Genomic DNA, 72089 nt, shown 5'->3' on the forward strand with positions numbered 1-72089 from the left:
GAAATGATGACTATTGACAAGAAAGTGATAACAAGGAGTACAGGTACAAGTATTTTGTGGAGGTTACATTTATGTCCTTTCTTTTTGTGTTTATTTTTTTGATTTTAGTATACACCATAAGGTTTAGGCCAAATTCCCCATAATAATAGCACCACAGCAAACCGTTTTTTTACGTAAAATGAGTCCTTTTTTGTTACATAACAACTATATTCAACATTATAACATATAAATTTTAAGTAACAATCATAATAAATTAGATGGGGAATCTTGGAGCAACAGTAAAATTATCTCTGTGTGACTTATAGGTCAGGGGTTCAAGCCTACACCATATATATCCCTTGGAGTCAGGGGCGGATGCAACATACGTTTACCATGTCCAACCGAACCCTGTACTTTCGGTGCAGAGCATAATGTATATGTAAAAATCAATAAATTTACAATAAATAGTAGATATGAACCCATAACTTTAAAATATAGTGAGTTCAATGTTAAAAACTTTAAATATTGAACTCATAGAATAAAAATCCTAGATCCGCCTCTGCTTGGAAGGCAACTCTTCTCTGAACTCTACGTTAATACGGAATATTTTGTGCACCGAACTACCTTTTTTTTTAATCATAACATACATTGTCTTAGTAATAACAATTATCTAATTTCAAGACTAACTTGCTTTACTTAATTATTTTCCCTACAGATTACACTTGCTGGGCTACTAAATTTCATAGATGGACTATGGTCAAGTTGTGGGGATGAAAGAATAATAATATTCACTACCAACAACAAAGAAAAACTTGATCCAGCTCTATTAAGGCCAGGACGTATGGACATGCACATTCATATGTCTTATCTAACAACTCAAGGATTTAAAGTCTTAGCAGAGAATTATTTGCAAGTACAATATGATCATAATCATTGGTGGTTTAGAGAAGTACAAGATTTGATTGAAGAAGTACAAGTTACTCCTGCAGAAGTTGCTGAAGAACTCATGAAAAGTGATGATGTTGAAGTTTCCCTTGGAAGACTTGCTAGGTTTCTAAAAAGAAAGATGATTAAGAATGAGGAAAAAGGGATAGAAATACAGAAGAGAAAGAAGATGAAAAGTTGTGATCACAATACAATGAATTCAAATGGAAAGCTTACAGAAAGGGAGCTTTGGAGTAATGGTAAAATTGTCCATGTGTAAGCTATAGGTCACGAGTTCAAGACGTGGAAGCAATCACTAATTCTTGTATTAGGATATGCTGTCTACATCACATCCTTTAAGTGTGATCCTTTTTCGGACTTTGCGTGAACATGAGATACTTTATGTATTGCACTGTCCTTTTTAACCGGAAAGATTACTTTTATTAGTAGTCAAGTCGATGGCTAGATGGAAAAAGTTCCATTTTGTTTTTAAATTTAGGCAGAGAATTGAGGTTTTCTCATTTCAAGATTGATTTATGGGGGTTTTGGCTGTATGATTTTATAATTTTGTTCAGCTGCTTTAATAAATTCAACCACCAAGAGTCGGTTTTGGTTAGAAAAAAAACTCAAGTATTTCAACTCCACTGAACCTCTTTTGCTTCTCTTTTTATGACTGAGTGAAACATAATTTGAGCATGAATCCACCTGAAGCATACTATAATCCTAATACTAATGACCTGTGGATCAAAGATAAATTTTAATTTCCTAGTGCTGCAACTGTTATGTCGAGGAAAAGGCAAACCCGAAAATATTTTAACATGGTAAAAAACTACGGGATCATAAGGATCTAAAAAGGAATGACCAATTATTTGATAATCCAGAAAACAAAGAAGATGAAAAGTTGTGATCACAATAAAATGAATCCAACCGGAAAGTTTATCGAAATAGAGCTTTGTAGCAACGGTAAAATTACTTTTGTGTGGCTTATAGGTTACGAGTTCAAGTCGTGGAAGCCGCCACTGATGCTTGCATTAGGGTAGGTTATCACACATTTCAGATGTGGCCCTTCCTCGAACTTTACGTGAACATAGAATACTTTGTGCATCAGACTGCCTTTTAAATCGGAAAGATTACTGTTATGGCTAGACGGAAAATGTTCCATATTTTTATTTTTAAATTTAGGCAGAGAATTGAGGTTTTCTCATTTCTTCCGAGATTGATTTATAGGGGTTTTGGCCTAATCCCTCCCTATGATTTTGTAATTTTATTCAGTTGCTTTAACAAATTCAACCACCAAGAGTTGGTTTTGGTTAGAAAAAGGAAAAAAAGAAACTCTAAGTATTTCAATTTCCACTGAATCTCTTTTGCTTCTCTTGTTGTGACCGAAGTAAAAAACATAATTTGAGCATTAATCCACTTGAAACATACTATAATCCTAAAACTGATGACTTTTGGATTAGAGATAAGTTTTAATTTTGTAATACCCCCAATATTTTAAATGAGGTCATATGGGATATTTAGTAAATAATTTAAACGTTTTTTTAAAAAAAAAAAGAAAAGAAAAAATGAACTAACTAAATAAACAAAAAAGGAAAAAGAAAAGGAAAAGTTAAGAATTTAAACCAAAGGGCCGAAGCCCAATAACATATCTGCCAATAAAGGATGAAAAGGGTTTAGAAGCAAATTGCTTCTGAGGAAACGAAGCAGAACGGAAAAAATATGCACTCACAAAAAAACGAACAGTGAAAGAAAGAAGGAAAAGAGAAAATAAGGAGGAAGAAGTTGATACAGTGCGTTGGAGCCATAGCTATAATTGTTGAGGAATTTCAAGCACTAATTATGTTTTATGGGTATTACTTGAACTTCTTCTTCCGGTAGATTTTAATTTCGATTCTCATAATTGGAAGATTCTACAGAGTAATAGAAATTACACTAGTTCATTCACACAATTGAGAATTTTCTTTCTAAAGAATCAATAGAATTTCATGAAATTTGAGTAATAAATTATATGAATAGGTTGGAGTTGATACAATTAGTAATTACTCATACGTGGGTAAATATAATTCAACGAATTAAGAATCAAATATAAAACTCGGAGGATTGGGTATTCTAAACTAGTGATGGATTTAGCCTAAATGAGGCAATTAACATGAGATCGGTATTGATGTGGTTATAGATTGATTGAAGGAAGTCGTACGGATCGTTCGAGGTGACGAGTTTGGTATTTCGCACGAGTACTGTGAGTAGTAATCTTACCGCAAAAGAAAAATATTTACTGTTATCGAAATGAAATTACATGATTTGATAAGAACCGAAATGCTCTATATTATTTTAAAATATTTTTCTATGAGTATATACGGATACAGAGACAAGTATAAATGAGAGTAGACTTTGAAGGATCCCGTAGATAACGGCGGGTTCGTTAGACCTGGTGCACCTTGTAATTACCGATTACCACTATAGCCCTCGCTAGTGGGAAGGTAGAACTAGCATACTGTCACCGATTTTCCTCGAGTAGGGACTACTGTTATATTTAACTTCTTGCGAAGAAGTCCACAATTATACCTATTACATGATCCGTTCATTTAAACCATCAAAATATGAATATGATATTATACAGTGGTTACTGAGCTTATTACTAAATTATTAATTGTATTATACTACAAGAAGAACATGATGAGACTGAAAATTATTTATTGTTTCTGAAATGGCATTTTTATGTTATTTTCTGTTTGAGATACTAGCATGTTTTCTGACTTGTCCCAAAATAAAAAATGGTTGTGGTTAAGTGTTATTGCTTACTGAGCTAGCGACTCATTCCCTGCTAATTTTTTTTACAGAGACATCAGTTGACGCGGATTCGTTAATTAGAGCGCACAGGTTGATAGTTCTTGGTGAGCCTCGCACTTGTTAGCGTGGGCGGAGATTTTATTTATTTTATAATCTTTTCTTTGAACTCTTAGAGTCGCTCCATAGTCATTATTTTAGTGTCATGAGTATTATTTTGCTATTATAATCTTATGTTGAGTATCGTTCTTTATTATCGAAGTTGGAGATCAATTAGTGTTTCTGGTTGTTAGTAGGTTGATTAGTAATGGTGGAGACTTGTTTTAGTTAATTAGCAAGTTGTCAATTGTTTGGTATGATATTAGGATGTTTAGTTATTGATTTTAGATAGGGAAATTTTTGGGATAGTCTAAAAATAGGGGAAACTCTGTCCGATTTTCTATAAAGTACTGATGAGGCTTACTTGGGGGCACTTGCTCCTAAGTGCCGGTCATTATCCTAAATTGGGTCGTGACAAAGTTAGTATCAGAGCTTAGACTTTAAGTCCCGAGTCATGGAACAATATTTAGTAGAGTCTTGTTCATAGGTATGTAGACGCCCATACTTATGATCTTGAGGCTACTGAATATCTAGGAATATTTTCCCTTCTTTCACTCTTTTATCGTGCGTTGAGATAACTTGAGATTGACTTTAGAATATTTCTTTCGTAGATGGCTAGGACACGCATGTCGCCCCCCTTTTCCTCGCGGAGTCCGGATTTTGACATCTCTTTGGGACAACTCATTTCCTTTTGGGAATTGGGTATAGAATTTGAAGAGTCGCCACCTAACGGATTTAAGGTGCATTAGGGCACCTAAAGAAAATAACTCATAAAATCGGTTTGCATTACCAGAGATTGGGTAAGGGCTCGAAATAACCTCGAGAGGAAGGTGTTAGTCACCCCTCGAGGTCCACACGGTGGGTCCCGACCAAACTCGAATTAGGTGAATTAGTCTTATAAGCAACCAAAACAATTTAGATAAATAGATATTTTGTTTAAAACAAGGAATAAAGGGGGTCCTAGGTTTTTTAGCCTATAGGATCACTTCAGTGCAATACTTGGTAATCGTCCCCAAGTTGGGGTGCTACACATAGCATTAGCGCACATGTCATCATATCCTTTACTACCAAATTACTCTCCCCTTAGTGGTTATATAAGCGATTCTAACTAAACGTACTCTATGTGTACATTACACGTCCCCTACTTATGGTCCTGGAGGTGTTTAGGACTTCTAGTTAAGGTAGATCTAGACTCTTCTATAGTGTTTAAAAGGAGAAAATCTAAGCGACAAGCAAAATAAATAGGATTGTCAGATAAAGGAACAATTAAAGGCTCAAATTTTACCTCCACAGATAAACAGGCAATTGCACATCTCAAACAACACTATTTCAGACACTTTAGAAGCCATATAGCAGGATATCTAGGTGAGCACAAAGTAGAACATATGCAGTGTTTTATTAAAGTGAGGCAGAAGGTACTTAATCAGTTGCCTACTGATTTTAGGACTAGCTGGATCTGGGGCAATTCACGAACAGTTAAACAAAGCATAGTTTTATAATTTCAAGATTTTAATCTCCCTACAGGCTTGCCTAGGCGCGAATCAGAGACGTCCCATGAACATGATATCTAATCGTTAATCAGAACCGCAATAAACCAGTAAACAATTTTAAGTAGGCAGTTTGGTTCATTAGGTCCTATAGGCATGCTGTCTAGGTGCTGAAAATAATCACAAATGTTATAGAATTAATTTTATATATAAGTCTGATATCTGAGTGTTGGGATTGTTTTTATACTTATTTCCTATAGGCGTGATTGCTAATGAAAAAACTGATTTTATACGATTTGACTGCAGGTATGACATCAAAGTCCTAGAACATGGTTTCTAATGCACATAGGAGAATTTATGAACATGATTGTTATGGCTGAGTTAACAACAACCTAGAGACAGGATTTCTAGCACAGATGTGAACATGCATAAATAAAATTTAGAGCAAGTAACATGATGAACCTATAAGTCTGTTTTCTAATGCACACAACAACCTACAAGCATGATTTCTAATGCATGTAGATAATCATAACAGTTCTAAGAGCAGGATTTCTACCCGATTTCCCCACAAAACATATATAAAAGTCCCTCCCATTTTACTAATATTCCCAATATTTGTTTTACAAGAGTTATTATTACAGACCCAAAATAAATGAATGAATTACAGAAATGAGACTGCTAAACTATAGGAAGCCTGAATAGGCCCAGACAGTAAACCTGAAAAGCCATGCCTTCAACCAAGTATGGACATGTCAATATTCTCATAGTGCACCCAATAATATCCTGGTGTGTCAAAGTTTCCAAGGGCCTCAGGGACCCCGGGCAATGCTCACACCAGAATTTTTTTAAAGAAACCTTTTATGAGCATGTTTTGGAGAGCCAACCCCAGTGTGTCAAAGTTCAGAGGAGTTTCATGGACTCTTAAGCAATGCTCACACTGGATGGGCAGGACCCTAGATGTTCTAAGAGTAGGAGTTGAAAACAGGAGATAGTTTTGAGAAAATAGTTTTGGATTTTCAGGAAGTAAGGAGCAAACAGAGTCATTCAACACTTAGAAAATTCTAGCAATCCAACAGTAGACAGAAATAGGATCACTTCAAGCAAAGTTTCAACTTAGTTTACTAGCTGTTACTAGGTGAGTATATGGACAGATACTGAACAAAGACATGGCATGCTGGGATCAATCAGACAGTCATATACAAAGGGGTAGCAAGGATTGGGAGCAATGTTAGTCAGAAGTCTGTGAGAGGTGAACACTTGAAACATGATAGAAAGAACATGCTAGTGGAGAAGTAAACAAACATAAGTCTAATTTAGATATGAGAAAATGTATAGACATGCGTAAAGAAGAAGCACATAGGTCTAGTTAAAACATAAGTAAACAGGCTGAAAGCAGGACACACATAGGTTTAATTAAACAGAAGTAGACAAGCTGATTGCAGGAAACACATAGGTTTAATTGAATAGTAAACATGCTGATTAGGAACAATAAACATAAAGCACAAGGATCTAATGAGATAAGAGTAGACATGCTGATAACAGAACACATAGTTTAATTGAATAACAGTAAACATGCTGATTAGAGAAACACACAGGTTTAGTTAAATAGAAGAAAAACGTGCTGATTATAAGGAAACACGTAGGTTTAATTGAATAGCAGTAGTGGAGGCATACCAGTTAAGAGATAGTAATAGAAGAGTGAAGCAAATAGAGTCCAAAGGTCTAGCCTTTCCAGCCGGCTAGACAGTGCAACAAACAAAGAGTAGAAGTTTATGATGGAGGGTGAGAGCAAGAAATTTGTGTGTCTTTCTATGTTTTTGTGTGTGTGTTAAAGAAAAAGAGTGAGGCTTATATAACATTCAGTAGAGTAGAGTAAATAAGGTGAAACGATTTAAAGGTTTGCAAATAAGGCAAAGAAAACAATCAGTCAATCAATTAGGCATGACATGGACAATAAATAGGCAAAAATCATGGGATTGTATCCAAAATAACTCAGAATTGAGGTCTAAATAAGGTAAGTGGTAAGTCTGATAGCCAATTGGAGTCAGAACACTAAACATCCGGCAAGTAACAAGCAATAGTCACATAAATAAGGTAACACAAGTAAATTAGCGACCAATCTCGAGTTGGTAAATCAATCAGCCCACAAATTAAGCTGAACATGAACAATTAAGACAAGTAATACCAATTAAGAGTCCCAAAAATAAGGAAAGTAAATAAAATTACATAAAATAATCGCCTTAGTAAACAAAGCAAATTTCAAACCCTAGGTAGTTTAGGTACTTAGTCAATCACTCAAAATAACGGGCAAATATTGGAGCGAACAATGAAATAATCAAACAAACTAAAAACTAGAACATACGAAGTGAAACCCTAGTTCTTAGAGAACACTAGGATCGATTAACAATAGGGAAAACAGAAAATCTTTAAGGAAAAATGTTGTAGGAACTCGAAATCTTTTCTGATTCAAAGAAATTTGACAGCAAATAACAGGGAAGCAAAACCCTAAAATAGAGGGATGCTGAAATCGATTAACAATAAAGAGAATAAAAGTGTTTTAGAAGAAGACCACTGGATAAACTCAAAATCACTCCAGATCTACAAGGATCTGAAAAGATTCATGCTGAAAAGATGAGGGTTTTGAGAAAAGGGGTAGGGTAAAGGAAAAATCTAACCATAGCCACAGAACCAACGATACGCAACGTTTGATGAACACAAGGCGGTGTTCATAAAGAAACAAAAAGCCTAAGTTGACTATGAGTCGAACCTCTTCGAAGTTCCTTCAGAAAACAACGAGAATCGAGCAACCAGCAGAAGTAATAGGTTACATAGGGTAGCAAAACACCAAATAACTCCATATCTAGTCGGGGATCGAAAGGGTTTGGGAGATTTAAGGGGTGACAGCGCATCTAGGGTTTGGGTGGTCTTAGAGAGAAGAGAGAAGATGGGAATTCAGGGGCGGTGGTTTGTGGAGAATGACTAGGGTTAGATGGTTGTTTGGGTTAAAAAAGGAAAGGGTGATTGTGGACCGTTGATCTTAAAGATCAACAACCACGATTAGAAGGGATTTGGGTCAGGTAGAGGTCATTTGGTTTTGGAATGGGGTGGTTTGGGCTTAGGTTAATTTAAATTGGGCTGGGGGAGTCCGAATTTAGTCCTAATTAAAGGGCTATTTGTTAAATACCCAATTAATTAATAAAATAATTTGTAAAAATAGCTAATTAAATGATAAAAATGATTTTTATACATGAAGATGATTTAAAATAATTACTTAACATTATAAAAATATAAGAAGTCATTTTTTGTATTTTTAATGTAGTTATGCATATGTAGGGGCTATTTTTGCAAAATATGCAATTATAGTCTTAAAATGCAAACGTAATTGTAATAAAAATGTAATTAAAATATTTGAACACTTATATGAGCAAAAATGATGAATTTAGATGCCTAAATCATTGTAAAGTAATATGGGAGATAATTATTGAAGATATATATAATTAAAAATTCAGAAATAAGTTGATTTAAGGCTTTTAAAAACTATAAAAAAATTGTGAAAACACTTGTGCATGTACAATATTTGAAAATATGTATGCACATTTTAAAAAATATGAGGGAAAAATTAGGTATCAACAACGCACACCCTCATTTGCTGGACGTGGTACTACCCGGGGTGGAGGTCAAGTTGGGGTTCATCAAACTAGAAGACAGATTGTTCCTCAACCTGAAGTTGAGAACATGGGTCAACCCCAACTGCTATGCCAGATCAAGTGCAAGGACATGGAGTTCAGAACGCTCCACCACCAGTGCCAACTATTGTACCTACTGCTGCCTTACCTGCAGATGCAATGGCAAGGTTATTGAATGTGTTAGAGGCATTGGTGCCTACTCAGGGTGAAAGTTCAGCTCCTCAGGCTACGTTACAGACACAAGCACCTGCCCGGACTCAGACTTTCGGAAATAAGGAAGTATCCCTGCAAGAGTTTTTGAAATTAAAATCACCAAAATTCATAGGTTCCGATAATTCAGCAGATCCTCAAAGTTTCTTGGATGGGACACTTAAGGCATTACGTGCTCTTGGATGTTCTAGTGAGAGAGCCGTGGAGCTCGCAACATACAAACTAGAGGATATGGCCAACACATGGTATGAAACTGTATTGCTAGGAAGGCCAGCAGGAGCAGAACCACTAACATGGGACGAGTTCACTAAGTTGTTCAAGAATCATTTTCTTCTAGACAGCCTGATAAAAAAAATATGCTAGAGACTTTGAGAGATTGGTTCAGACTCTAGATATGGATGTGTCAACATATAACACTAAGTTTTGTAAGCTGGCTATATATGCTCCTTACTTAGTGCCTACCAAAAAAGCTCGAGTTCAGAGGTTTGTTGATGGATTGGTTGGTCGTCTATACACTGCAGTAGCCCCACAGATGAAGACTTTATCATACTCTGATGTAGTCTACCTTGCTAGAAAGATTGAAAAATAGGGATGTGATGAGCGTGCAACTAGTGATTTACATAAGAAGGCCAAGACATGAGGGGCTTTCAGTGGCGGTTTTAGTGAAAACCCATGAGTAGGAAATCAGGGACAATAACAATAATAGTGTTCTCAGACAGGGACACACATGTCTTCACAATCTACATACAGACCACAAGACAAGGTAATAGGGGACCATTATCTTCTGGACATCATAATTCTGGGCAGATATATGCCAGACCTATGGTAGATAACATTTGGGACAATGTCATATTCTAACTGGAGAGTGCTTTCGGTGTGGCCAGTTGGGACATCACTTGAGGGATTGCCCTCAGCCTCCGAGAAATTTCAACCAGGCTTCTATTTAGTCAGCTGCACCGACTCAGACTAATCGTAATACTTCAGGTGCTACAGGTACAGGAAATAGAGGTCAAGGTGCTGGAGACCATACTACTGTGAATCAAGGACAAGGGAATGCTGGTAGAGGTCAGGTGAGAGTTTTTGCATTTACTAGACAGGATGCTCAGGCCTCGAATGCTGTGGTTACAAGTATTTTTTCTGTCTGTTCATTTGATGCACTTGCGTTGATTGATCCGAGATCTACTCACTCCTATGTGTCCTCGTACTTTGCTTTGAGGTTTAGTAGATAGCCTGATCTATTGAATGATCCTTTTCTAGTTGCTACTCTTGTTGGACAGTCTCTATTAGCTGAATACACGTATCGTGCTTGTCACATTCAGGTTGAGGGTAAAGATACTCTAGCTGATCTTATTGTACTTGATATGATTGACTTTGGCATGCTGATGGGAATGGATTAGTTATATTCTTGCTATGCTATAGTCGATTGTCATGCAAAGACAGTTAAGTTTGAGATACCAAATGAACCCAATTTTATTCTAAGAGGGAGTCAAGTTCTAGAGATTTGCAAAGTTGTATCTTTTATGAAAGCTCGACGACTTCTGAAGAAAGGTTGATTGGGTCTAATAACTATTGTAAATGACACAAGAAAGGAAATAATTAGTATAGAAAATGTATCAGTAGTGAGAGAATTTTCTGATGTATTTCCTAAGGATTTACCAAGATTGCCTCCACTATGAGAAATAGATTTTGATATTGATTTGCCACCTGATACACAACCCATATCAATACCTCCATATCGGATGGCACCAACAGAGTTGAAAGAGCTAAAACAACAACTACAGGATTTGTTAGATAAGGGTTTTATCAGACCAAGTATATCTCCAGGTGCACTAGTACTATTCGTAAAGAAGAAGGATGGATCCCTGAGAATGTGCATTGAGTACAGGCAATTGAAATTGCTATTTTTTTCTTTACTACTTATTTTATTTCATGTCTAAGGAGTACGGTAAAGAATTAAGTTCTTTAGTAATTCATAAGGCCATTTAAACTGATAATTGGTATCAGAGCAGGCTCTCTTACACATACGGCTAAAACCTAGAGAGATCTTGGAAGCAAAATAAGTGCTCCACCCAGAATTAATGAAGGACAATCAACTACCAGACTACCCCTGCTCAATGAAAAATATTACAGTTGGTGGAAAGCAAGAATGGAAAATTACCTAAAACTTGAAGACTATGAACTATGAACCATTGTAAACCAAGGTCCATTACCTCCTACTAAACAAAATGCACAAAATGAAATAGTTCATAAGGACCCCTCTGAATTTGTGGCAGCAGATTTCAGAATGATGGACAAGAATGTAGAGGGTAAGAAAATCCTTATATGTGGACTTGGTCCTGATGAGTACAACAGAATATCTGCTTGCTCTAATGTAAGGGAGATCTGGGATGCACTTCAAATTGCTCATGAAGGAACAAAACAAGTGAAGAGATAAAGAATAGATCTACTTATGAGAAACTATGAGCTCTTCTCAATGAAGGAGTCTGAGCCCATCCAGGAGATGATGACTAGGTTTACCATAATAACTAATGAAATGAAGTCACTTGGAAAAGTGTTTACCTCAGAAGAGTTGGTTAGAAAATTTCTAAGGATCCTTCCAGCTTCATGGGAGTCAAAAGTCGTAGCTATTCAGGAAGCTAGAGAGCTGGACAAGATCCCACTTGATGAGTTAGTTGGAAACTTAAAGACTCATGAAATAAGAAAAATAGAATTGCATAAGGAAGAACCAAAGAGGGATAAGGCCATGGTCCTTAAAGCGTCTAAGCAAGATGAATCTGATAGTGATGATCCTGGCCTAACAATGTTTGCTAGTTCAAGAAGTTCATGAAGAACTCCAAAAATGCATCTAAGACTGTCACGACCCGATTTCCCACCGCCGGGATCGTGATGGCGACTAACATCGCACTCGCTAGGCAAGCCAACATTAGAGTTCTATTCACCTTTTTTCCTTTACCTTTTTGTAATTAAAAATTAACAAAACTAAATCAATAGAAATAAAAATGGAAGTACATAATTAACTTATTATCCTTATACTATTAACAAAAATGAAACAGTTACCACCTAGAAACTGATGTCACAATCCACGAACATACTAAGAATATCTACAAGTATGTCTGAAAGAAAAGCACATCTTTCTCAAAAGAAAATAAAACAGGAATGTAGAACATAGGAGGGGACGCCATGTCCTGTGGACGCCTGCAGGACTACCTTGGGTCTCCTAGATGATTGCCTCCAACCGACCACTCGATCAACCACAACCAACTCTAAAATCTGTACAGAAAGTGCAGAGTGCAGTATTAGTACAACCGACCCCATGTACTTGTAAGTGTCGAGCCTAACCTCGACGAGGTAGTGACGAGCCTAAGGCGGGGCATTTGTAATATAACCTGCATACAGTTGATAATAAAGCAAAAGGAAGTACGGAACGAAATGGAACAATAATTTGCAGTAAAATAAATACGGAGCTCAATTATCTTGCCAGTACTCAGTTATAACCAATCCTTAAGAAAGTTACAATGCTACAAAACAGAATCACAATAGAGGAGAAATACATAAACAACAAAAATGATGCGGCGCACATCCCGATCCCACCATATAAACAGTAACAATATGAACATTCACCCTTATTACTCCTTGTTGCGGCGTGCAACCTGATACCACTAGTCCACCCTTATTACTCCTCAATATATCATCCTTTTTCCTCCTGTTGCGGCGTGCAACCCGATCCCACCTGTCCACCCTTATTACTCCTTGTTGCGGCGTGCAACCCGATCCCACCTGACAATCACATTTCAACCTTATTCCTCCTGTTGCAGCGTGCAACCTGATCCCACCATATCAGTACCAATCACAAAATAAGAATAGAAATTTCACAGTTTAGCTCAAAACCCTCCATAATATTTACACCTCAAACCAAGTCAAACAGAAGACTATACAATAATGAAACCTTACTCTGTTATTACTACACAGCGAGACCAACCAAAATATACTATGAAACACCGATAAACTAGCTTAAACCAATAACGTAACACAATGAAACTACGAAATAAATAATACCTTCAATAAAGAAAACAACATCTAACAGGAAGCAATTAGACATGGAAGCATCAATAAGCATAGAACAGTTAAGATGGGAAGATAATATATTAGGAACGGAGAAGGGAACATACTAGACAAATAATTTGGTGGTGCATAGGTACTTGTCACTATGTTTATACTCCACGCACATGGAATTTCACATAGCAATCAAGTCGGGAATCCCTAATCCCTCGAGTCAAAGTTAGACTAAATACTTACCCCAATCTGACGGGCAATTCAAAGCTCAATTAACACTTTAACTCTCGATCCCATCTCCAATACACTCGTATCTAGTCATAATTAACTTAATAACATCAATTATTGCTAAAGAAATCAATTCTAATACATAATTATAGGCTTCCCAACATTTTCCCCAAAAAGTCAAAAACCGAATCTGGGTCCGCTTGATCAAAACTTGAGGTTCGTACCAAAACCCATTCACCCATTCGCCTACGAGCCCAAATATACAATTGGTTTTGGAATCCGGCCTCAATTTGTGGTCAAAATCCCCAAATTTCGAAATTCTTAACTACTACCCAAAAATCTCCAATTCCACCATGAAAACCCCTAGATTCTAGGATGAAATCTTGTGAAAAGAAGTAAAAGATTGAAAGAAATGAGTTAAGAATCATTTACCTATGATTTGGGGAAGAACTAGCCTTTGGAAAATTACCTCTTGAAGTTTAGGTTTTGAAAAATGGGAGAATGAATGAAAAATCCCGTTTACGTCCAAACATATCAGCTGCAGATGTCGTATTTGCAACCTGAGCATCGCAAAGGTGAAAAACCATCGAAAATGCGAGGTTCTCCACACCTCTGCTGCCTTCGCAATTATGAAAGAAATGATCGCAATTGCGAATAGGGACCTCCGCAAATGCAATAAAATGATCGCATTTGTGATCACTGCCCCTCCCCACTTCACTTTGCAAATGCAAAGAAATCTTCACAAATGTGAAAACTGCATGGCCCAGATTTTAATCGCAATTGCGATGAAAGCCTCGCAAATGTGGAACCTGCAGGGTTCGCAATTGCGATGCTTGACCTTGCAAATGCGAGATTAGAGGCCTGCAACAAGCTCAACAATTGTTAGAAACTAAGCATCCACCAGAATGTACAGAGAACCAGATTCTCTATCAATTCCCACTATAAGCAACAGACTGTAAAACCAACCAGTATAGGGAATTAGGTTCTCTAATTGTTCCCACAGTAGCTCGACAGTAAATAAAGAGCACAAAGGATTTTTACGTGGAAACATCCCAACTCAAGGGGGTAAAAACCACGACCTACACTTGTAGGCTTTCAACTTCACTAACTTGTAAACACTTATTATAAGCCACTTTGTAATGACTCCACTACAAAGAATTCAACTCAACTAACTTGCACCACAAGCCACTTTGTCACTCTCTAGTTACAAAGACTTTAACTAATTTGTGATACTCTTATTTCAAGCTACTTTGTCACTCTCTAGTTACAAAGACTTTAACTAACTTGTAACAACACTATTACAAGCCACTTTATAATAACTCTATTACGAAGACTTCACAACTCGACTAACTCTAGCCAAGACGCAAACACAAGGGTTTATGATTTATAAAAGGTTTCCTACACAATGCTTCTAACTAAGCTAAGTAGGAGTTACAAATGAAGAACAAATAACAAAGACTCAACAAACCTATGGACTTAAGATATCTTCAATCTTGAATTCGGTCAGGTTGCAACAGCTTTGTTCTTGAGAGAGGTTGTGGCAAGCACTTGAGAGAATATTTAATTTTTAATTTTTGCAAGTGTTGAAGAGAATGTCTTGCCTTGCACCAGGTTTATACTACAAAAGACATTACCATGGTGATGTCAATTCTTGGTTAGTACATGTCTCTTCCTAAAGGGAAGTGACTATTGCACTATCTGCTGAACTATCACGTGTACTGTTGCGGGCAGTCACTTTCTGCAATTGCTTTCCAGCTGTATAGTTGACTTATACTTCTGTTAGGGGAACACCAAGGGATCAGGTCCCTAATTTGGTTCTTATGAATCTAAAGGCACACTGCCTAGATTATCTTGAGTCGATTAACTTGAATGATTGTACTAGGCATGCTTCAGGTCCTTTATCTGGTTCTCTCATGAAGTAAGTGGTTTTACCTTCCTTGATTGTATTTATACGTGTGTGACATCACTTACAATGATGTAAGTAAGGTAGGTAAAAAGCCTTCCACAGAAAGTTGATTGCTGCACGGTTCCTATGCAGTAGCGTGTGCAGGCAACAACTTTCCTACTGGAGAGTTGACTTCATATAGTCTTCTCGAGAACTGGTAGGGACCTGTTCCCTCAACTGTTCCTTCCACTCTAAAGATTTGAGTTATGTCCCACGCTGGATCCCAACCTGGAACTTTGTGATCTCAAGGTCTTGTAAATGTGTAACAGGTTCCTTATCTGATTTTGGATGGTAAGTTTGTTAGATCATCAAATATAAAGTAAAGTACTTATGCCCAAGGTACTTGTAACCTATCAATTTTTACTTTTTTGATGATGACAAACGTAGAATTAATATTCCTCCTGATAATTAGATCTCCACATTGTTCCCCCTATGAACCAGTCATATTCCCCATGAGAACCAAACCTAAGGAGCTGATCACAACAGGTTCCTCAAGACTGTTTGGCAAATCATCAAAACTCAAAGTACCATAACTTATCAATTTCCCCCTTTTTGATGAATGACAAACCTAGAATTATTCCCCCTGAGAATCAGATTCCTTATATGCACTGATCACATTTGGTCCGTACCCAGTTCGTTTGTCATCATCAAAACATGACATAATGTAACTTAGAGCAATTTCCCCTTTTTTGATGATGACAAACCCAAAATTAATATTTCTCTTGAGAACCAGATTTCTCACATGTTTCCCTGTGGATCAGACCTATAATTAACATATTATCTGCAACGTTCCCCCTACAAAGCAGAGCTATCTTTCTTGCACAACACAACATATCAATTCGATTTTGTTCCTCCCCCATGTTGACACCTATATAAAATTCATGCACAACTATCTTTTACCAAGCAAAACTTTCACACCCATGTTGACACCTATATAACTATAACTTCCTGCTTTTGGCATCATCGAAAAGAATAATAGAAGAAGCACAACCAAAAAGAAGTTCAGCAACATTAACTCATGCCACTTGGGCAACATAGCATAAACAATAACAAGAACAACAAGGGAATGTCATTGCACAAAATAGAGTGATTGACCATAGTGGAGTAATTATAATAAAATCACAGTAGTTTCAACAATACATAATATGACAATTTAAACAACTAAAGTACCAATATCATCAACTATAGGGATCAAAAGAAGATAAGAGTTCAAGGGAATTTGTATCACTGGGCAGGAAGAAAAGTAAGGGGCTAAGGCCTTGATTAGCTTGTCAATTCGTTCATTTACTCTCCTTTGATCAATGATCATCTGCTCTCTCAGTTCCTCCACCTGTTTCCTTAATCTTTCATTCTCACCCTTCAACTTAGAATTCTATTCTGCCGAGGGTCTACGAGGACCTGATGCTCAACCTATCTGAGTAGGCTGAACCATCAATCAGATCACCAAGAATCTCCCCAAGCTGCTTCTCATCAAGAACAAACTCAGTCCCATGCACATATAGCATCATAGTATCACATAGAACATAGAAGTTTGTACTTCTTCTTCAGAAACATTGGGACTTGGAGGAACAAAGAGGTGATTCTATTTTTGGAACTCAATAATGTCAAGAAGTTCCTCCATTTTTCAGCAATATCAGAGTCAACACTCTGCCTTACAGCACTTTTTGAGACTTCAAAGTTTTCTACCTCTCCAAACCTAATGGCTCAACCATTTGCTTCTATAAGGAACCAAGTTCCTCATTTACACTACCCTTTCTATCCCTGAGCAGTCATGTCTCCCTCTTTTTCTTCTCAATCTGTTTACCCTTATTCAGTCCTCACATTTACCAATTTCTCCATCCTTCAAGGCTTCCACAAATCCCGCAACAACTTTAGCCTCACGCTCTAGAATATTAGATCTACCCTGTTCCCTTTCAGTTAAACTTCCATCAAGATCTACCAAAGAATTCTTAGGGTTTTGATTCTGATGGAGTTAGGATTTTGGAAAGTGAGAGAGTTGGGTTCACTTCTGGCATATTTGGAAAGAAGGATTATATAGAAACTAAGCGTCCACCAAAATGTATAGAGAACCAGACTCTATCAGTTCCCACTGTAAGCAACAGACTGTAAAACCAACCAGTATAGGAAATCAGGTTCTCTAATTGTTCCCACAGTAGCTCGACAGTAAATAAAGAACACAAAGGATTTTTACGTGGAAAAATCCCAACTCAAAGGGATAAAAACCACGACCTACACTTGTAGACTTTCAACTTCACCTACTTGTAAACACCTATTACAAGCCACTTTGTAATGACTCCACTACAAAGAATTCAACTCAACTAACTTGTGGTACTCTCACCACAAGCCACTTTGTCACTCTCTAATTACAATGACTTTAACTAACTTGTAACAACACTATTTCAAGCCACTTAGTAATAACTCTATTACAAAGACTTCACAACTCGACCAACTCTAGCCAAGACACAAACACAAGGGTTTATGATTTATAAAAGGTTTCCTACACAATGCTTCTAACTAAGCTAAGTAGGAGTTACAAATGAAGAACAAATAACAAAGACTCAACAAACCTAAGGACTTAAGATATCTTCAATCTTGGATCCGGTCCTTGAGGTTGCAGCAACTTTGTTCTTGAGAGAGGTTGTGGCAAGCACTTGAGAGAATATTTTCTTTTGATTTTTGCAAATGTTGAAGAGAATGTCTTGTACCTTGCACCAGGTTTATACTACAAAAGAAATCACCATAGTGATGTCAATTCACAATGGTGATGTCAATTATTGGTTAGTACATGTCTCTTCCTAATGAGAAGTGACTGCTGCACTGTCTGCTAAATTGTCGCGTGTACTATTGCAGGCAGTCACTTTCTGCAGTTGCTTTTCAGCTGTATAGTTGACTTATACTTCTGTCAGGGGAACACCAAGGGATCAGGTCCCTAACTGGTTCTTGTGAATCTAAAGGCACACTGCCCAGATTATCTTGAGCCGATTAACTTGAATGATTGTACCAGGCATGCTTCAGGTCCTTTATCTGGTTCTCTTATGAAGTAAGTTGTTTTACCTTCCTTGATTGTATTTATACGTGTGTGACATCACTTACAATGATGTAGGCAAGGTAGGTAAAAAGCTTTCCACAGAAAACTGACTGCTGCACTATTCCTGTGCAGTAGTGTGTGCAGGAAGCAACTTTCTTGCTAGAGAGTTGACTTCATACATTCTTCTCGGGAACTGGTAGGGACCTGTTCCCTCAGCTGTTCCTTCCACTCTAAAGAGTTTAGTTATATCCCACACTAGATCCCAACCTGGAAATTTGTGATCTCAAGGTCTTGTAAATGTGCAACAGGTTCCTTATCTGGTTCTGGATGGTAAATTTTTTAGATCATCAAAACATATAGTAAAATATTTATGCCCAAGGTACTTGTAACCTATCAACAATACCAGTAAATTTTCCCTAAGTTTCAAAACACTATGTAGCCTATCCGAAACTCCCCCGAGCCCTCGGGGCTCCAAACCAAATATGCACACAAGTCTTAAAATATCATACGAACTTGCTCATGCGATCAAATTGCCAAAATAACACCTAGAACTATGAATTTAGCACCAAATTGCATGAAATTTTCAAGATAGTTTCAAAACGTCTATTTTCTCAACTAAAGGTCCGAATCACGTCAAATCAATTCCGTTTTCACCAAATTTCACAGACATGACTTAAATATTATGTTAAACCTGCACCGGACTCCGAAACTAAAATACAGGCCCGATACCAATGAGATCAAACATTAATCAATTTCTTTAAATCATTGGATGTTCAGTATTGCAATTTTCATCAAAAAGTTATTTCTTGGGCCTGAGACGTTGGAATTCGATTCTGGGCATACGCCCAGGTCCTATATTTTACTACGGACCTATCGGGACCGTCAAATCATGGGTCCGAATCTATTTACCCAAAATATTGACTAAAGCCAACAAAAATTAACTTTTTAGGCCAAAAATTGTTATTTCATAAAGTTTTTCAAATTAATGGATTTCCGGAATCACGTCCGGAATGTGCACGCAAATCGAGGAGAGATAAAATGAGGGTTTTAAGGCCTTGGAACACGACTTCAAGTTTTAAAACAGAAGATGACCCTTTGGGTCATCACATTCTCCATCTCTAAAATAATCATTCGTCCTCGAACGGATATAGAAAAATACCCGAGCTAGTGAAAATATGGGGATATCTGCTCCGCATATCGGACTCGGACTCCCAGGTAGCTGCCTCCACAGGCTACCCTCTCCACTACATACGAACCGAAGAATAACTCTTTGATCTCAACTGACGAACCTGCCGGTCTAGAATAGCTACCGGCTCCTCTTCGTAGGTCAAGTCCTTGTCCAACTGGACAGTGCTGAAGTTCAACACGTGGGATGGATCACCGTGATACTTTCGGAGCATAGACACATGGAATACCAGATGGACTGCTGATAAACTGAGTGGCAATGCCTCATTAGCCACCTCACCCACTCTCCGAAGAATCTCAAAAGGCCCAATAAACCTACGGCTTAACTTGCCCTTCTTCCCAAATTGCATCACACCCTTCATGGGTGACACCCGAAGCAACACTCTCTTTCCGACCATAAATGCCATGTCATGAACCTTACAATCGGCATAACTCTTTTGCTTGGACTGCACTGTACGAAGTCTATCTTGTATGATCTTATCCTTATCCAAGGCATCCTACACTAAATCTGTACCCAACAACCGAGCCTCTCCCAGCTCAAACCACCCAACAGGCGATCAACACCGTCTACCATATAATGCCTTATAGGGAGTCATATGGATGCTCGACTAATAACTGTTGCTGTAGGCAAACTCTGTTAATGGCAAGAACTGATCCCAAGAACCTCCAAAGTCAATAACACAGGCACGAAGCATATCCTCCAAGATTTGAATAGTACGCTCAGACTGTCTGTCTGTTTGAGGCTGAAATGATGTGCTCAACTCGACCCGCATACCCAACTCACGCTCTACTGCCCTCTAGAAATGCGAGGTTAACTATGTACCTCGATTAGAAATGATAGACACGGTCACACCATGAAAGCGAATGATCTCACGGATATAAATCTCTGCCAATATCCGAAGAATAGAAAACTGCCACAGGAATGAAATGTACTGACTTGGTCAGCCTATCCACAATAACCCATACTGCATCGGACTTTCTCTGAGTGAGTTGGAGTCCAACAATGAAATCCATAATGATATGCTCCCACTTCCACTCAGAAATCTCAATCTTCTGAAGCAAACCATCAGGTCTCTCATGCTCTTACTTTATTTGCTGATAATTTAAACACCGAGCTACATATGCTAAAATATCCTTCTTCATCCTCCTCTACCAATAATGTTGCTACGAGTCCTGATATATTTTATCGGTGCCCAAATGAATAGAATACCGGGAACTATGGGTCTCCTCTAGAATCATGTCCCAAAGCTCATCCACATTAGGCACACAAACACGACTCTGCATCCTCAAAACTCCATCATCTCCAACTGTAACCTTCTTGGCATCTCCGCGCCGTACTGTGTCCCTAAGGACAAGCAAATGATGATGATCATACTTCCGCTCCCTAATATGCTCAAATAAGGAAGATCGAGCGATTGTGCAAGCTAAAACACATCTGGGCTAAGAAACATCTAGCATCACGAACTGATTGGCCAAAGCCTGAACATCTAATGCAAGTGGTCTCTCACTGACTGGAATATACGTAAGGCTGTCCATACTGACTGACTTCCTACTCAAAGCATCAGCCACCACATTGGCCTTCCCAGGATGATACAAGATGGTGATATCATAGTCTTTCAATAGCTCCAACCACCTTCTTTGCCTTAAATTGAGCTCCTTTTTTTGAACAAATACTACAAGCTCTTATGATTCGTGAACACCTCATACGACACACTAAATAAATAGTGCCTCCAGATCTTCAGTTCGTGAACAATGGCTACTAGCTCCAAGTCATGAACTGGATAATTCTTCTCATGAATCTTCAACTGCCGCAAAGCATATGCAATAACTTTGCCATTCTGCGTCAACACCACACCAAGTCTAATACGAGATGCGTCATAATATACTGTATAGGGCCCTGAAACTGTGGGCAACACCAATATCGGCGCCATAGTCAAAGCTGTCTTGAGCTTTTGAAAGCTCACCTCATACTCGTCCAACCACTTGAATGTGGCATCCTTCTGGGTCAACCTAGTCATTAGGGCTGCTATAGATGAAAACTCCTCCACAAACCGACAGTAATAATCCGTCAAACCCAAGAAACTCCAGATCTCTATAGCTGATGTGGGTCTAGGCCGATCCTTGACTGCTTCAATCTTCTTAGGATCCACCTGAATACCCTCTGTTGATACAACGTGACCCAAGAAAGCAACTGCACTCAACCAAAACTCACATTTCGATAACTTAGAATATAATTGGTTGTCCCTCAGAGTCTGGAGAATGATCTGAAGATGCTGCTCATGCTCCTCTCGACTGCGAGAGTAGATCAAGATATCATCAATAAAAGTAATCATGAAGGAATCCAGATAGGGCTTGAACACCCGGTTCATCAAATCCATAAATGCTGCTGGTGCATTTGTCAAGCCAAATGACATCATTAGGAACTCATAATGCCCATATCGAGTTCGAAAAGCTGTCTTAGGGACATCGGATGCCCTAATCCTCAACTGATGGTAGCCAGACCTCAAATCGATCTTTGAAAACATATTAGCACCCTAAAGCTGATCAAATAAGTCATCAATTCTCGGCAATGGATACTTGTTCTTAATGGTGACTTTGTTCAACTACCGATAATCTATGCACATCCTTATCGACCCATCCTTCTTCTTTACAAACAACACCAGCGCACCCCAAGGCAAGATGCTAAGTCTAATAAAGCCCTTATCAAGCAAATCTTGCAATTGCTCCTTCAATTCTTTCAACTCTGGCGGGGCCATACGGTACGACAGAATAGAAATGGGCTAAGTACCCGTAGCCAAATAAATGCAAAAGTCGATATCCCTGTCGGGTGGCATCCCCGGTAGGTCTACAGGAAATAACTCAGGAAACTCTCGAACGACTAGTATAAAATCCATGGAAGAAGCCTCCGAAATAGAATCATGAACATAAGCCAAATAAGCCAAGCACCCCTTCTCGACCATACGTCAAGCCTTCATATAAAAGACAACCCTACTGGTAGAATGACCAGGAGTCCCTCCCCACTCTAATCGAGGAAACCCTGGCAAGGCTAAGGTCACGATCTTAGCGTGGCAATCCAATATAGCATGTAAGGTGAAAGCCAATCCATCCCCAAAATGTCATCAAAATAAACCATATCGAGAAGTAGGAGATCTACGCTAGTCTCAATACCCCTAATAATAACCACACACGAATGATAGACATGATCTACAACAATAGAATCCCCCACCGGTATGGACACATATACGGGAGCACTTAAAAAATCACAAGGCACAACCAAATATGAAGCAAAATAAGAAGACACATAGGTGTATGTAGACCCTGGATCAAATAGAATGAAACATCTCTAGTGCAAACCAAAAAAATACCTGTGATGACAGTATCGGAGGACCCAGCCTCAGGCCTGGCTGGGAAAGCATAACATCGGGGCTAGGCCTTACCACTCTGAACCATATCCCTAGGACGACCTCTTGCTGGCTAGCCTTCACCTTTAATGTCCTAACCCCTACCTCTAGCTGGCTGAGCAGGCAGTGCCGAGATCATGGCATGAGAACCCTACTGATGTGGCTGAACACCCACCAATCTCAGACAGGTCCTCCAGATATGTCCATACTCACTACACTTAAAACATCCATCCTGATACTGCGGCTGAGAAAGCTGAGACTGACCTTGATGAGCCGGCCGACTGCGATGATAACACTGAAGAGAAGGTGCTCTGATAGGATCTGGCGGTGCACTATAAGCTGGTTGCCCTGAAGGAGATACATAAGGACCACGACCCCTAAAGCTCTATGGGATGTCTGAAGTGCTAAGTGAAACGGCCTGGGAGGATGGCCCTTACCAAAAGTGCCACGGCCTCCAAATGAGGCCCCACTAAATCCACCGATGTGATGAGGCCTCTTGTCATACCCTTGACTACTCCCCTAAGCTAGAACCATCTCAACTCATCTGGCTACATTGGCTGCATCTTGGAAAGAAATCTCACTCCCTGACTCCTTAGCCATCTGCAATTTGATTAGCTGAGCAAGTCCCTCTCTCTCTCTCTCTCTCTCTCTCTCTCTCGGTAGGAAGTATAAGAAGAGCATGACGGGCTAGATAAAAAATCTAGTCTCGTACTGAGTGACGGTCATAGAACCCTACTGAAGGCACTCGAATTGCCTCCGTTAGTCCTCTCTTTGAGTGATAGGAAGATACTTCTTCAAAAATAGCTGAGAGAACTGGTCCCAAGTGAGAATTAGTGACCTAGATGGTCTGGCCAAACAATAATCCCTCCACCATTTCTTGGTGGAACCTGACAGACGAAAGGTAGCAAAGTCGACCCCATTGGTCTCCACTATCCCCATGTTCCGTAACACCTCGTGACAACTGTCCAGATAGTCCTGGGGATCCTCTGAAGATGTGACGCCATAGGTAGTGGTGAAAATCTTGGTTAACCTATCCAAATTCCACAAGGCCTCAGAAGACATAACTGATCCATCGCCGGTCTGTGCTACAACACCCGGCAAAACTACCCCAACTAGCTGAGCTGCTGGAGTCTGAATCTAGGGAGTCATCTGCTCCGAAGTGTGAGTAGCGGGAGTCTATGATCCTCCCCCAGCCCAAGAGATAGCTAGTGCTACAGGGAATGTATCGGCATGAGTAACACTCTCCATAAGGCCTACTAGATGGACCAAAGCATCATGAAGTACCGGGGTAGCTATGAACTCCTCTGGAACCTGAGCTGGCCCTGCTAGAATGGTTTGGGCCGGAGCCTCCTCAACAAACTCTACCTGAGGCTCCGCCGCTGGTACTGCTGCTCGAGCTCTGGGCTGAGACCTGCACTTGCCTTGGCCTCTAGCATGGCCTCAGCCTCGTTTTCTGCCCCTTGAAGGAGCTGTAACTAGGGGCTCGGGCTGCTGATCAACTGATGAAGCAGTACGCCTTCTCGCCATCTGCGAAGGAACATAGTAGAGAGTTCAATTAGCATTGAGAGATCAAATCGCACAATATAGAAGAATAGAAGTGAAATTGTTCCTAACTCTATAGCCTCTAGGGTATAAGCACAGACGTCTCCGCACCGATCCCTCAGACTCTACTAAGCTTGTTTATCAATTGTGAGACCTAGGCAACCTAGTGCTCTAATACCAACGTGTCACGACCCGAATTTTCCATCGTTGGGACCATGATGGTGACGTTAGAGTTATATTCACCTTTATCCTTTAAATTTTTGTAATTAAAAAATTAACAAAACTAAATCAATGAAAATAAAAGCAGAAGTTCATAATTAACTGATTATCCTTATACTATTAACAAAACCGAAATTGTTACCACCCAGAAACTAGTGTCACAACCCACGAACATACTAAGAATATCTACAAGTATTGATTTGAAAGAAAAGCACATCTGTCTCGAAAGAAAATAAAACAGGAATATAGAATATAGGAGGAGACGCCAGGGCCTGCAGACGCCTGCAAGACTACCTTGGGTCTCCCAGATGACTGCCTGCAACCGACCTCTTGATCAGCCACAACCAACTCAAATATCTGCATAGAAAGTGCAGAGTGCAGTATCAGTACAACCGACCCCATGCATTGGTAAGTGTCGAGCCTAACCTCGACGAGGTAATGACGAGGCTAAGGTGGGGCATTTGCAATATAACCTGCATACAGTTGATAATAAAGCAAAAAGAAGTACGGAACGAAATGGAACAATAATTTGCAGTAAAATAAATACGGAACTCAATTATCTTGCCAGTACTAAGCTATAACCAATCCTTAAGAGAGTTACAATGCTACAGAATAGAATCACAGCAGAGGAGAAATACATAAACAACAAAAATGATGAGGCGCACATCCCAATACCACCATATAAGCAATAACAATATGAACATTCACCCTTATTACTCCTTGTTGCGGCATGCAACCCGATCCCACCAGTCCACCCTTATTACTCCTCAATATATCACCCTTATTCCTCCTGTTGTGGAGTGCAACCCGATCTCACCTGTCCACCCTTATTACTCCTTGTTGCGGAACGTAACCCAATCCCACCAGACAATCACATTTCACCCTTATTCCTCCTATTGCGACGTGCAATCCAATCCCACCATATCAGTACCAATCACAAAATATGAATAGAAATTTCACAATTTAGCTCAAAAACCCTCCACATATTTACACCTCAAACTAAGTCAAACAGAAGACTATACAATTATGAAACCTCACTCCGTTATTACTACACAGTGAGACCAACCAAAATATACTGCGAAACACTGGTAAACCAGCTTAAACCAATAGCGTAACACAATGAAACTACGAAATAACTAATACCTTCAATAAAGAAAACAATAGCTAACATGAAGCAATTATACATGGAAGCATCAATAAGCATGGAATAGTTAAGATAAGAAAATAATATATTGGGAATGGGGAAGAGAACATGCTAAACAAATAATTTGACAGCGTATAGGTACTCATCACCACACCTATACGCCACTCACATGGAATTTCACATAGCAATCAAGTCGGGGATCCCTAACCCCTCGATTCAAATTTAGACCAAACACTTACCTCAATCCAACGGGCAATTCAAGCTCAATTATCGCTTTACCTCTTGATTCCACCTCCAATCCACTCGTACCTAGTCATAATTAACTTAATAACATCAATTATTACTAAAGAAATCAATTCTAATGCATACCTATAGGTTTCCCAATATTTTTCCCAAAACATCAAAAACCGACCCCAAGCCTACTTGGTTAAAACTCGAGGTTCGGACCAAAACCCATTCACCCACGAGCCCAAATATACAATTGGTTTTGGAATCCAACCTCAATTTGAGGTCTAAATCCCCAAATTTTGAAATTCCTAAGTTCAACCCGAAAATCCCCAATTCCGCCATGAAAAACCTTAGATTCTAGGATGACATCTTGCAAAAAGAAGTAAAAGATTGAAAGAAATGAGTTAAGAATCATTAACAATGATTTGGGGAAGAACTATCCTTTGGAAATTCGCCTCTTGAGTTTAGGTTTTGAAAAATGGGAGAATGAATAAAAAATCCCGTCTAAGTCCAAACATACCAGCTGCAGTTGTCGCATTTGCGAAGCTCGCAAATGCGAAGTTCTCCACACCTCTGTTGCCTTCGCAATTGCGAAGGTAATGATTGCAATTGCGAACAGGGACCTCCGCAAATGCGACAAAATGATCGCATTTGCGATCACTGCCCCTCCCCACTTCACTTTGCAAATGCAAAGAAATCTTTGCAAATGCGAAGACTGCATGGTCCAGCTTTTAATCACAATTGTGATTAAAGCCTCGCAAATGTGGAACCTGCAGGGTTTGCAATTGCGATGCCTGACCTCGCAAATGCGAGATCAGAGGCCTGCAACAAGTTCAGCAATACCAGCAATTTTTTTCTAAGTTCCAAAACACTCAGTAGCCTATCCTAAATTCACCCGAGTCCTCGGGGCTCCAAACCAAATATGCACAGAAGTCTTAAAACTTCATACAAACTTACTCATGCGATCAAATCGCCAAAATAATACCTAGAACTATGAATTTAGCACAAAATTGCATGAAAGTTTCAAGATAGTTTCAAAACTTCTATTTTCTCAACCAAAGGTCCGAATCATGTCAAATCAATTCCGTTTTTCACCAAATTTCATAGACACGACTTAAATATTATGTTAAACATGTACCAGGCTCTGGAACTAAAATACTGGCCCGATACCAACAAGATCAAACATTAATCAATTTCTTTAAATCATTGGATTTTCAGTATTACATTTTTCATCAAAAATTTATTTCTCGGGCATAGGACCTCGGAATTCGATTCCGGGTATACGCCCAGGTTCCATATATTACTACAGACCTATTGGGAATGTCAAATCATAGGTTCGAGTCTATTAATCCAAAACGTTGACCGAAATCAACAAAAATTTACTTTTTAGGGAAAAAAATGATTATTTCATAAATTTTCCAAATAAAGGCTTTCCGAAATTAGGTCTGGATTGTGCACGTAAATCGAAGTGAGATAAAATAAGATTTTTAAGGCCTTAGAACACAAATTTGAATTTTAAAACAGAAGATGAGCCTTTGGGTCATCACAAAGAGAGAGACCAATAGTAAGCCTAAGCAGATCGACAAAGCTAATTATGATAGGAGCTACAAGTGTAGCAAGATAGACCACATGGTCAAAGACTGCACAATGTGAGAAATTGAGTGGATGAAATAATGATCTGAAAAGGAAAAACGGGAGAAGATGAGAGAAAAGGGTTCCAACAAAGGAAAAAATAGGTAAATAATTCACTGAAGTAATGAAGCATACCTTTTAGCAGCATATGAGGATAGTGGAAGTGATAAAGAGGAAGAAAATAAGGATGAAGCCATAAGTCTCTATGCTCTAATTGATGAACATCAGGTAGTAGAGACAGAGCCTCCAGTGCAGCTTAGGATATGCATTGGAAGACCTCCTCTATTGATGGACATCAATATGATGAATGGAAGATGCGTATGAAAACATTCCTTCAGGCCACTGACTTTAACCTATGGGTAATTTTCAGTCATGGACCAATCATCCCTACTAAAATGGATGGTGAAGATAACAAGTGTAACAACAAAGAAGAGGAATATGATGATGAAGATCATCAGCTAATCCAGAAAAATGCTAAAGCAAAGGACCTGCTCTACAGAAGCTTGCCCAGAAATGTTCTCTACAAAGTGTCCTCTTTCATCTCTACCTATGATATATGGAGAACCTTGGAAGCTGATTTTGGAGATGAAAACATTGAAGTAGCACTGATGGCGATTGAAGAAAGCTAAACAAAAGAATAAGTGATAGGAATGATGGTCATGAGTGATTTAGAGACTAATGATAAAACAAATTAGTTAAGTATCTCTAACTTGAAAAACAATATTCATTCTATGTCTAAAAAATAATGGATGGCCATAATTGTGACCATGATGAGTGAAATGGACAAAATGAGTACTGGAAATGATCAATTAATAAGCAACCTCTCATGTGTAAAACATGATCTCAAAGAACTTGAATCTGAAAAAGTTGATCTAGAAGGACAAGTCAAAGACCTTAAGAACCAGGTTTTTGAGCTCACTTCTGAGAAGTCACCTAATATACATGATAAGGAAAAAAAGAGTGATCTGTGGGATAAGCTTGAAAAGGAATTAAAAGGGGCTAAAGATAATCTTTGTGATGCTAAATGTAGGAATAAAGTCCTGCAAGAAAATCTAGAAAAGGCTAATTATGAACTATCTAGACTAAGAAAATGGCATAGATCATCAGATGCCTTGAACTGGCTTAATGAAAACTGCAGTACTAACAAATCAGGAATTGGCTATAGAAAACATGTTCCCAAATTTGATCCAAAGTATGTAGAAATTTCTAATAAAATATGCACTCATTTTGGAAAGGTATGATACTTTAGAGATACTTTCCCTGCCTTAATTCTTTCGTAGTTTAAAAACACCTTTGGCCTTGCTAAAATGTGAAGAAGGAAAAGGAACCAAAAGCCAAGACTTTTGTCCATACTAAGTGGATTAAGTTTAATAAGAAAATATCTATTAATACTCTTCCCTTCGGGGCAAGAAGAGATCTGATTCATCCTTTTTCAAATATAAAGAGAGCCAAGCTTGTCTGGATTCTCAAGACTAACTTGTGATTTTTGGTGCAGGCTAAAGTGAGAAGGAATAATCAAGACTGATATCTAGATAGTGGATGCTCAAGACATATGACTGGAGAAAAGAAAAACTTTCTCTCACTGACAGTCTTCCAAGGAGGGAGTTTGTCATTTGGAAATGAGAAAAAGGCCAGATAACAGGTATTGGTAAGGTCGGTAAGTCACTCTCTCATGCTATAGAAGATGTGTATTATGTCGTAGGCCTCAAACATAATTTTCTTAGAATCTCTCAAATGTGTGATAAAGGAAATGAAGTAAGCTTCAATTCCAAAATCTGAACTGTCAGTAAGCTTGATATTAATGAAGTTGTGTTAAAAGGTAAGAGACATAGCAATATTTACAAGATATTCATTATGTCTCTTCCTCAGAGTGAGCACACATGCTTAAGTGTAGTGGATGATGATCCACAGTTATGGCATAGAAGACTGGGTCATGCTAGTCTTTCTCAACTCAACAAGTTGATAGCAAAGGGCTTGGTCCTTGGCTAACCAAAAGTTGAGTTCTCCTCAGACAAGGTTTGTGATGCCTGTGTTAGAGGGAAACATGTAAGGTCACCTTTTAAATCTAAAAGGGTTTTTTGCACCTCCAAACCTCTGGAAATCCTTCATATGAACCTTTGTGGACCAATGAGAGTAAGGAGCAGAGAAGGTAAGAAGTATGTTTTTATCATTGTATGTGACTTTTCCAGGTATACATTGACTCTGTTTTTAGGATCTAAAGATGAAACTTTTAATGTTTTCTGTGTGTTTGTTAGATCATCCAATAAAAACTGGACTAAAATGTTTATGTATAAGAACAGACCATGGAATTGAGTTTGAAAATTCTAAATTCCTTGAGTCTTGTAACATATATAGCATTGATCATAATTTCTCTGCACCTAGAACTCCACAATAAAATGGTGTTACGGAAAGAAAGAATAGATCCCTATAAGACATGGAAAGGACCATGCTGATTGATAGTGGATTGTCTAGGAGTTTATGGGCTGAGACAGTCAATACTGCATGATACTTGATAAACAAATGCGTGGTAGACCTATTCTTGAGAAAACTCCCTATGAGTTACTTCGAGGGAGAAAGCCTAACATCATTTACCTAAGAGCATTTGAGTGCAAATGTTTTGTGCACAATAATGACAAAGAAGTTCTAGGTAAGTTTGATAACGAAAGTGATAAGGGAATTCTCTTGGGTTACTCTCCACATAGTAAGGCCTACAAAGTTTTTAATAAAAGAACTATGTGTGTAGAAGAAAATGTTTATGTTATTTTTGATGAATCTAATAATTTGGTTGAGAAAGGTCTGCAGGATAATGGTTATGACATAGGACTCACTGGTGAAGGAGCTCCTAAGGTACCTGAACCTCAACATGAAGATGGATCCAGAGATCACAAAGAAGTTGACAGTGATCATGAGGAGCAAGAAGAAGAGAGAACTACTCTAATTTCTAACCAGACTGATGAAGCTATACCTACCGAAACTATTCCTTTAGGTCATTCCTTGGAAGAACAACCTCTAGGAATGCAGATTAGGCATGGAAACATCAAAGTTCACATCCTCTTGACAACATCAACTCTGATCCTAATGCAGGAGTGCAAACTAGGTCATCTCTGAGAAATCTTTGTGCACTCATATCATTCCTCTCATAGGTTTAACCTAAGAACATCGAGGAAGCTCTAAAGGTTCCAGATTGGATTATAGAGATGCAAGAGGAGCTTAATCAGTTTAAAAGAAGCAAGGTTTGTCACTTGGTACAAAGACCCAAGAACAGAACTGTCATAGGTACCAGATGGGTTTAGAAACTAGCTGGATGAACAAGGAAATATCACAAGGAACAAGGCCAGACTGGTGGTTAAGGGATATAATCAAGAAGAAGGCATTGACTATGATGAGAAGTTTGCACCTGTAGCCATAATGGAAGCTATAAGAATGCTAATAGCTTTTGCTGCACACATGGAGTTCACCTTCTATCAGATGGATGTAAAAAGTGCATTCTTGAATGGCTATCTGAAGGAGGAAGTGTTTGTTAAACAACCTCCTGGGTTTGAGAGTGAAGAATTTCCTGACTATGTTTTCAAGTTAGACAAAGCCATGTATGGACTGAAACAGGCTCCAAGAGCTTTGTATGAAAGACTCTCAAATTCCTTTTAACTAACAACTATGTTAAAAAAAAGGTGGAAAACACTCTGTTTCTGAGGATCAAAGGCAAGAATGTTCTGATTATACAAGTATATATAAATGACATTATCTTTGGAGCTACTAATGAAGAAATGTGCAAGGAATTTGCTGAGATGATGGGGAATGAACTTGAAATGAGCATGATGGGTGAATTGAACTTCTTCCTGGGGTTCCAAATCAAGAAAACACCTATTGGAACTATGATACATCAACAAAAATATATCAAGGAACTGCTGAAGAAATTCAACATGGAATCCTTTAAGTCCATAGACACTCCCATTGCCATTACAACAAAGATAGACCTTGATAAAGAAGGGAAAATTGTTGAACAGAAGCTATATGGAGGAATGATTGGGTCATTGTTGTATCTCACAGAAAGCATGCCTGATATTGTATTCAGTGTGGGACTGTGCGTAGGATATCAGGGAAAATCCTAAAGAGTCCCATCTGAAGGCTGTCAAGAGGATACTTAGATATCTAAAAGGGACTCTTGATCTATGCTTGTAGTTTCCTAGAGGGTATAGCTTTGATCTAGCTAGTTATGTTGATGTTAACTATGTAGGTTTTCATGTTGATTGGAAAAGAACCTCAGGAACAACACAATTCTTAGGTTCTTGTCCGGTGTCTTGAGGAATAAAGAAGCAGAACTCAGTGGCTTTATCCACAGCTGAGGATGAATATGTGGCAACAACATCTTGTTATGCTCAGTTGCTGTAGATAAGACAACATCTAAGGAACTGTGGTATTTTTATTGATTGTGTTCCTATTTTATATGACAACACTAGTGCCATAAACATTGCTAAAAATCCATGTCAGAACAAGAAAACTAAGCACATTGCAAAAGGGAACATCTCAATTAACTTCTGTAAAACTAAAGACTAAATTGCAGATATATTTACTAAAGCTCTGAGTAGGGACCACTTTGAAAGGAATAAACTTGAACTAGGTCTAATCAATACTTCCAACTAATTGTACCCTAATGATTGGGTAGAAAAGGTATAATTAGATGTAGATAGTCAAGTACAATGTGTTTGATTCAGTATCGTACTTGTATTAAGTGCACACACTTACGTAGAAAAATCTAACTAATAATTATGGTGTATTATACTAACTTGTAGTGCTGAAGCTTTATAGCAGAAATACGTAAGGAGTTATTACAGAGTTGGTTCTTTGACTTAGGTACGTGCCATCTTATCTTAATTTACTAGGACTTAATATCCTAAATTACTGCTATGCTCAGACTTTCTAATCCTGTTAGCATCACTTCCAGTTGTCATCTAGTCAAAGAGTAAGGGGGAATCCTAGAGCAATTAGAGTTTACTTAATTCAGAAATCCTAACAGTCAAAGTAATCATTATTAGAGTCCCGTTAGAACTCAAATATGATCACTCTCTCTCTTTGGAGTAACTCCTTTAAAAACCCTTTGTGATCAGTTTCTTACACATTACTATTTCTCTCAAACCTTAAGCAAAAATCAAGAAATAATTCTTTCTTTCCCTCCATCGATTTTCCTCTCTTATCGTCATGCCTAAATCCAGCCAAACCCCTTCTAAAGCAAAATCATCATCCAAGACTGAAGTCAAATCCAAGAAGATGAAGCCTAAATCAAAGAAAATTGTCAAATCTTCAAGTGAACCTGCACCCACACCTGCTCCTTCTCCATCGATATCTTCTACTGTACCTATACCATCATCCCTTAATCTTGTTGTTCTCACAATCCCCATATCCATTGAGCCTTCACTTCCAAAACCAACCATCCGTGCATATGTGCCTACTTCGAAAAACACCTCTAAGTCAACCAAGATCAAGGCTACTCAAAGAAAATCTGTCAAGAGTGACAAGGTAGTGCCTGATGATGCTGCTGCTTAAGTAGACACAGTGGTTAAGGAAGTTGTGGTTAAGGTGGAATCAGTGTCATTTATTACAAGTCAAGTAAAACTCTCTCCCTCAAAATTAGGTGTTCCGGTATCTGCTATAGATGATTCACCCTTAGATACTGTCCTACCCACAAGTGATAAACCATAAATTGAGGAACCCATTGTAGAAAAGAATGTAGCATATCTAGAGAAAGAGGTAGATACCACTACTTTTATGCTTATGGTTGAGGGGGAAGGCAGTAAAGAATCAGCACAAAATAAAGGATACATCTGATGGTCTTTCTTTTAGTTAGACGGAGGATGAGGATGATAATGGAGGTGAAAAAGAAGAAGTGATTGTGGGAAATCATGAGGGACATCATACTCAGAACATTACTAATGAAGAGAAAAGAGAGAGAATGAGCCATGAAGAGAAGGAGAGTGAGATAGAAGATAGGATAGATGAACAAGTGGATGACTCTGCAGAAGAAGAAATGAATAGTAAAGAAGAGGGTGAGTCTGATAGTGAAGGTGAGGATCAAGAAAAGGCAAGTTCGAGTGAAGGAGAGGATGAAGAAAGTGAGGAAGAGAATGAGAATACGAGTGGGGAATCTGAAGGCTCTATGACTATTGGGAACACTGTTATATCCCCTTCAGAAGAAGCAAGTAGAGAGAAAAGGACTGAAAAACCTGGGCCCTTGTTAACTCCTTTCATTGGAGATGAGAAGGTTAGTAGTGATAAATATAACTTGCCCTTGTCTGAAGTAGGGAAGAAGCCTAGGAAGACTCATGTGAAAGCGAAAAAGTCTGCCGTTCTTAAAAGGAAAGAAGTGGCTCCTCCTGCCAGGACTCCTCTCACAATGAGTTAAAGAAAGGTTGTTAATGAACAAATCATTAAGGAGTCTAGAGCTGCCAAGAAGCCAAGGAAGCAAGTTTTAGTTGTGGAATCTGTAGTTGAGTTGGATGGAGAAAATGAGTCTAATTCTACTCTGCCAAAAAAGTCATTAACACAAAAGAGAAAGGTTGTCAAAGCTACAAAAATTGCTACCCCATTTGCAAGGGCCAATAGAGGAAAGAAGAGAAAGAATATGCCAGTTGTGGTTGATAAACTCACTAAGTTCAAGAATAGAAAATTGCTTAATGGGAAGATTCTTGCAAACTAATGAAAAAGGGATGGCTCAACTGGTTGAAAAACCTGAGCTACAAGGTTAGAAACACATGTTTGTCAAGGCTTTCCCTCCTATATATGTGCCTGTTGTGGTAGAGTTCTATGCAAACTTCCAATTTGATGGAAAGGTGGTCAAGAGTAAGGTAAGGGGGTTTGAGATAGAGTTTGATGCTGAGGAGTGGGGATGCTTCTGAATATTTCTTTTTGAGATTTTGACAATTACTTGAAGAAAAAGTGGCCAGTCATAGATAATGATGTGGACACAAGAATTGTGGCTACAAGGAAGTTCTCTCAAAAGTTTGAACTGGATGCTCCCCAGAAAGTGTACAAGACTGATATGACCCCTTTCCACAAGCTGTTGTTTCACTTTGTCAATTCATGCATTTTGCAGAGGTCTAAGAGAAGGCATGAGGCTACCCCATTGGACATGGCTATGATGGAACTGCTTGGCACTGGTAGACCTATCAATCCCCCTAGCTTGATGATTTAGCATATGGCAAAAGCTGCAGACATTTTCAAGCCTAAGCATGCTATGTCTTGTGGCTTCATGTTGATTGAGTTGTTTGACAAGCTCAACATTACCTTGCCTGAGCTTAAGTATGGAAATCATAATGATGTCTTGAATGTTGTTACCCTCAAGCAGTATGGCTATGAGGAGATCAAGGCTAGAGGACCAACAGGTTCTGCTATTCTACCTGAAACAGCAGGGCACAGAGCTCACTAAGAGGTTGGAGTTAGCTGTTAAAGAGAATGCCAAGCTTCGAGAACAAAATTATAAGTTGAGGAAAGAAACCAGGCAGCTTAGGAAAGAGCTCATAAGGGATAGGGAAGCTTATTCCCAATAGATTGACACCCTTGTGAAAGTATTGACCCCCCTCTACCTCTCACCCATGAACTTGTTCCTTCCCCAGAGTCCTTAGTTTCTTTTGTTATCCTGTTGATGCCTTAGTTTCTGTTTTTTTCTCTTATAGTATGAGTATCTTGCAGAAGGTTTAGTTTATTTTGTTCTAATGGTTTAATACAAGGCCCTGGGCTTATTTTTGTCACTACTACATGGCTTCTCTTATAATGTTTTAATGCTTCGTATTTAGTTAGATCATCAGCTTAGTCTGTTTGCTTTGATAATTCTTGAGCTTGTGTTGTAGCCTGTATGGCTTTGAATCTTGCATTAACTATACTTAATATGTCTAACATCTTTTGTTATTTTTCGATGATGCCAAAGGGGGAAGATAGAGTTGGGAGTGTTGTGTGGGTATGTTTGTCTGTGGTACGATGTGCTGGTTGATCATGATTTGGTGTGATTATCTAGTTCTAGTATGTACAAAGTTTGTCATTATGAAAAAGGGGGAATTTGTTGAGTATTGAGATTTTGATGATTAATAAAGTTTGTTCTGATGAAATGTTCGAAGAACCAGGTCCTCAACGTAGTTGCTTAACTGCTCTAAGAACCAACTCCTCAGGGTGAAGGACCAGCTTGTCATGGCTGATGATTGTATGTCTGTGCAAGACAATAACTTTATCACAAAGTTACCGAGGTCGAGTTTGGTGGAAGAAGGATGCTTCATATGATAAGGGTTGTTGCCCAAGACGATATGCATAAATAAGTGAGAGACAAGAGTTCCAAGACTGGTGGAGCCCTTGGAACAGTAAGAGACCTATCAAACAAGACGCTGACTATGCATAGGACTCCTAGAAGATCTTGGAGTCCATTCATTTAATACTATCCATCTGGACTGCTAAACTTATCCTTTTACACATCAACTGAAGAACTACATTTTACACACTCTAGTCGAGTACCAATATTGTGTTCTTCTTGAGTCAGTCTAGTGAATGTGTTTTAGGAGATAGAGTTGTAATCAAGTGTCACAAATATTTAGTGAGCTAAAGTGAGTGTTTGCTTTACATATTAGAGTAACTTATAAATCAAATAGTCGTTGTAGGAGTACTGGCGAGTATTGAGTTACAGTCTTGTAATTGATACATTTTGTCTCTTTGTTCTAGTGGAGTTGGACTTGAAAATTCTACGCAATAGGTCGTGATTTTTGCACCTTTTGAGCCGGGTGATTTTCCGCGTAAAATCATTTTTTTTCTTTACTTTTTATTTTATTTCACGTCCAAGGAGTAAGGTAAAGAACCAAGTTATTTAGTAATTAATAAGGCCACTCAAACTAACACATCACGTCTTGTAACTTTATTTCACACATACGTACGGAAATTTTCTGTAGATTTTATTGTATACGGCTAAAATCGGAGAGTCCGATTTTATGATCATTACGACATTTCATAGCCCGTCTCCAAAAGGCTCGAGGCACAGCTCGAGGTTCGACCCCTAGGGCTCCCTATGCTCGATCTTGGGGTAGCACAAATTGGTGGCTATCATTGACAAGCCGGAAATTCCCAAGGCACGTGGTCAAAGCTGACAACTCCTGCAAGAATAGTACAAGTCCATACCAGACCATTAAATAGTTGTACCAACTACGTTTCTTTGTAATAATTATACATGTACCATGTTGGAATTCCCCCTCCTATATAAAGGGGGACCTTGTTATTTCTTGCAGACATGATATTTAATACAAGAACAAGAACATTCTCTGCTCTTCAACTTAAACATATTCTACTATCGCTCCTTTGATTTTATTGCTTACATTTATTGTGTTTTATTGATTGTTCTTCATTTATTACTCATCATTGATCATAAAGAGCCATCATCAAGGTCCTTAGAACTATTAGTTCTTCATCGACCATCCCCAGTCTAACACTTTAGCTCGACCTCGAGGCCCAGCATAGGCCAGCTCGAGACCCCGGTTCACGACCATTCAGTTTGCATGACATACTGTCCTCTAGCTCTTATCTCATTTTCCTGACTCATACTTAGCATCTATCACTCAACAACTAGCATTAAAATAAATCACATATTTTTAGAACCACAAAATCAAATTTAATTGTAATTACCATTTTTAAAGTAAACAGTTTGGCGCCCACCGTGGGGCTAAAAATAATAGTGAATGTTTTAGTGTTGGTATACTGAAAAACGCAAGTTATTCTTCACACTTTTTCTTATCCAAGAATCTTTGATTTCAGGTCAAAATGTTTGACACAGTAAATGCACAAGAAAACTACGGTCCTGAGGACCATAAAGAGAATGGTGTAGCTGTTTCAGGCGCCGATGCACCGCAGCGAAACCCTGAGGACGCACCAGAGCCAATCCCCATGGGTGTGGGCTCACAAAACGCCCAACACGTCGATATAAGCTCCCACACTAACGGGAGTATATGCCAAGAAAACCAACAGGAAGCTCGAAAAATTCCATCCAGGGAGGAAAGAGAGGCAGGGGGGAGGAACGGAATGGGAAAACCTCAGCATATCATTCATATGATCATTGGGGGGACCGACGTTCCTCAAGGACCCGTGATCAAGCGGATGAAAGTTTTCGCTACAACAGAAGGGCAAATTCGGGGTCGCATGCCCGAGGACATCCTTGCATTCAGTGAAGAGGACTTCGAGACCTTGTCTCATCCACATAACGATGCGCTGGTAATTTCATTTCTCTTGAATAACATTCAAATTAAATGTGTACTCGTGGATATAGGTAGCTCGGCCAACGTGATCTGGTTGAAGGTGGTAGAACAACTCGGACTGCTCGATCAAATCATACCTACTTCCCAAGTCTTCAACAACTTTAACATGGCCGATGAAGCAACGACGGGGCAGATCACCCTCAAAGTCAACATGTCCGGTACAATTCGAAATACCAAATTTTATGTCATCAAAGGTGACATGAGGTACAATGCATTGCTTGGAAGGCCATGGATACACAACATGAGGGCAGTACCGTCGAATCTTCATCAGATGATGAAGTTTCCAACAAAAGATGGTATAAAAATGGTATATGGAGAACAACATGCGACGAAGGAGATGTTCGCGGTTCACAGGGAGGCACAAACTTCCATACCCTCCACCTCGGAGGAGCCGGATGGCAAACAAACCTCGAGGATGATAAAGAAGACTTCCTCGCTCCCTGAACCTTCGCTATCCCCGTAGAATCGGATACAACAAAATCAATAATTGAAGAACTGGAGCAAGCTATTTTGATCGAGCATCTCCCTGATCGGAAGGTATACTTGGAAACAGGATTAACCCCCGAACTCACGAAAAAACTCATTCAATTTCTTATTAATAACATCAATTGCTTTTCTTGGTCCCATTTAGATATGATAGGGATCCCGCCAGAAATAACCACCCATCGACTAAGTGTCAAACCCAGGTTCAAACCGGTGAAGCAAACAAGGAGATCTCAGTCCGAGGTAAAACACACATTCATCAAGGACGAGGCAACAAAACTCCACAAAATAGGGTCTATTGGGGAGGTAAAATATCCCGAATGGTTGGACAATGTAGTGGTAGTTCCCAAAAAGGGGAATAAGTTAAGAATGTGCATAGATTATAAAGACTTAAATAGAGCATGTCCCAAAGATACATTCCTATTGCCCAACATCGACTGCTTGATTGATACCACGGCCGACCACGAGATCCTCACCTTTCCTGACGCCTACTCAGGGTATAATCAAATTCAAATGAACCCTGATGATAGGGAAAAGACTTCGTTCATCACGAAGTAAGTTACATACTGCTACAATGTGATGGCCTTTGGGCTAAAAAAATGCGGGGGCCACGTACCAACACTGTTGGCCCAAGTAAAGGTGAGTTTTGAAGATTGACAAAGGAACTCAAACATGGACCAAGTCTATCCTAGTGAACCACAGATATGGTCAACTCAAGCATGTGAGATGCACGTGAAGGAGATAAACCCCACTTACCAGAAATGATATCTTCTGATCCTGATCGAAAATGTTGCATATTGGATAAGGAGAAAGACTCCTTACACAAAGAGAACACGGTTTAAGAGATGGATAAAGTTAGAATATGAGACCAACTAGAACTCTTCCACCAAGGAAGAGTAGCATCAATATTCTAGTCAATCTCTACTTACTAACTCCATAAATATCAGTGCTGTAAGCACGTGATTTTTGCCCTATGTGAGAAGTACTCCCAAAAATTCAAAATAAAACAATTTTCCTTTGTGTGCAATTTTGAGAATTTTCGTGGCATTTTTGATAATTATTTGTATTTATCCATGCATGTTTATTTGTTAAATTAATAAAAAATACAAAAATATGTCGCATTTGCATTTAGGATTTAATTCTACAATTAGGAGCAATTAAGTTTGTTTTTACAAGAACAAAAAAATTATAAAAATAATGTACGTTGCATTTATAGCATTTAATGTCCAAATTGTGTGATTTTATCGTAATTGTTATTTAATTGTGTGTTAATTGTTATTAATAAAAATTAACACTTTTATAAATTAATTTAGTTCTATAGGATAATTTAGGTTTTTTAGAATTTAGTTTTAGTTTAAGAAAAAAAGAAGAAAAAAGAAGCAATAAAAGAAGAAGAAAATCGGATTGGGCCTTTTCTTCAATTTTAAACCACAACCCCAAAACCAAATAACCCCTTATCCAACCCAAAAAAAAAAAACCCACCGGGTCGACCCGACCCGGTCCGCCCCATAACCCCAAACAAACACCCTCCATCTGACCACACGACCCCACTCACTCTTTCTCTCATTTTTGTTTCATTTGCTACTCACTACCTAAAAAACCCTAAAGACACCCCATCTCTTTCTCCTAGTCGCCGGACCCATGCACCCCCCCTTCTCTTCATCTTCTCTGTTCACCCCCCACGAAACCCCATAGCCCCCCCTCCGTTCACCACTGTCCAGCCCCCCTCCCCGTCCATTCTTCTTTTCCGTTGTCGGACCACCCAAGTCGACCCCCCGTCCGCCATTGAAACCAAACAACCACGACACTGCCAACGTCCCCCACCTACTGTCATGCCGGACAGACCCTCAACCAGTAGCGGTGACCGTGGGCCCCCATTGACGAGCAGCAGCGCTGCTGCGCCGACCAGTCACGACCCTCGTCGTCCACCCAAACCACCCGTCGACGACACTGCCTACGACCACCACCAGCTTCGTCGCCCAGTTCGTCGTCACACCGCCTCCAGCCTCACGTCCAAACGTCCCCTCCAGTCGCCGGAAAAACTAGTACGATGCCTCCCTCACGTCCAAACAACTATAGCTGCATCGTCATTCATCAAACACCAAACGCAGCTGCTTCCTTCTTCAGCCCATTGCACAGCCTCGCAAACACCATTTCCGTCCAGTTTCATCGTCAAACGACCACCCCTGGAAACTCAGCTCCTGTCTCGTCATTCTTTAGGTTTAATCCGTCGAGGTCATCGTTTGTCGTTCTGAGTTCGTCGAGGTTAAAAGAGAAGGTGGGTTTTCGTTGAGTCGAGATCTGGTACGTCGAGGTTGCTGTCCGAGTTTCTGTTCCGTTGCGGTCATTCTGTTAGTTAGTTTAAGTTTCATTTCTGTCCGTATTTTGTTTGATATTCTCGGATCTGAAATCAGTATATGTTTGATTCTTTTCTTGTTCGTTGTTTATCATTTCTTGATTATTTCTTCAGTTTGTTTTTATTCATTTGTTCTTGTTTAGTTTTAATATAGAAGTGTGTTAGTTTAATCACTTGAATCCTTTATCTTGGTTGTAATGTTGTTAGATTTAATTTGAAGTTCAATTGATTATTGAGTTTAGTGATTTGAATCTACTTGTTTGTTATGTTCAATTTGTTACTGTTATTGAATCTGAAAGTATGTTTGTTGTTAAAAATATTGTTCAGTCAAAATGATTTCAGTTGTTTCTTTATTGTTCATCGTATGGTTTGGTTCCCTGAATCCTTAGTATTTGTTTTGATGATATTTGACATAATTTGAGTTTCTAGCTTAAATTTGTTGATGAAATTTGATTAGGAATTGGTTATAGCTGCTGTATTTTGGTTAATTGATTAGGTGAATTGGTTATAGCTGATAGAGGTAGAATGGTAATTTCAGAGGGGTATTTTTGGAATTGAAAATTAGAACAATTATTTATTTTGAGTGCTCTGTCCACTATTTCAGAGGAGTATTTTTGGAATTGAAAATCTGAACAATTATTTATTTGGAGTGCTTTGTCCACTAAGCACTAATAATATTAAAATAAGGTATTAAAATAATATAGTGGGGGATAATACATATGTTAGTGGGGAATAATACATTTGTTTAATAAAAGTGGGGGACAAAACATTAAGTAGTGGGATTCAAAAGTGGGATGAGGAGAAGATAGTGGGATTTAATTTAAATGCTTCAAGTTTGGCTATAAATAAGAGGGGGCTGGACACAAGTCAAAAAGGAGGGAATTTTCTGAATATTAAGAGAGAATTAGAGAGAATTTTCTGAACATTAAGAGAGAATTGGGGATTCTTCGGAACAGAGAAAAAAAAAACATTCTGGAAATCTAAAGAGAAAGTAGTATACACCCGATATACACTCTGAATACACTGGATATACGGAGTCAGAATTTAAGGATTAAACATTAACTGGTCTTTCAATCTAAAAAAAAGGTTCACTTTGTTTCTGCCCGTTGATTGATGTTGGTATTTCTGGACTTTCGTTTGGTTTGTTCGTTGAGTTCAGTTGGTTATTTGTTATTGTTTCATTGGGATGTTGCTGGAATTCGGTTGGTTTCATTAAACATTGTTACTGGGCTGTTCTGTTTCCGTTACTGTTGCTGTTGCTATGTTGTATGCTACTGATACGTTGGTTACTGTAAGCTGAAACATGAAGCATGAATACAAATAAAGACTTGAAGTTTTAATTTGATTTAGTTTTGTTACTGATTGTACTTAGGACATTTTATACACTGCTGTTTTGTAAAAAATTTCTGCCATTTCTGTATAACTGGACAATGTATAATAATGTAGCCAATAATGTCCCGTTGTTTTAGTTTGGTTATTAGGTAGTATAGGTTCAAATGCATGTTAAATAAAACCAGGCCAGTAGACTGTTTTAATATCATGGCAATTTAGCTCCAACAATCAATTGTTTGAATTTAGGATTAAAACTAGACCCTTAAGTTACTTCATTCCAATGAATTGCTCTTTCTAAAACTTGAATGTAACTTGCTTAGTTAGATACTATCATCTTATATCTCTGTAAGTGCAAAAATTGTGAACATGTGTAGAAATAATTAACTAGGCCCAATATTGGAATAAAATGGCCTAAGTCAAGTTTAATACTACATGCGGTGAACCTGGGCCCATGTTGGCCAACGGGCTATCCATATTGTGTTTACATTCTGATTTAACAAATTGCGTTCGGAACCCGACTATAACAACTCGTAAGCGTGTAAATAAATTAGGACCTTTTCTCTTTCATTTTTAGAGACAAATTTAATAGAAAAAATGTAGGCATTTTAGGATTATCCTTTTAAAATAAATGAGACGAGCCTCGACAAACAAAAATACACAAGCTGCGGGGCCCTCTATACGTGTTGGTAAAATTACTTAGACTTTGGGATGGACCGTTTAGCAAAAATTTCACGGCCCTACCCAAAATAATGATACGCTAGTCGCTTTAGGCGCGTATTTAATAATGTTATCTTCTTAAACTCGGGTGCACATTTATGTGACCCAAATTCAAATCTCAACAGAGTTGAAATGTGTCAATAACCACGGGTGCATTGATGTGACGTGGTTCGAGATGTATTTTCACGATGTTGCAATTCTCGGTAAAAAATAATAATAATAAAAGTGGTACACAGTTAAAATTTGCACATTGATTCAACATGTATTAAAAATCAGATAAATAAGCCGAATATGACAGTTGAGCGACCGTGCTAGAACCACAGAACTTGGGAATGCCTAACACCTTCTCCCGGGTTAACAAAATTCCTTATCCGGATTTTTGGTGCACAGACTGTTAAATAGAGTCGATCTTTTCCTCGATTCGGGATTCAACCGGTGACTTGGGACACCATAAATCTCCCAAGTGACAACTCTGAAATAAATAAATAAATCCCGTTTCGATTGTCCTTTAATTGGAAAAACTCCCCTTTGTGCCCCTATGCGGCGGCGCGGGCGAAAAAGGAGGTGTGACAGCTCTGGCGACTCTGCTGGGGACCCTCCCAGAATCTCTGGTTCAGGGTTCAGAATTTGAGCTTAGATGAATTGTTATATTTGGCTTTATTTATTATTTGATCTTATTACATGTTTTGGCCTAAATGTGCAAAATGATGTTTTTTTACTGCTTTGATATTAGTTGAACTGTACATATAAACTATGCCGAAACCTTCTTTCTCACCTCCAGGGATGTGCTTACTGGTTGAGACTCCCTATTCTGTTAGTGTCATACCCTGAAATAAAAGAGGCTCGGAAAATTTCTAAGCCGGCTGGCCTTTTGGTTCCGGGAAAGGAGCTCCTTCCTCAACTCGAGTTGTCCGCTCGGGTACACTGTCTAGAACATATACCTAGGATGAACCTAGAATAACTTGACTTCATGCCGGATCCCTAGTAGGAACGTTTATTTGCATCATATTGCATTTGACTTAGGGGACTCAACACAGGGGTTGGGTCCGTCTAGGACAAGCAACCTGAAATGAAAAAAGTCCATCCTGCTGCATCTTGTTTGTTTTGCACGTTTATTTGCTTCAGATCTGCATGCTGACCGGCTTCTGATATTGAGAATTTTTGAAAAATTGTGAAAAAAAAGAAAAAAAATATAGCACAGTAGGGAGATAACTACTTATTTTTAGAAAAATAAAACCAATGTCCAAGTAGTGTCAAAGCCCTGCCGAAATTTTGAAAAATGAATTTTTTTTTTAGTTTATTTGAAAAGAAAGGAGTCTTGTTTACAAGTTTAGTTTATGTTGGGCGAACTATGCCGGTTTGATTCTCACAGGGCATGAGATACGTAGGCAACCCTCGTCGGGTCCAACCTCCCATTTTGCAAAAATAGCCCAAAACAAAATGTCAAAGATTTTAATTTTTCGTCATAGAGTTGGGTGATGCTGTTTTTGTCAGAAATAGCCGAATGCTCCCAAAAAGGACACCGAAAAGCTGACCTTGCATAAATGGCCACCTTTAGTCATTTTTTAGATTTTTGACCGATTGCCCCACACAGCCTTAAAATCTTCGTCCCCGAGGCGCTGAAAGACAGTGTTTGCAATATCAGATTTTTAATTTTAATTTGAAAAACAACCAAAGAGTCATAAATGAGTCGGGTGATGCCATTTTTATCAAAAATAGCCGAATGTTCCTAAAAGGGACACCGGAAGGCTGACTTTGCATAAACGGCCACTTCTGTCACTTTTGGATTATTGATCGGTTGACTCACACAACCTTAAAATCTTCGTCCCTGAAGTGCTGAAAGGTCGTGTTCGGAAAATCGGGTCTTTCTTTTATGAAAAATAATCAAATCGTTTTGAGTCAAATAAATTTTCTTTTGTTTAATCACATTAATAAATGTGCAGAATGAGCACGACTCAAAATGAACCTTTTTCAATCATGAATAAAATCCCCCTCCAGTTGCGGCTATGGTGGAATGATTTAGGCAAAGAAGGGCGAGACGAAGTCAAGAAACATCTGAAAGGTCTCACGGGTTTGTTGGGTATCAGGCCTCGAGGGGATATTATAAGGGCACTAGTCACTTACTGGGACCCGACGCACAATGTCTTCCACTTCTCGGACTTTGAACTCACCCCAACTTTAGAGGAAATAACAGGGTACATCGGCAGTGCTGAGGTTCTGTTGAGGAGTAAATACCTGGTTGCTCCAAGAGCCGTAGCGGTGTACCGGTATTTGGACTCGTTAAAGGTAGTCAGAACGATCCATAACCCAGACTTGGCGAAAGGTTTTTGCATTCTGAGCTTCATATACCAAAGATACGGCCACATAGGAGGATTCGACAATCCAGAAAACAAGTTGTGCAGCAAAAGTAACCGTCGAAAGTGGGATGAATATAGACGGGTTGCTTTCATGATAACCTTCTTAGGGATTTTAGTGTTCCCAAGAAAAGACGGGAATATTGACATAAAGATAGCTGGGGTCGTCAGTACTTTGCTCACTCAAGATGACAGCACGCTTACACCCATGATTGTATCTGTTATCTTCCGAGCTCTCATGGCCTGCAAAGCCATAGGGAACTTTTTCGAAGGGTGTAACTTGTTATTGCAAATGTGGATGACCGAACACCTATGTCACCGAGCCCAGTTTCTGAGCCATGGATCTTCTGAGAAAACCTGCATAGAGGAGTTCTACACCAGAATTAATGAGGTCCGCTTACCTGAAGGAGCCTAGGCATGGACCTCATACTTTTGGACCCTTAACGCCAGTCAAATACAGTGGACACTGGGATGGTTACCGATCGACGAAATCATATATATGCCAGCAGCTAGGCCCCATTTTCTCTTGATATGGTTTAAGAGCATTCAACCTTATGCGCCGTACCGGGTTTTGAAGCAGCTTGGGAGGTGTCAGATAGTGCCGAAAGATGAGGACCTGAGCACCCAAGTGATTGAGATTAGTTCCGATGGCCAGTTTCCTGAAGCAAGGGTCCGCCAGATTTGGAGCCAATGTCAATACTTGGAGGCAAATACTCATGTACTGAATCGGGCAAGAGGAGAAATTTCACCCGGATATCAGGCTTGGTACAAAGGGGTAGTGTCGTCTGGAAGGCCGGCTAAAAGACCTCACCTTCAAGAATTTGCCAAGTCCTCACAAGAGCATTGGGACTGGTTGGCAAAGGAAAAAGAATACAGGGCCACAATAGGCAAGTTGAAGCAGCAGGTCATAGATCTTCAATTTGAAAGAGAAATTCACACCGCGGCCGATGAAGGGGACAGAAAGAAATCAGCCCAAGAAAATGACTCCCTTAGAGCTCAAAACCGACAAGTCATAATGGATGCCGACAACCAACAGAGAAGCCGGTCCGATAAAAGGCTGATAGTAGGGTTAAGGAATCAGGTCATTGAAAGCCGAAAAGACTTGGAAAGATCCGAGGCTAGCATAGCAAGAATGCGGGCCAAATGGGCAAAAGGTGTAGCAACACGGAAAAAGCACCTATGGCAAGTGAGAAGGGATTATGAAGGGAGCATTGCAATATTAAGAGAAACAAATTCCACTCTCAGAGATCGGGTCTTTAAACAAGCCCGAGATGCTAGAACGGATAGGGAGTGCTGCTATGATTCAATAGCCCGAATGGAAGAACAAATGGATAGGTTCCAAGATCAGCTCATTGACAACACTCAAGTATTGGGATTAAAGAATCAACGAATAGAACAGCTGTGTATGGAAAGGGATAGAATTAGGGATAGGATCGATGAGATTGGGCACTACATCACCACGAAGTGCCTAACATGTGAAGAAATGCCCCGTGATATCCTTTTTGCCTCAGTCATGGGTTATGTCCACCGGATCATGGAGGAATTAAAAAGCTTGCAAAGAGGCCTAGCACCGAAGCCCGCAGAAAGGCCGAACGATGCCTCGCGGGCACCAAAATTCAAGGCCTTAATGTATCCCTAGTTCAAGTCTGCACTTGTTGTTTTTAAGAGTCTGTTGTCTACCCCTCTGTTCTCTTTTCATATCAAACAATGTTAATAGTGTGGAGTCTGTATTTTGTTTTTTTTTTCAAATGGGTAGCTTGTAATAACATATTTTGGTAATAAAATGAAAAAAAAAGAAAAATGAAAAAAAAAATAAAAAATATTTGTGTCTTTATTTTTACTTGTGGCAGAACTACGCCCGGTCTGATTCATGCGGGGACATGATACATAGGCAATCCACATAAGATTCGACCATCACTAAAAAGAAAAAAGAGGCATTGTGAATAAAAGAAAGGAAAAAGGACATAAAAGTAAAGAGTAAGCCGGAATGACGCATGCAATCAAAGCAAAAATATGTTAGAAATGGTTAAACTGCCTAGGAACATTGCATTCCCCAATGTGAAATTGCAATATATGTTAAACTCTAACGCTAACAAGTTTGTTGTTTATATCAGGGAAAGAGATTTCAAAAGAGTTAGCTCATTAGAACGTTCTGGCAGATTACCATTACCACACAAGATCAAAAGGGCCCATTCCGAAAAGTATGTCTGGTTCGAACAAAAGTGTTGAGGAGGAAAAGACGGAGATGCAAATGATGAAGGAGGAAGTAGACAGGTTGAGACAAGAGATAGCTGGGATGCACCTAGCCTGGGCTAAGGGACAAACACTACCAATACTTCCCCCTACTCCTACCCTTTCACCATCTCGGACTCCGGAACACCCTTCCACTGGTCCATCAACGAGCTTCCCCATTGCCCAATAATATCAAGGGGAAACTTCCTATAATCCCCAAGCTTCACCACCCAAACAAAACCCTCCTCCACCAGCTGTTCCTATTTTCGTGGCACCTCCACCCGCCACATTGCAAAAATCATCCGATGAACCAGTGTTTCAGGTTCATGACAACCAATACTATCCTCCTGAACTCACCTTCAAAGCACCCGAGCCATACACTTATACCGCTCACCTTCAGCTCCCGACAGAAACTAAAAGGCCAGCTAAGAATCCGGAGCAGGACAAAGTGCTCTGTAAAGTGAAAAGCCTGGAGCAATCCTTCAGGAATATGCATGGATTGGGCAGCCAATTCAGTGTGTCCTATAAAGATCTGTGTCCCTTCCCCGATGTTCAATTGCTGGCAGGTTTTAAGATGCCAAAGTTTGAACTATATGAGGGACATGGTGATCCCATGGCGTATCTACGAGGTTTCTGTAGTAAGTTGAGAAGGGCAGGTGGAAAGGATGAGTTGCTGATAGCTTATTTCGGTCAAAGTTTAAGAGGGTCTGCATTAATATGGTACACAAGGCAGGATCCTAGCAAGTGGTATACCTGGGACGATCTAGCACAAGCATTTGCAGGTCATTTCCAGTATAACCTTGAGGTCGTCCCCGACCGTCTCACATTGTTAAAACTTGAGAAAAAGCCTGGAGAGAGCTTCAGGGAATTCGGATTCCGTTGGAGAGAACAAGCAGCAAGAGTCGATCTGCCAATGAGGGAAGGTGAAATGGTAGATTACTTCTTACAAACGTTGGAGCCAACTTACTTTGGTCACCTGGTGACATCAGTTGGTAAATCTTTCAATGAAGTAGTAAAAATGGGAGGCATGGTTGAAGAGGGACTCAGGTCCAACAAGATAATGAGTTATTCGGCGATCAAGGCCACAACTCAGGCTATCCAAAGCGGCACGGGAGGTGCGCTCGGGAAAAAGAAGAGAGAGGAGGTCGCAAAAGTCGAAGCAGGTACTTGGTCCAAATCCAGAGGCCCTTCCCCTCGCTACCAACCCAGACCCCATTACCCAAACTATCCACACACTCTATACAATCCTCCACAACCCTATTATCTACCACAAGAGCCACATTTCTCTGTCCATCACGCCCAAACTTACACCCAGCCTCCTGCTCGCCCGCAATGGCGTGCGTCGGCTCCCCAACATACATATCCACCTCCACAAAACACATATCCACCACCAAGGGCCTACAGGAATCCTTCAGGGCCAAGTTTCTTCGGAAATCAGGCTTTCAGGAACGAAAGGATGCAGAGGCTGAGAACATTCACTTCGTTGGGAGAAACCTATACTACTCTATTCCACAAGTTGAGGCAGATAGGCCTATTAAGTCCTGTTGAACCCAAATTTCCAAATCCCCTGAGAAGTGTTGGAAGTTGAAGACTAGCGTACAAGATCTTATTGACACAAATAGGAATGAGGTTCAGGCACCAGAGGCACCCAACATCAATGAAAACCTGTTACCGGTGCACCATGAGGCCCACATGATCGAACTAGTGCACGAAGGAGGGAAACCTAAAACACCCTCACAAACGGTAATGATGATTCGTGCCAGTCCAAACAAAAAGTCGACCAGTGGAAAGGTGGTGGTACAGTTGGGAAAGGTAGATGACAAGCCATTTGTGGTAGTGGGGAAAAGTTCGTCTGTTGCTGCGAAGAAGCCAGAGTCAGTCAGGGCGGTGCTTCAGGGAGTATCAAGCACACCAGTGTTAGTAGTAAAGGGGGTCCACGTAGAACCAGTTGTTATCAGGCCAGTAATGCAGTTGCCGATAACAAGTGAGAAAGTTGTGCCGTGGAGCTAAAGTCAAGTGACAGTGATGCATAAGGGGAAGGAGGTTGTGGAAGAAGTATGTGAGGCCCAGGGGTTAACTCGTTCAGGAAGGTGTTTTGTTCCCGCAAAATTGAGAAGGGCCAATCCTGTAACAATAAAGAAGTCAGTGATGGAGGAAGAAGTAGAGGAGTTTTTGAAGAAGATGAAGGCACAGGACTACTCAATTATAGAGCAGTTGAGGAAGACCCCAGCCCAGATTTCGTTGCTATCCTTGTTGTTCCATTCAAGCGATCATTGTCAGGCATTAATGAAGATTCTGAACGAAGCCCATGTCCCGGACAAGCTCCCAGTGAACCATTTGGAGAAAATAGTGCACAATATCTTCGAGGTAAACCGAGTGACATTCTCTGACGAGGAGTTACCGGTAGAGGATATAGAACACAACGGAGCACTCTACCTAACTGTGAAATGCGAAGACTCGGTGGTCACTCGAGTATTAATTGATAATGGGTCAAGTGCCAATATCTGTCCTTTAGCCACTCTGAACAAACTAAAGATTGCTGATAATAGGATCCACAAGAATAGCGTCTCCGTCCGAGGTTTTGATGGGGGCAGTACTGACACAATGGGTGATATCGTACTGGAATTAACCATTGGTCCAGTCGAGTTCACCATGAAATTTCAAGTGATATATGTGGCGGTGTCGTATAATCTTCTATTGGGACGACCCTGGATTCACGCAGCCAAAGCAGTGCCTTCTACACTGCATCAGATGGTCAAATTTGAATGGGATAGACAAGAGATTGTGGTACACGGGGATGACAATACACATGCCATTAGCGATGCCATTGTGCCCTTCATAGAAACCGACGATAACAAGGGCCCATGGGTTTATCAGGTTTTTGACGCAGTCTCAGTAGACAAAATTACTGAGGGTGGGGGCCTTACACTTCCCAGAATCACAGCTGCGACTTTCATGATAGCCTCGGAGATGTTGAACAGCGGGTTTGTACCAGGAAAAGGTTTGGGGATTGATCTGCAGGGAATGGTCCAGCCAGTTTCTTTGCCCAAGAACCTGGATACTTTTGGGCTAGGATTCAAGCCTATCGTAGCAGATGTAAAGCGGGCCCGCAAGTCAAAGAAAAGAGTTTTGGTCCTTCCTAAGCCAATCTCGCGCCTATCCAGATCATTTGTCAGAGCAGGTTTCAGAAAGTTGCCAGTCCCGGAAGTTCTCGGACCCCTGATCGGGCCAGATGGGGATTTGAATGAGGGATTTGAAAGAATGTTCGCTGATGTCAACATGATAGAAGCTGGAGAGGGTTCCAGTAAGGCAGACATACAGTTTGTGGGGCCTAGGGCCAATGTCAACAATTGGACAGCTACTCCTCTTCCTACTCGGAGGGAGTCCTAGTAGTTGGCTCTGATTTTCCTTCTTGTTTTCTGGATTATTCCAGGGTTGTAATCCAGATTCCTTTTTATTTTTATTATTGCTCAACAAAGTGTGAAACCTTGTTATCCCATAATTCAATAAAATGAAAAGTTTCTTCTTCATTTCTTATTTTATTTTTTATTTTTAATTTTTGTTTCCTTCTTTTCTTTTTCTAAACAGTTCTTTTCATACTGGTTCTAACAACATGACATGCACAACGGATATTCAACCTAGTCTAAAAGGTCAATCTGATTCCGAACTAACTATACAAGAGGTAGATTATGATAATGAATTGGAATACGATGAGGATGAAGCCTTCGAAGAAATAAACAGAGAGCTAAGCCAGTTTGAAGAGAAATCCAAGCCCAACTTAAATGACACAGAAGCCATCAATTTAGGGGATGCAGACGGTATTAGGGAAACTAAAATAAGCATCCACATTGCACCAAATATCAGGGAAGAACTAATCAAAACATTTATTGAGTTCAAAGATATTTTTGCATGGTCGTATGATGACATGCCGGGATTAAGCACGGATTTAGTGGTTCACAAATTGCCCACTGACCCGGCATGCCCTCCCATCAAGCAGAAATTGAGGAAGTTCAAAACAGACATGAGTATGAAGATTAAAGAAGAAGTAACCAAGCAGCTACAAGCAAAGGTTGTTCGGGTCACTCGATATCCTGATTGGTTGGCTAATGTGGTGCCAGTGCCGAAGAAAGATAGGAAGATCAGGGTGTGTGTCGACTACCGCAATCTGAACAGGGCGAGTCCAAAGGACAACTTTCCTTTACCCAACATCCATATATTGATTGACAATTGTGCCCGGCACGAGATCCGATCTTTTGTAGATTGTTATGCTGGGTATCATCAGATTCTGATGGATGAAGAAGATGCGGAAAAGACGACATTCATTACGCCGTGGGGACTTATTGCTACCGGGTAATGCCATTTGGTCTGAAGAATGCTGGGGCAACGTACATGAGAGCAATGACCACTGTGTTTCATGACATGATCCACAAAGAGATTGAGGTGTACTTGGACGATGTGATCATAAAGTCCAAGCATCAGGAAGACCACCTAGCAGACCTAAGGAAGTTTTTTCAAAGACTTCGAAGGTATGATATTAAGCTCAACCTGGCCAAATGTTCATTTGGTGTTCCATCTGGGAAGTTTTTGGGATTTATCGTCAGTCGGCGAGGTATTGAGTTGGACCCGTCAAAGATCAAATCTATCCAAGATTTGCCACCGCCGAAGAACAAGACAGAAGTAATGAGTCTGTTGGGAAAGTTGAATTACATCAGTAGATTTATTGCTCAACTCACAACAACTTGTGAACCCATCTTTCGGCTACTGAAGAAGGATATCGCGGTAGAATGGACGGCAGAATGTCAAGAGGCATTTGACCAGATCAAAGGATATTTATCAAATCCACCTGTGTTGGTTCCACCTGAGCCAAGGAGACTGTTAATTCTTTATCTAACGGTCCTGAAGAATTCGTTTGGCTGCATGCTGGGGCAACACGACATTACAGGAAGGAAGGAACAAGCCATCTATTATCTCAGCAAGAAGTTTACAGTATATGAGGTTAAGTACACTCAACTTGAGAAGACATGTTGCGCCCTAACTTGGGTGGCCCAGAAATTGAAGCATTATCTGTCATCATATACTACTTATCTCATTTCGCGCTTGGATCTACTAAAGTATATTTTCCAGAAGCCTATGCCTACAGGGAGGTTAGCTAAATGGCAAATATTACTCACTGAGTTTGACATCGTCTATGTGACGAGGACGGCCATGAAAACCCAAGCATTGGCCGATCACTTGGCTGAGAATCCTGTTGATGAAAAATACGAGCCGTTGAGGACGTATTTTCCTGACAAGGAAGTGATGCATATAGATGAGTTGGAATTATCTGAGGAACCAGGTTGGAAGCTTTTCTTTGATGGAGACGCAAATGCGAAGGGAGTTGGAATAGGAGCGGTACTTATTTCTGAAACAGGACGTCATTATCCTGTTACAGCTCAGCTGCGTTTCTATTGTACCAACAACATGGCTGAGCATGAGGCATGCATTTTGGGTCTACGACTAGCTGCAGACATAGATGTCCTGGACGTTTTGGTCTTGGGAGACTCGGACCTCCTGGTGCATCAGATTCAGGGTGAATGGGAAACACGGGATTTGAAGCTCATACCATATCGACAATGTTTGTACGATTTGAGCAAGCGATTTCGATTAGTGGAGTTCAGACACATCCCAAGAGTTCACAATGAGGTTGCTAATGCATTGGCCACTTTAGCATCGATGTTGCACCACCCAGACAAAATTCATGTTGACCCCTTGCACATCCAGGTTCGTGATCAGCATGCTTATTGCAACATGATAGAGGAAGAAGTGGATGGCGAGCCATGGTTTTATGATGTCAAGGAGTACCTCAGGATGGGGGTATACCTAGAGCAGGCCACCAGAGATAAAAAAAGAGCCATTCGGCGATTGGCAAGTGGATTCTTCCTCAATGGAGGAGTGTTGTACAAAAGAACCCCGGATTTGGGATTGCTGAGATGTATAGATGCCAGTCAAGCCACGACAGTTATGACAGAGGTACATGCTGAAGTTTGTGGGCCACATATGAGCGGATATGTATTGGCGAAGAAGATTCTTCGAGCAGGGTACTATTGGATCACTATGGAGCGTGATTGTATCAATTTCGTGCGAAAATGCCATCAGTGTCAGATACACGGAGATTTGATTCATTCTCCGCCGACAGAATTGCATACAATGTTAGCACCATGGCCATTTGTTGCCTGGGGCATGGATGTCATTGGACCTATTGAGCCGGTAGCTACCAACGGTCATAGGTTCATTCTGGTGACCATCGACTATTTTACTAAGTGGGTTGAAGCTAAAACTTTCAAGTCGGTAACCAAGAAGGAAGTGGTGGATTTTGTTCACTCCCATATCATCTGTAGATTTGGAATCACAAAGGTGATCATCACAGATAATGGTGGTAATCTTAACAGTAATTTGATGAAAGAGGTATGCCAGCAGTTTAAAATTACACACCGTAATTCCACACCATATCGTCCCAAGGCGAATGGAGCAGTTGAAGCAGCCAACAAGAACATCAAGAAGATACTGAGGAAGATGGTAGAAGGATCCAGACAATGGAATGAAAAATTACCATTTGCATTGTTGGGTTATCGCACCACTGTCCGTACTTCGGTAGGGGCAACTCCTTATTTATTGGTATATGGAACTAAAGTAGTAATATCGGCGGAAGTTGAAATTCCATCCCTTCGGATTGTCGCTGAGGCTGAGATTGATGATGACGAGTGGGTCAAAACCCGTTTGGAGCAGTTGAACTTGATTGATGAAAAGAGATTGACAGTTGTGTGTCATGGCCAGTTATATCAAAAGAGAATGGCGAGAGCCTACAACAAGAAGGTGCGCCCCAGAAAATTTGAGGTGGGGCAGCAAGTGTTGAAACGAATCCTGCCACATCAGGCCGAAGCAAAAGTCAAGTTCGCCCCGAATTGGAAAGGACCATTCATTATAACTAGAGTGTTGCCCAATGGCGCTTTATGTTTAACAGATATCGACGGGAAATGCGTCGACATGGCTATCAATTCTGACACAGTTAAGAGATATTATGTATGATTTTTTTTAATTGTAATTGTTGTTTGTTTGTGGTTGGCATTTATCGGAGAATGAAATGACGGAGGCAATTCTTTCTTCTATCCAAACACTTTAACCTTTGCTTCCCCTTTTGAGCCTTATTTATTCTTTCACATCCCTCTTTTGGAATCAGTAATTAAAATGAAAGAAAAAAGAAAATGAGAAAAATAATGATAATAAAGGCAAAAGAAAGTCACAAGAAAATAAAGGAATTGGGAACTACGTTTGACCTGATTCCTCAAAGAAGGATACGTAGGCGCCTCACGGCTCGATCATAGTGTAACATGGTGCATAATGTAACATAGTGTAACAAAATAAAAATCCCCGAGCAAGAAAACTGGGGCAGAAGTTTGCGTTTGTAATTTTGGTAAGAAAGTTTGATTCCAAGAGTTGTATTGTGTTACCCATCAAAATTATTTTGAACTTTTGATACCCCTTTTCGTTTTTAACCATGCACAAAAACCCATATTGATGTCCAAAAAAGACCTCCCGATCAGTATCTGAGAAGTGCTAAGTCAATGCAAATGGAAGTCGGGAATAACACTCTAATCCCAGCAAAGAAGAAGATCATAAGCTGGAAATGAATTGACAGCCGAAAAGAATCCCCAGCAAAGAGAGTCATATCAACAGCACTCCAATCCCCAGCTGAAAATAAAATAAAATGAGAGTCTTATAGGTGAAAACCTTCACAGGCACCATAAGGCGATGAGAGTTGAGAAAAATGAGAGAGTCTTATTAGTGAAAACCCCTCGTAGGGCACTATGAGGCGACAAGGCAAGATTGGCGGAAAGGGTCCACATTTGGCAAAGAGTTAAGTGCTTATTTATCCCCAACAAGATGAGGCCGTCCGAAAGATTGATTGATGCGAATAGACTGGGTTGATCAATCCGGAATGCACAACATGATCGTTGGGATTGGTTATATCATTCAGATAAGTTCTTTTCTTTCCCTTTCCCCAGCATTTGTTCAGAAAGACTTCTTCTTTTTCTATTTTTTGAAATCATCACTTTTTCATTTCTTGGTTTAAAGACTTTACCTCCCTAGCAGTTTATTTTTGAAAAAGATTTTCAGAGCTTACTACCAGTGGCCAAAATGGTGTAAAGCAAAATGCGAATAGGACAGGCCAAAGATAAGGCGACAAAGCGAAAAGAAGTTTGTCGCAAGACCAAATGACGAATGGGTCTAGATCCCAAGAGGACCAAATTTCCTGGGGAAGTCGGAGAAAAAAAGAAAGAACAACTGTTAAAAAGTTATGGATCAAATTCCAAGAGGATCCCCAGCAGATTTGTGAGATACAGGAACAACTCCGACAGATTCTCGACCAAGCTCCACAAGGGTCGGACAACACAGAGCGGGGAGGGAAGAGAAAAGAAAAGCCATCCCCAGCAGGAATATCAGCCCCAACAAATAATATCATCCCCAGCAAGTTTTATAGCAAAGCAGGGAAAAGAAAAGGAAAAAAACCATCCCCAGCAGAAGTGGCACGACCACTCGCCCCATTTTAAACTAACAATTTTTTCTTTGATTTAAAGCAGGGAAAGGAAATATTATTGACAGCAGAAAGACAGGATCACAAAGAAGATTATCAAATTGGGGTAGAAAATTTTCTCTCATTACGAAAATTTTCTTGAAATCAGATAGCCATTTGGGAAAGAGAGAAGATAACACAAGTTTTGAAGGAAGTAAAATCCCCGGCAGTATACGAGAATGGAGATACAAGTTTTAAAAGAAAAGCAATCTTGGAAGAAGCAAGATAACCCAAAGTTGTAAAAGCAATGACCTTTGAATCAATATCATCCCCACCATTGTTAAAAAGAGGAAGATATTCCCCAACAATGTTATTCCCGACAGGTTTCAAGGAAGTGAAAGCACCAGCTTTAAAGAAAATAGTCTTTGAAGAAGGAAAATGACATATTGGTGAAATAAAATATCGGTGTTATCCCCAGCAGTTTTCAGAGGAATAAAACACCAGTTTTGAAGGAAGCAGTTGAAGAAGTCAGGAGCCCGCCTGGAGAATGGAGGTGTTACATTTAAAAGTTGGAGAAGTCAGGAGCCCGCCTGGAGAATGGAGGTGTTACATTTAAAAAGTTGAAGAAGTCAGGAGCCCGCCTGTAGAACGGAGGTTGTTATATTCTAAGTTGGAGAAGTCAGGAGCCCGCCTGTAGAATGAAGGTTTTTAAATTTTAAGTTGGAGTCAGGAGCCCGCCTGGAGAATGGAGGCTGAATTATTTTTAAGTTGTTGTTGAAGTCAGGAGCCCGCCTGGAGAATGGAGTCTGAATTATTTTTAAAGTTGTTGAAGTCAGGAGCCCACCTGGAGAATGGAGGATGATTTATTTTCAAAGTTGTTGAGGAAGTCAGGAGCCCGCCTGGAGAATGGAGGCTGAATTATTTTAAGAAGTTATTGAAGTCAGGAGCCCGCCTGGAGAATGAAGGCTGAATTATTTTTAAAGTTGTTGAAGTCAGGAGCCCGCCTAGAGAATGGAGGATGATTTATTTTCAAAGTTGTTGAGGAAGTCAGGAGCCCGCCTGGAGAATGGAGGATAAATTATTTTAAGAAGTTATTGAAGTCAGGAGCCCGCCTGGAGAATGAAGGTGTTATTTTTCGAAGTTGTTGTTGAAGTCAGGAGCCCGCCTGGAGAATGGAGGCTGATTTATTTTCAAAGTTGTTGAGGAAGTCAGGAGCCCGCCTGGAGAATGAAGGCTGAATTATTTTTAAAGTTGTTGAAGTCAGGAGCCCGCCTGGAGAATGGAGGCTGATTCATTTTCAAAGTTGTTGAGGAAGTCAGGAGCCCGCCTGGAGAATGGAGGCTGATTTATTTTTCGAAGTTGTTGTTGAGGTCAGGATCCCCCCTTGAAGAACAGAATGATGATTTATTTTTTGAAGTTGTTGTTGAGGTCAGGAGCCCCCCCTGAAGAACGGAATGGCGCTTTATTTTCGAAGTTGTTGAAGAAGTTGGGAGCCCACCCATATAGCAGAGGAATACATTTCAGTCATTACATCTCAAGTTTTGAAGTTGGGAGCCCGCCCATATAACAGAGGAATACAACCGAAATCCCTAGCGGGAAACAACAAAATCCCCAGCAGAAGAAGGAAGTTCAAGATTCAATGGAAAAATAATACGAAGCTCCCGAGAAGGACATAAGTAGTTCGAGATCGGCAGTCAAGGGAGAATACAAGACAAATCAGAGGTAAAGAAATGCCAGAGGAGTCACCAAGACATCAAAGCAACAAGAGACACAAGAGCATGGCTGAAGATCTAGATAAGATTTTGTATTTCATAGACTATAGTTTAGTCTAGCTTATTGTTTTCTTTCAGCATGGTGTAATAAGGAGGTCGGTAAGCAGTAATAACAACATGCAACAGCAGTAACATTGCAGTCCCATGGTAGTCTCAGCTACCAAAACTTCCCGAACTACATTAACCTGATTCCCTTTTAGCCAGGGATATGTAGGAAACCTTTGAAGCAAAGGTTCGGTTAAATCTTTCAAAAATTGCTTCACACGGAGTACTCCAACGGGCAAAAATCGCTCGTATCCGCTCACTTTATCTTTGCACGAAAACTCTTTGTGTTTTCGGACAAAGAGGGGCAGCTGTAAGCACATGATTTTTTCCCTATGTGATAATTACTCCCAAAAATTCAAAATAAAATAATTTTCCTTTGTGTGCAATTTTGAGAATATTCGTGGCATTTTTGATAATTATCTGTATTTGTCCATGCATATTTATTTGTTAAATTAATAAAAAATACAAAAATATGTTGCATTTGCATTTAGGATTTAATTCTACAATTAGGAGTAATTAAGTTTGTTTTTACAAGAACAAAAAAATCATAAAAATAATGTACGTTGCATTTTTAGCATTTAATGTCCAAATTGTGTGATTTTATCGTAATTGCTATTTAATTGTGTGTTAATTGTTATTAATAATTAATTAACACTTTTATAAATTAATTTAGTTCTATAGGATAATTTAGGATTTTTAGAATTTAGTTTTAGTTTAAGAAAAAATAAAAGAAGAAAAAAGAAGCAATAAAAGAAGATGAAAATCGGATTGGGCCTTTTCTTCAATTCTAAACCAAAAGCCTAAAATCAAATAACCCCTTATCCAACCCAAAAAAAAACCCCCACCGGGTCGACCCGACCCGGTACGCCCCATAACCCCAAATAAACACCCCCATCTGACCACACGACCCCCCCTCACTCTTTCTCTCATTTTTGTTTCATTTGCTACTCACTACCTAAAAAAACCCTAAAGACACCCCATCTCTTTCTCCTAGCCGCCGGACCCATGCTACCCCCTTCTCTTCATCTTCTCCGTTCACCCCCCACGAAACCCCACAGCCCCCCCTCCGTTCACCACTGTCCAGCCCCCCTCCCCGTCCATTCTTCTTTTCCGTCATCGGACAACCCAAGTCGACCCCCCGTCCGCCATTGAAACCAAACAACCACGACACTGCCAACGTCCCCCACCTACTGTCATGCCGGACAGACCCTCAACCAGTAGCGGTGACCGTGGGCCCCCATTGACGAGCAGCAGCGCTGCTGCGCCGACCAGTCACGACCCTCGTTGTCCACCCAAATCACCCGTCGACGACACTGCCTACGAGCACCACCAGCTTCGTCGCCCAGTTCGTCGTCACACCGCCTCCAGCCTCACGTCCAAACGACCCTTCCAGTCGCCGGAAAGACTAGTACGATGCCTCCCTCATGTCCAAACAACCATAGCTGCTTCGTCATTCAACGAACACCAAACGCAGCTACTTCCTTGTTCAGCCCATCGCACAGCCTCGCAAACACCATTTCCGTCCAGTTTCATTGTCAAACGACCACCCCTGGAAACTCAGCTGCTATCTCGTCATTGTTCAGGTTCAATCCGTCGAGGTCATCGTTTGTCGTTTTGAGTTCGTTGAGGTTAAAAGAGAAGGTGGGTTTTCGTTGAGTCGAGATCCGGTACGTCGAGATTGATGTCCGAGTTTCTGTTCCGTTGCGGTCATTTCCGGTTAGTTGGTTATAAGTTTCATTTATGTCCGTATTTTGTTTGATATTCTTGGATCTGAAATCAGTATATGTTTGATTCTTTTCTTGTTCGTTGTTTATCATTTCTTTAGTTTGTTTTTATTCATTTGTTCTTGTTTAGTTTTAATATAGAAGTGTGTTAGTTTAATCACTTGAATCCTTTATCTTGGTTGTAATGTTGTTAGATTTAATTTGAAGTTCAATTGATTATTGAGTTTAGTGATTTGAATCTACTTGTTTGTCATGTTCAATTTGTTACTGTTATTGAATCTGAAAGTATGTTTGTTGTTAAAAATGTTGTTCAGTCAAAATGATTTCAGTTGTTTCTTTATTGTTCGTCATATGGTTTGGTTCCCTGAATCCTTAGTCTTTGTTTTGATGATATTTGACATAATCTGAGTTTCTAGCTTAAATTTGATGATGAAATTTGATTAGGAATTGGTTATAGCTGTTGTATTTTGGTTAATTGATTAGGTGAATTGGTTATAGCTGATGGGGGTAGAATGGTAATTTCAGAGGGGTATTTTTGGAATTGAAAATTTGAACAATTATTTATTTTGAGTACTCTGTCCACTAAGCACTAATAATATTAAAATAAGGTATTAAAATAATATAGTGGGGGACAAGACATATGTTAGTGGGGAATAATACATTTGTTTAATAAAAGTGGGGGACAAAACATTAAGTAGTGGGATTCAAAAGGGGGATGAGGAGAAGATAGTTAGATTTAATTTAAATGCTTCAAGTTTGGCTATAAATAAGAGGGGGCTGGACACAAGTTAAAAAGGAGGAAATTTTCTGAATATTAAGAAAGAATTAGAGAGAATTTTCTGAACATTAAGAGAGAATTGGGGATTCTTCGGAACAGAGAAAAAAAAACATTCCGGAAATCTAAAGAGAGAGTAGTATACACCCGATATACATTCTGAATACACTGGATATACAGAGTCAAAATTTAAGGGTTAAACATTAACTAGTCTTTCAATCTAAAAAAAAGGTTCACTTTGTTTCTGCCCGTTGATTGCTGTTGGTATTTCTGGACTTTCGTTTGCTTTGTTCCTTGAGTTCGGTTGGTTATTTGTTATTGTTTCATTGGGATGTTGTTGGAATTCGGTTGGTTTCATTAAACATTGTTACTCGGCTGTTCTGTTTCCATTACTGTTGCTGTTGCTGTGTTGTATGCTACTGCATTTCTGTTGATCTTCCTCTTCTTTTGCTTCCAATATCAGGTACACAACTGATACGCTGGTTACTGTAAGCTGAAACATGAAGCATGAAGCATGAATACAAATAAAGAGTTGAAGTTTTAATTTGATTTAGTTTTGTTACTGATTGTACTTAGGACATTCTATACACTACTATTTTGTAAAAAAATTCTGCCATTTCTGTATAACTGGATAGTGTTATAATAATGTAGCCAATAATGTCCCGTTGTTTTAGTTTGATTATTAGGTAGTATAGGTTCAAATGCATGTTAAATAAAACCATGCCAGTAGACTGTTTTAATATCATGCCAATTTAGCTACAACAATCAATTCTTTGAATTTAGGATTAAAACTAGACCCTTAAGTTACTTCATTCCAATTAATTGCTCTTTCTAAAACTTGCATGTAACTTGCTTAGTTAGATAATAGCATCTTATATCTCTGTAAGTGCAAAAATTTTGAACATGTGTAGAAATAATTAACTAGGCCACATATTGGAATAAAACGGCCCAAGTCAAGTTTAATACTACATGCGGTGAACCTGGGCCCATGTTGGCCAACGGGCTGTCCATATTGTGTTTACATTCTCATTTAACAAATTGCATTCGAAACCCGACTATAACAACTCGTAAGCATGTAAATAAATTAGGACTTTTTCTCTTTCATTTTTAGAGACAAATTTAATAAAAAAATGTAGGCACTTTAGGGTTATCCTTTTAAAATAAATGAGACGAGCCTCGACACAAAAATACACAAGCTGCGGGGTCCTCTATACGTGTTGGTAAAATTACTTAGACTTCGGGATGGATCGTTTAGCAAAATTTCACGGCCCTACCCAAAATAATGATACGCTAGTCACTTTTGGCGCGTATTTAATAATGTTATCTTCTTAAACTCGGGTGCACATTTATGTGACCCAAATTCAAATCTCAACAGAGTTGAAATGTGTCAATAACCACGGGTGTATTGATGTGACGTGGTTCGAGATGTATTTTCACAATGTTGCAATTCTCGGTAATAATAATAATAATAATAATAATAATAATAAAAGTGGTACACAGTTAAAATTTGCACATAGATTCAACATGTATTAAAAATCAGATAAATAAGCCGAATATGACAGTTGAGCGACCGTGCTAGAACCACGGAACTCGGGAATACCTAACACCTTCTCCCGGGTTAACAGAATTCCTTATCCGGATTTCTGGTGCGCAGACTGTTAAACAGAGTTGATCTTTTCCTCGATTCAGGATTCAACGAGTGACTTGGGACACCATAAATCTCTCAAGTGGCGACTCTGAAATAAATAAATAATTCCCATTTCGATTGTCCTTTAATTGGAAAAACTCCCCTCTGCGCCCCTTTGCGGCGGCGCGGGCAAAAAAAGAGGTGTGACAAGTACTGTTTTCTTTTACAGGTAACGCACATAAGCAAAGGTTAAACGTGAATTGAGAGCAAAATAGCAAGATAATTCTGCAAGCAATTTATGTGTGATTCAAGCGTGCAAACCTGAAGCTACTTGAACCAGATAGAAGAACCAGTTCCAAGAGTCTGTCTTTTATTCTAGTTCAATTGTAGTAGGTGGTTTATATTGTACCTTTCAGTTTTGTCTAGAAGTAATTATATTAGGTACTCAGAGTCTTTCAAATTAGAGTTAACTTGAAGTTGTCACAACAGTTGAGGTTGTGTGCTACAACGGGATTAGAGTTAATCCTATGTTTACAAAAGAGTTTTTGTAAGTGCAATTTTTGGCTCAGTGATTTTAGTGTAGAGTTTGGGAAAATCCTACTAGAAGGTAGGTCGTGGTTTTTTCACCTTTTAAGCCAGGTGTTTTCCACGCAAAATCTCTGTGTTTTTTAATTTCTGTACTTATTATTCCGCAACAGTAGTAGTTGGAACACATAGAAGAACCAGGTCCTTCTATAATCAGTTTAAGCAAAATATTGGTCACCACACAAATCACTCCCCCTCTTGTGTGGTATTGAAGTACAAAACATCAATTGGTATCAGAGCGGGTTATCCTTGAAGAGGTTAACACCTTAGTAATAGATCAAGATGAGTGCACCACCTGAAAACTAGGAAGGACAATCCACTACTAGGCCTCTACTCTTCAATGGCCAGTACTACTCCTGGTGGAAAAACATGATGAGAGATCACATCATAGGTGAAGACTATGAGCTATAGAACATTGTCAATAATGGTCCCCTGGCTACCACGAAGAAGACTGCTGAGGGAGTAGAAATGCCAAAAACTAGAGCTGACTACACGGCTGAAGACTTGAAAAAATGGGAAAAGAATGCTAAGGCCAAGAAATAGCTTGTGTGTGTACTTGGTCCAAACGAGTATAGCAGAATTCAAAGGTGTACTACTGCTAAGGAAACTTGGGACACTTTGCAAGTGGCTCACGAAGGAACTCCTCAAGTGAAGAGATCAAGAGGAATACTGTTGTACTCTCAATATGAGAATTTCACCATGAAGGAAGGAGAAACTATCCAAGAGATGTATACGAGGTTCACAACACTAACAAATGAACTTAAGTATCTTGGAAGGATTATCCTTGAAGAAGATAAGGTTGAGAAAATTCTGACAAGGGTTTTTCCAGTTACCTGGGAAAGCAAAATCACTTCTATCCGGGAATCGAAGAATATTGCCACTCTCAAGTTGGACAAGTTAATTGGAAATCTTACTACCTATGAAATTAGAAGGCAAACCACGAAGATGGATGCTCCCAAGAAGGAAAGAAGCCTGTCTCTCAGAATCTCTAAAGGTGCAGATCTAGAGGAGGATGAAATGGCTATGATCATGAGGGATTTCAAGAAGTATCTAATGAGAGGAAAGGGTTCTTCAAGAGGGGCAACTTACAACAAACCAATGGTCCCTAAAAAAAATCAACGAGGGCTGTTTCAAATGTGGTAAGACTAACCACATGATCAAAAATTGTCCTAAATGGGAAATTGAATGGAAGAAGGAAATGGCTGAACGAAGAAACAAGAAAAAGGAACAGGTTCATCCCAAGAAGAACAAAGGATCAACAAAGGCTATGTTTGCTGCTTGGGAAGAGAGCTCAGATGAGGATTCAGAAGATGAAGATGGAGATAAACAAGCACTTATGGCAATTGGAGAATTCAATGAGGAAACTGAGGTAAGTATAATTCATCTCAAAGATAAGATCAAATTTTTGTCTAAGGAAATGCTGTTTGAGTTACTCCTGGATTTCATTGATGAATCTGAGGATCTAAACAATAAAAAGGAGCAGTTTTCTAAGGAGTGTGTGATTTTGAAAGCTAAGTACAAAAATTTGGAACTTAGGGCTAGTGAAAGAGATAATGAAAATGTTGAGTTAAAGATCCAGGTTCATGAACTTGACACCAGTATCCTAGAGCTAAGATCTAAAAATCTAAAACTAAAATTAGGAACATGTAAAAAGAAAGCTGATCACACACACCTCACTTTAGAAGAAAATGTAGGAAAAACGATAGATGAGTTGTACAAAAAGGATGAGCAAATAAGAGTCTTAAACGAGGATCTGAGCAAGGTCAAGCATGAGCTAGAAAGAACCTGTAAGTGGAAGAGGTCCTCCGATGCACTTTCATGGCTACAAGAACACCACAGTAGCAATAAAAGAGGACTTGGCTATGGGACCCCTACACCTAAGTGGGATCCCAAAAGCAAGTACATCACTCTTCCTAAGAACAAAATCTGCACATACTATGGAAATACTGGTCACTATAAAAATGAGTGTACTACAAAAGAAAAGGCTAGTCATAAGAACAAAACTTTTGGTTAAGAGAAATATAGGCTGCCTCAATGGGCTAAAAAGAATTTAATTCACCTTTTTATTATAGAAAGGGACCCAAACTAGTTTGGGTTCCTAAGACTAACCCCTGATTTTATTTTGCAGGTCCAAGTGAAGGGGAGCAGCCAAATATGGTACATGAATAGTGGTTGTTCAAAGCATATGAATGGAAGCAAGAACCAGTTCCTTTCACTTGAGGACCTAAAAGGAGGTAATGTCTCCTTTGGAAATGGAAAGAAAGGTGAGATAATTGGGGTTGGAAACGTAGGTAAGATAGACTCACATTCTATTGAGAATGTCTACTTGATATATGGCTTGAAATATAGCCTAATCAGTGTATCACAACTGTGTGACAGAGGTAACTTGGTAGCATTCACCTCTACCAAATGTTTTGTGATAAATCTTACCATTGACAAGATTGTTTTGCAGGGAAAAAGAGTAAACAATATATACATTGTATATCTGTCCACTCTTTCAGAAAATGAACTCACTTGCCTAAGTGTGTTGGACAATAATCCCCTCCTTTGGCACAAAAGACTTGGACATGCAAGTCTAAGTCAACTCAACAAATTAGTCTCCAAAGACCTGGTGATAGGTCTGCCTAACATCAAGTTAAGGAAGACAAAGTTTGTGAGGCTTGTGCAAAGGGGAAGCAGGTAAGATCCTCTTTTAAAAGCAAGAAAGTGGTAAGCACGACCAGGTCGATGGAACTAGTTTATATGGATCTCTGTGGTCCAATGAGAATATTAAGTAGAGGTGGTAAGAAATATGTGATGGTGCTTGTGGATGATTACTCTAGGTTTACTTGGACATTGTTTTTAACATTTAAGGATGAAGCATTTGACATGTTTACTGCCTTTGTTAGAAAAACTCAGAAACAACTAGGTAATTAACTTGCATCAATTAGGTCTGATCATGAAACTGAATTTGAAAATGCTAAGTTTGCTGAATTTTGTGATGAATATGGTATAGATCATACTTTTTCTGCCCCTAGGACTCCTCAACAAAATGGAGTAGTTTAAAGAAAGAATAGGACTCTTGAAGATATGGCTAGGACTATGCTTCTTTCTAGTAAATTACCCCATAGTTTCTGGGCAAAAGCTGTAGACACTGCATGTTATATCATTAATAGGTGCATGACTAGACCTCATGTAGAGAAGACTCCCTATGAGTTACTTAAAGGGAGAAAACCAAATATATACCATCTTAGGGCATTTGGATGTAAGTTCTTTGTGCACAACAATGGAAAGGACTTCCTAGGTAAGTTTGATCCCAGAAGTGATGAGGAAGTATTCTTGGGATATTCTTCACATAGCAAAGCTTATAAAGTGTACAACAAAAGAACTATGTGTGTAGAAGAAAGTGTACATGTAGTTTTTGATGAAACTAACATTCTTTCTGAGAGACAGGAACATGAAGATGAAGCTATTGGGCTGGTAAAAGAGTTAAATGAAGCTACACCAGAAGAAGGAACATGTGATGGAACAGGTTCTTCCATCCAAGGCAACCTGATAGGGGGAACTGAACAAAGAAGAACTGAATCTAATGCCCAAATGGAACCTGTCGATGAGCCTGTTCCTCAGTAACAGAACATGGGAGAAACATCAAATAGAAACCAGCTAGTTGTGAAACCTTACAAGTATCAAAGTTCTCATCCTATTGAGAACATAATTACTGATCCAACCTCTGAAATTAAAACTAGATCTCAATTAAAGAATTTGTATGCTTTTTATGCTTTCATATCTCTTATTGGACCTAAAAATGTTGCTGAGGCTTTACAGGATACAGACTGGGTGAATGTAATGCAAGATGAACTCAATCAGTTTGAAAGAAGTCAAGTTTGACATCTGGTTCCAAGACCCAAGGACAGATCAGTAATTATCACTAAATAGGTCTTCAGGAACAAACATGGTGAATATGGAACTGTTACAAAGAATAAGGCAAGGTTGGTGGTTCAAGGTTATAGCCAAGAGGAAGACATAGACTATGATGAGACCTTTGCTCCAGTTGCAAGGTTGGAAGCAATAAGACTCATCATAGCCTTTGTTGCATATATGGAATTTACTCTTCACCAGATGGACGTCAAGAGTGCCTTCCTAAATGGCTACTTAAAGGAAGAAGTGTTTGTCAAACAACCTCCAGGATTTGAAAGCAAGGAGTGTCGGATCATGTATACAAACTAGACAAGGCTCTTTATGGACTCAAGTAGGCTCCTAGAGCATGGTATGAACGACTATCCAAATTCCTGCTTGAACATGGCTACAAGAGAGGTAAAATTGATAGCACTCTATTTTTGAGGGAAAAAGGTAAGGACCTTCTTGTAGTAGAAATATATGTTGATGACATAATTTTTAGACAACCACTGAAAAACTGAGTAAGTAGTTTGCTAAACTTATGGGGAGTAAATTTGAGATGAGTATGATGGGTGAGCTTAATTTCTTCTTAGGCTTACAAATTAAACAAAACTTATATGGAGCCATGATCCATCGGTAGAAATATGCAAAAGAGCTGATTAAGAAATTTAAAATGGAAGAATCAAAGGAAATAGATACTCCTATTGCAATAGCCACAAAATTAGACATAGATGAACCTGGTTCATATGTTGATCAGAAGCTGTATAGGGGTATGATTGGTTCACTTTTGTATCTTACTGCTAGTAGACCTGACATTATTTTCAGTGTAGGTCTTTGTGCTTGATTTCAAGCAAATCAAAAGGAATCCCACTTGACTGATGTCAAAAGGATATTAAGATACTTGAAAGGCATTACTGACCTTTGCCTTTGGTATCCAAAAGGTAGTAACTTTAATCTAGTGGGATATGTTGATGCTGACTATGTAGATTTTCTTGTGGATAGAAAGAGCACATTAGGTATGGCACACTTACTTGGTTCATGTCTTGTGTCATGGGCTACTAAAAAGCAAAATTTAGTGGCTTTATCTACTGCTGAGGCTGAGTATGTTGATGCAGCCTCCTATTGTGCGCAATTGTTGTGGATCAAACATCAGTTGATGGATTTTGGTATTGAAGTTGGTTGCATCCCTACTTTTTGTTATAACACTAGTGCTATTAGTATGACTAAGAACCCGGTTCATCATAAGAGAACTAAGCACATAGATGTTATACACCATTTTTTGAGGGACAACTATGAGAAATGACTGATTACTATAGAATTTGTGCTACTAATAAACAGATTGCTGACATCTTCACTAAAGCATTGAGTAGAGAGAGATTTGAAAGGAACAGGTTAGAATTAGGAATGATTAAGATCACCTAATGGGACCAATTCAAAATAAAACAATGAAAAACAAAATTTTTTAAAAAAATTTGGTTAGAAAATCTGGAACTTGTGTAAATATCTAGATTAATCGTTGCTCAGTATCATACTGTAAATAGTATACTCCTGTGACATGTGTTGATATGACTCACTGATCTCTAATAAAAGTTTCTCTATTTTCGTAAATTGAGGCATGATCAAGTGGATTCTTAGTGAAGAATTTGGTTCATCAGTATTGGTTCATCTGAATAACGAGGTATGTTTTCTACACTCTGCACAATTAGAAATATTAATATTTAATTCATGAGCAGAGTCTTACTTATGTTCAAAATCGTCAGAAAAATCTATCCCTCTAAAATTTGAACCAGTTCCGTCTCTAATAGAATCCTCACCGCATAAAATGCCTAGAATCTAGGGAAGCTTAACCGCTCATTCAACCTTAAATTTCAGGTTGATTGGACTTCTAATTGAATACAAAAAGTTGTCGTTAGTTATTAATTAAACCTCTCTATTTAAACCTCTCAGTTCATAGGTAGATGAACCTGGTTCATCTATTGTGGAGACCCTAGCAGACCTTCTGAAGAAAGTGGGTGCAAGCTATGATCCAAAGAAAAGAAGAACCCCAACACCAAAAGCCCCCAGCTTTGCAAAAACTTCCAAGAAAAGAAAGGCTTCTTCTCCAACAACTGCTGAGATTTTTCTACCAAAAGGAAGAGCCACAAGGAGTAAGTTGAAGCAGAGTAAGGAGAAGTTACAAAAAGCTATGGCTGAATGCAAGAAGAAGAGAATTGACAAAGGTAAAGTAAAGATTGCAGAACCTACTGAGGCGGTTAATGTGGATAAGATGGAACAAGTCCATTAGGAAGAACACACAACTATGGAGGTTCAAACCCCCAAGTCCAAAAAGACCAAGACTTCTTCCAAAAAGTTTTCATCTATGTCTAAGACTGCTGAACCTTCATTGGCCAAGAGGACAAGGTCTGTTGTGAAAAAAAAGTAAGTTAGAATTATTGAGGATGAGGAATGAAGTGGTGAAGAAGAGAGTGAATCTGATGATGAACAAGACAAGCTGGCCAAGTTTGGCAAAAGAACAATCTTGAAGGGGAGAATTCTGAAGGATTTGGTGGAACCAGGGATGGTTCGATTGGTTGATGCTCTAGCTGCTCAAGGCTGGAAGGACATGATCCTTCAGTTGGATGGTAGGCTAGCAAAGAATGAAGTCATTGAGTTCATGGCTAATGCAGAAGTCAAGGATGGTAGAGTTACCAGCCAGGTGAAAGGGGTTCAAGTGACCTTTGATGCAAAGGGGCTAGGTGATATCCTTACCATCCATTCTGAAGGGTATGATAACTACACAAGGAAAAGATGGCCATGTATGGACTCCCTTCCTATTTCCCTTGCAATCACTAGGAAATTATGTGATGTCGCAGAAGTGAATGAGGCCAAGCTTGTGCAGAAGAGTGAAGTGAAGCCATGCCACAAAGTCTTGTTTGAATTTGTCAACAAGTGCTTGCTGCCTAGACAGGAAAGAAGACACATTGCTAACTACATGGTTTGGTTCTGATGGAGTGTCTTAAAAGTGGAAGGCAGATCAACTGGCCTGCGTTTATTATGAAGCTACTGGACCGGGTTATCAATGGCTCCAAGTCCCATGCCACTCCTTATGGGTTTATTCTGACTATTGTTTTTGATCGCTGCAAGGTGCCACTGAAGAAGTGGGGAATGGCCACAAGCAAAGATCATTTTGTAATCAACACTTTGGTTACTTGTGACTATGAGGTCATTGCCATTCCCAATGAACCTGGTTCATCCAAGAAGACACCTATAAATAGCAAAGTCAGAGCTCTAGCGCAGGAGAGTAGGGCAAAGGATGCTGAGATAGCTAGGTTGAAGGCTTGTTTAGCTGAGGTTGAATCTGAGAGAGATGCTCTCAGAACTGAGCTCACAAAGGAAAAGGAGAAGAATGATGGCATTCTTCAAGACATGCTGCACCTTCTCCAAGACAAAACCCAACCCTCTAGTTCTTCCAAGCCTTAAGCTCTTTAGCCTTTAGTTCCTGAACCTTGTCTAGACCTTTTAGTGGCCCAGATTAGGGATTTTTCTTGTTTTGCGGATGTTTTGACTATTTCTATTTCTTTTTGTGGATTGTGGTAGAATCATATTTTCTATCAATGAAGTTTGCTATTTTTGATCTTTATTGATTGTTTATATTTCCTTGATAGTTTGAATATGTTTGGTTGATTACTAATGATTAATCCATGATTGCACTTGCAGTTGCCCCAGTGGCCATCAGTTATATTTTAAAATCTGGGAATCACACTTTGTTTATGCAACTTTTCAATGATGCCAAAAGGGGGAAGAGATATTGTGCTTTACATTCTGAATAAGTGATGTTTATAACCTAATGAACCTGGTCATTGATGATAAGTGAAAAAAATTCTAACTTTGCATTGATGTTTGAGCTGAGTTCTGACAAGGCCTAAGTGAGTGAAAAGTACAGAGTTTCTCATCATCAAAAAGGGAGAATTTGTTGGCCCAAATAAAGGAGAGTTTTGAAGACTGATAAAGGAACTCAAACATGGACCAGGTCCATCCTAGTAAACCACAGCTATGGCCAACTCAAGCATGTGAGATGCACGTGAAGGAGATAAACCCCACTTACCAGAAATGATATCTCCTGATCCTGATCGAAAAGGTTGCATATTGGATAAGGAGAAAGACTCCTTACACAAAGAGAACACGGTTTAAGATATGGATATAGTTAGAGGATGAGACCAACTAGAACTCTTCCACCAAGGAAGAGTAGCATCAGTATTCTCGTCAATATCTACTTACTAACTCCATAAATATCAGTGTTGTTCTCTTTTACAGGTAACACACATAAGCAGAAGTTAAACGTGAATTGAGAGCAAAATAGCAAGACAATTCTGCAAGCAATTTATGTGTGATTCAAGCATGCAAATCTGAAGCTACTTGGACCAGATAGAAGAACCAGTTCCAAGTGTCTGTCTTTTATTCTAGTTCAATTGTAGTAGGTGGTTTTATATTGTACCTTTCAGCTTTGTCTAGAAGCAATTGTATTAGGTACTCAGAGTCTTTCAAGTTAGAGTTAGCTTGAAGTTGTTGCAACAGTTGAAGTTGTGTGCTATAACGGGATTAGAGTTAATCCTAGGTTTACAAAAGAGTTTTTTTAAATGCAGTTTTTGGCTTAGTGATTTTAGTGGAGAGTTTGGGAAATCCTACTGGAAGGTAGGTCGTGGTTTTTTTACCTTTTAAGCCAGGTGTTTTCCACGTAAAATCTCTGTGTTCTTTAATTTATGTACTTATTATTCAGCAATAGTAGCAGTTGGAACACATAGAAGAACCATGTCCTTCTATAATTAGTTTACGCGAAAAATTGGTCACCACACAAATCACCCCCTACCCCTCTTGTGTAGTTAAGTCCCTGCGCGCAGAGGACCATTTGACTCATTTGCAGGAGACATTTGACATCTTTAATAACTACAACATGAAACTCAATCCCGAGAAATGTGCCTTAAGAGTGGGTTCAGGAAAATTCTTAGGCTTTGTGGTGTCAAACAGGGGGATTGAGATCAACCCCGACAAAATCAAACCCATCGAAGAAATCACGGTAGTAAACAATGTGAAGACCGTGCAATGGCTGACCGGGTGGATAGCTGCCTTGGGCCGATTTATATCAAGGTCATCAGACAGGAGTCATCATTTCTTCTCCTTACTCAAAAACAAAAACAGCTTCGAATGGACATCGGGACACCAACGTGCCTTAGAGGAGTTGAAGTGATATCTGACAAGCCCAACTTTACTCCACACCCCAAAGAAGGATGAAGTGTTGTATTTGTACCTGGACGTATCCGAGGTAGCGGTAAGTGGTATGCTGGTTCGAGAAGAACAAGGTACATAATTCCTGTTTATTATGTAAGTTGGACCCTAAGAGATACCGAAACCAGGTATCCGCACCTAGAAAAATTAGCTCTTGCAATGATAAGCGCATCTCGAAAATTAAAGCCTTATTTTCAATGCCATCGTATTTGTGTTTTAACGACATATCCTCTTTGAAGAATATTGCATAAGCCCGAATTATTAGGCTGACTGGCCAAATAGGCCATCAAACTCGGGGGGTACGATATCGAGTATCAATCCTGAACGACTATCAAGTCCAAAATTCT

At 39.4% G+C, this 72089-nt stretch overlaps 3 protein-coding genes across 3 annotated transcripts in view; all 3 read left to right on the plus strand.

Moving 5' to 3' along the window:
• Positions 1 to 1436, plus strand: part of LOC104250198 (AAA-ATPase At3g50940-like) — a 3416-nt gene extending 1980 nt beyond the window's left edge. Inside the window, exon 2 of the mRNA XM_009806769.2 lies at positions 695 to 1436. Coding sequence (XP_009805071.1) covers positions 695 to 1183 — 489 coding nt within the window. The 3' untranslated portion in view covers positions 1184 to 1436. The remainder of the gene's footprint in view (positions 1 to 694) is intronic.
• A 28861-nt stretch (positions 1437 to 30297) lies between these two features.
• On the plus strand, positions 30298 to 30885 carry LOC138878580 (uncharacterized). The gene has a single exon (XM_070158272.1). It carries the CDS (start codon positions 30298 to 30300, stop codon positions 30883 to 30885), a length of 588 nt encoding a protein of 195 aa, XP_070014373.1.
• A 2088-nt stretch (positions 30886 to 32973) lies between these two features.
• Positions 32974 to 34468, plus strand: LOC104250200 (protein gar2-like). The gene is made up of 3 exons (XM_009806771.2): positions 32974 to 33291; positions 33620 to 34117; positions 34205 to 34468. The coding sequence occupies exons 1-3, from the start codon at positions 32974 to 32976 to the stop codon at positions 34466 to 34468; spliced, it is 1080 nt and encodes a 359-aa protein (XP_009805073.2).
• The last annotated feature ends 37621 nt before the right edge of the window (positions 34469 to 72089 follow it).

This window comes from Nicotiana sylvestris, chromosome 9 (genome assembly GCF_000393655.2).
Source record: "Nicotiana sylvestris chromosome 9, ASM39365v2, whole genome shotgun sequence".
Lineage (NCBI taxonomy): Eukaryota > Viridiplantae > Streptophyta > Magnoliopsida > Solanales > Solanaceae > Nicotiana > Nicotiana sylvestris.

What these genes read in the sequence shown, in the direction of transcription:
- LOC138878580 (XM_070158272.1), top strand. Translation starts at nt 30,298, where the DNA reads ATGCGTGGTAGACCTATTCTTGAGAAAACTCCCTATGAGTTACTTCGA.
- LOC104250200 (XM_009806771.2), top strand. Translation starts at nt 32,974, where the DNA reads ATGCCTAAATCCAGCCAAACCCCTTCTAAAGCAAAATCATCATCCAAG. An exon ending in AATCTGTCAAGAGTGACAAG is followed by an intron (nt 33,292 to 33,619) that starts GTAGTGCCTGAT and finishes TCTTTTAGTTAG; the next exon opens with ACGGAGGATGAGGATGATAA. An exon ending in TGAAAGCGAAAAAGTCTGCC is followed by an intron (nt 34,118 to 34,204) that starts GTTCTTAAAAGG and finishes CAAATCATTAAG; the next exon opens with GAGTCTAGAGCTGCCAAGAA.